The 69,752-nt window shown below is 52.2% G+C and overlaps 3 protein-coding genes across 4 annotated transcripts in view; 2 read left to right on the forward strand and 1 right to left on the reverse strand.

The window, feature by feature from the left end:
* Nucleotides 1-12,738: 12,738 nt before the first annotated feature.
* Nucleotides 12,739-43,277, forward strand: LOC137335853 (BTB/POZ domain-containing protein KCTD9). The gene is made up of 12 exons (XM_068001333.1): nucleotides 12,739-12,843; nucleotides 13,806-13,927; nucleotides 15,870-15,913; nucleotides 16,881-16,977; nucleotides 21,056-21,114; nucleotides 23,391-23,519; nucleotides 33,622-33,689; nucleotides 35,223-35,318; nucleotides 37,501-37,650; nucleotides 38,061-38,166; nucleotides 39,237-39,370; nucleotides 40,343-43,277. Exons 1-12 carry the CDS (start codon nucleotides 12,796-12,798, stop codon nucleotides 40,457-40,459), a joined length of 1,170 nt encoding a protein of 389 aa, XP_067857434.1. The 5' UTR covers nucleotides 12,739-12,795; the 3' UTR covers nucleotides 40,460-43,277.
* Nucleotides 43,278-49,437: 6,160 nt separating this feature from the next.
* On the forward strand, nucleotides 49,438-52,639 carry LOC137336152 (progonadoliberin-1-like). The gene is made up of 3 exons (XM_068001633.1): nucleotides 49,438-49,660; nucleotides 50,600-50,677; nucleotides 52,554-52,639. The coding sequence occupies exons 1-3, from the start codon at nucleotides 49,514-49,516 to the stop codon at nucleotides 52,584-52,586; spliced, it is 258 nt and encodes an 85-aa protein (XP_067857734.1). The 5' UTR covers nucleotides 49,438-49,513; the 3' UTR covers nucleotides 52,587-52,639.
* Nucleotides 52,640-60,088: 7,449 nt separating this feature from the next.
* The window catches only part of dock5 (dedicator of cytokinesis 5), a 158,312-nt gene continuing 148,648 nt past the window's right edge, over nucleotides 60,089-69,752 (reverse strand). For both annotated transcript variants that reach the window (XM_068001334.1, XM_068001335.1), the window contains 8 exons: nucleotides 69,007-69,183; nucleotides 68,072-68,155; nucleotides 65,457-65,594; nucleotides 64,144-64,310; nucleotides 63,079-63,274; nucleotides 62,212-62,347; nucleotides 61,092-61,207; nucleotides 60,089-60,288 (listed from right to left, as the gene is read on the reverse strand). In XM_068001334.1, coding sequence (XP_067857435.1) covers nucleotides 60,178-60,288; nucleotides 61,092-61,207; nucleotides 62,212-62,347; nucleotides 63,079-63,274; nucleotides 64,144-64,310; nucleotides 65,457-65,594; nucleotides 68,072-68,155; nucleotides 69,007-69,183 — 1,125 coding nt within the window. In that variant the 3' untranslated portion in view covers nucleotides 60,089-60,177. The remainder of the gene's footprint in view (nucleotides 60,289-61,091; nucleotides 61,208-62,211; nucleotides 62,348-63,078; nucleotides 63,275-64,143; nucleotides 64,311-65,456; nucleotides 65,595-68,071; nucleotides 68,156-69,006; nucleotides 69,184-69,752) is intronic.

Below are 69,752 nucleotides of genomic sequence, written 5' to 3' on the forward strand. Positions count from 1 at the left end.
CCAGCAGGGGGCGGTGTCTCTCTCCCACCAGCAGGGGGCGGTGTCCCTCTCCCACCAGCAGGGGGCGGTGTCTCTCTCCCACCAGCAGGGGGCGGTGTCTCTCTCCCACCAGCAGGGGGGCGGTGTCCCTCTCCAACCAGCAGGGGGCGGTGTCCCTCTACCACCAGCAGGGGGCGGTGTCCCTCTCCCACCAGCAGGGGGCGGTGTCTCTCTCCCACCAGCAGGGGGTGGTGTCCCTCTCCCACCAGCAGGGGGCGTGTCCCTCTCCCACCAGCAGGGGGCGGTGTCTCTCTCCCACCAGCCAGGGGGCGGTGTCTCTCTCCACCAGCAGGGGGCGGTGTCTCTCTCCCACCAGCAGGGGGCGGTGTCTCTCTCCCACCAGCAGGGGGCGGTGTCTCTCTCCCACCAGCAGGGGGCGGTGTCTCTCTCCCACCAGCAGGGGGCGGTGTCTCTCTCCACCAGCAGGGGGCGGTGTCCCTCTCCCACCAGCAGGGGCAGTGTCCCTCTCCCACCAGCAGGGGGCGGTTGTCCCTCTCCACCAGCAGGGGGCGGTGTCTCTCTCCCACCAGCAGGGGGCGGTGTCCCTCTCCCACCAGCAGGGGGCGGTCTCCCTCTCCCACCAGCAGGGGGCGGTGTCCCTCTCCCACCAGCAGGGGGCGTGTCCCTCTCCCACCAGCAGGGGGCGGTGTCCCTCTCCCACCAGCAGGGGGCGGTGTCCCTCTCCCACCAGCAGGGGGCGGTGTCTCTCTCCCACCAGCAGGGGGCGGTGTCCCTCTCCCACCAGCAGGGGGCGGTGTCCCTCTCCCCACCAGCAGGGGGCGGTGTCCCTCTCCCACCAGCAGGGGGCGGTGTCCTCTCCCACCAGCAGGGGGCGGTGTCCCTCTCCCACCAGCAGGGGGCGGTGTCCCTCTCCCCCCCAGCAGGGGGCGGTGTCCCTCTCCCACAGCAGGGGGCGGTGTCTCTCTCCCACCAGCAGGGGGCGGTGTCTCTCTCCCACCAGCAGGGGGCGGTGTCTCTCTCCCACCAGCAGGGGCGGTGTCCCTCTCCACCAGCAGGGGGCGGTGTCTCTCCCCCCACCCAGCAGGGGGCGGTGTCCCTCTCCCACCAGCAGGGCGGCGGTGTCCCTCTCCCACCAGCAGGGGCGGTGTCCCTCTCCCACCAGCAGGGGGCGGTGTCCCTCTCCCGACCAGCAGGGGGCGGTGTCTCTCCCCCACCAGCAGGGGGCGGTGTCTCTCTCCCACCAGCAGGGGCGGTGTCCCTCTCCCACCAGCAGGGGGCGGTCTCCCTCTCCCACCAGCAGGGGGCGGTGTCCCTCTCCCACCAGCAGGGGGCGGTGTCCCTCTCCCACCAGCAGGGGCGGTGTCCCTCTCCCAGCAGCAGGGGGCGGTGTCCCTCTCCCACCAGCAGGGGGCGGTGTCTCTCTCCCACCAGCAGGGGGCGGTGTTCCTCTCCCACCAGCAGGGGCGGTGTCCCTCTCCCACCATCAGGGGGCGGTGTCCCTCACCCACCAGCAGGGGGCGGTGTCCCTCTCCACCAGCAGGGGGCGGTGTCCCTCTCCCACCAGCAGGGGGGCGGTGTCCCTCTCCCACCAGCAGGGGGCGGTGTCCCTCTCCCACCAGCAGGGGGCGGTGTCTCTCTCCCACCAGCAGGGGGCGGTGTCACTCTCCCACCAGCAGGGGGCGGTGTCTCTCTCCCACCAGCAGGGGCGGTGTCCCTCTCCCACCAGCAGGGGGCGGTGTCCCTCTACCACCAGCAGGGGGCGGTGTCTCTCCCCCACCAGCAGGGGGCGGTGTCTCTCTCCCACCAGCAGGGGGCGGTGTCCCTCTCCACCAGCAGGGGGCGGTGTCCCTCTCCCACCAGCAGGGGGCGGTGTCCCTCTCCCACCAGCAGGGGGCGGTGTCTCTCCCCACCAGCAGGGGGCGGTGTCTCTCCCCCACCAGCAGGGGGCGGTGTCCCTCTCCCACCAGCAGGGGGCGGTGTCCCTCTCCACCAGCAGGGGGCGGTGTCCCTCTCCCACCAGCAGGGGGCGGTGTCTCTCCCCCACCAGCAGGGGGCGGTGTCTCTCTCCCACCAGCAGGGGGCGGTTGTCCCTCTCCCACCAGCAGGGGGCGGTGTCCCTCTCCCACCAGCAGGGGGCGGTGTCCCTCTCCCACCAGCAGGGGGCGGTGTCCCTCTCCCCACCAGCAGGGGGCGGTGTCCCTCTCCCACCAGCAGGGGGCGGTGTCCCTCTCCCACCAGCAGGGGGCGGTGTCCCTCTCCCACCAGCAGGGGGCGGTGTCTCTCTCCCACCAGCAGGGGGCGGTGTTCCTCTCCCACCAGCAGGGGGCGGTGTCCCCTCTCCCACCATCAGGGGGCGGTGTCCCTCTCCCACCAGCAGGGGGCGGTGTCCCTCTCCCACCAGCAGGGGGGCGGTGTCCCTCTCCCACCAGCAGGGGGCGGTGTCCCTCCCCCACCAGCAGGGGGCGGTGTCTCTCTCCCACCAGCAGGGGCGGTGTCTCTCTCCCACCAGCAGGGGGCGGTGTCCCTCTCCCACCAGCAGGGGGCGGTGTCTCTCTCCCACCAGCAGGGGCGGTGTCCCTCTCCCACCAGCAGGGGGCGGTGTCTCTCTCCCACCAGCAGGGGCGGTGTCCCTCTCCCACCAGCAGGGGGCGGTGTCCCTCTACCACCAGCAGGGGGGTGGTGTCTCTCCCCACCAGCAGGGGGCGGTGTCTCTCTCCCACCAGCAGGGGGCGGTGTCCCTCTCCCACCAGCAGGGGGGCGGTGTCCCTCTCCCACCAGCAGGGGGCGGTGTCCCTCTCCCACCAGCAGGGGGCGGTGTCTCTCTCCCACCAGCAGTGGGCGGTGTCCCTCTCCCACCAGCAGGGGGCGGTGTCCCTCTCCCACCAGCAGGGGGCGGTGTCACTCTCCCACCAGCAGGGGGCGGTGTCTCTATCCCACCAGCAGGGGGCGGTGTCCCTCTCCCACCAGCAGGGGGCGGTGTCCCTCTCCCACCAGCAGGGGGCGGTGTCCCTCTCCCACCAGCAGGGGGCGGTGTCCCTCTCCCACCAGCAGGGGGCGGTGTCCTCTCTCCCACCAGCAGGGGGCGGTGTCCCTCTCCCACCAGCAGGGGGCGGTGTCCCTCTCCCACCAGCAGGGGGCGGTGTCCCTCTCCCACCAGCAGGGGGCGGTGTCCCTCTCCCACCAGCAGGGGGCGGTGTCCCTCTCCCACCAGCAGGGGGCGGTGTCCCTCTCCCACCAGCAGGGGGCGGTGTCTCTATCCCACCAGCAGGGGGCGGTGTCCCTCTCCCACCAGCAGGGGGCGGTGTCCCTCTCCCACCAGCAGGGGGCGGTGTCCCTCTACCACCAGCAGGGGGTGGTGTCTCTCTCCCACCAGCAGGGGGCGGTGTCTCTCTCCCACCAGCAGGGGGCGGTGTCTCTCTACCACCAGCAGGGCGGGGTGTCCCCCTCCCACCAGCAGGGGGCGGTGTCCCTCTCCCACCAGCAGGGGGCGGTGTCCCTCTCCCACCAGCAGGGGGCGGTGTCTCTCTCCCACCAGCAGGGGGCGGTGTCCCTCTCCCACCAGCAGGGGGCGGTGTCCCTCTCCCACCAGCAGGGGGCGGTGTCCCTCTACCACCAGCAGGGGGCGGTGTCTCTCTCCCACCAGCATGGGGCGGTGTCTCTCTCCCACCAGCAGGGGGCGGTGTCTCTCTACCACCAGCAGGGCGGGGTGTCCCTCTCCCACCAGCAGGGGGCGGTGTCCCTCTCCCACCAGCAGGGGGCGGTGTCCCTCTCCCACCAGCAGGGGGCGGTGTCCCCCTCCCACCAGCAGGGGGCGGTGTCCCTCTCCCACCAGCAGGGGGCGGTGTCCCTCTCCCACCAGCAGGGGGCGGTGTCCCTCTCCCACCAGCAGGGGGCGGTGTCCCTCTCCCACCAGCAGGGGGCGGTGTCTCTCTCCCACCAGCAGGGGGCGGTGTCCCTCCCCACCAGCAGGGGGCGGTGTCCCTCTCCCACCAGCAGGGGGCGGTGTCCCTCTCCCACCAGCAGGAGGCGGTGTCCCTCTCCCACCAGCAGGGGGCGGTGTCTCTCTCCCACCAGCAGGGGGCGGTGTCTCTCTCCCACCAGCAGGGGGCGGTGTCCCTCTCCCACCAGCAGGGGGCGGTGTCCCTCCCCCACCAGCAGGGCGCGGTGTCCCTCCCCACCAGCAGGGGGCGGTGTCTCTCTCCCACCAGCAGGGGGCGGTGTCTCTCTCCCACCAGCAGGGCGCGGTGTCCCTCCCCACCAGCAGGGGGCGGTGTCCCTCTCCCACCAGCAGGGGGCGGTGTCCCTCTCCCACCAGCAGGGGGCGGTGTCCCTCTCCCACCAGCAGGGGGCGGTGTCTCTCTCCCACCAGCAGGGGGCGGTGTCCCTCCCCACCAGCAGGGGGCGGTGTCCCTCTCCCACCAGCAGGAGGCGGTGTCCCTCTCCCACCAGCAGGGGGCGGTGTCTCTCTCCCACCAGCAGGGGGCGGTGTCTCCCTCCCACCAGCAGGGGGCGGTGTCCCTCCCCCACCAGCAGGGCGCGGTGTCCCTCCCCACCAGCAGGGGGCGGTGTCTCTCTCCCACCAGCAGGGGGCGGTGTCTCTCTCCCACCAGCAGGGCGCGGTGTCCCTCCCCACCAGCAGGGGGCGGTGTCTCTCTCCCACCAGCAGGGGGCGGTGTCCCTCTCCCACCAGCAGGGGGCGGTGTCCCCCTCCCACCAGCAGGGGGCGGTGTCCCTCTCCCACCAGCAGGGGGCGGTGTCCCTCTCCCACCAGCAGGGGGCGGTGTCCCTCTCCCACCAGCAGGGGGCGGTGTCCCTCTCCCACCAGCAGGGGGCGGTGTCCCCCTCCCACCAGCAGGGGGCGGTGTCCCTCTCCCACCAGCAGGGGGCGGTGTCCCTCTCCCACCAGCAGGGGGCGGTGTCCCTCTCCCACCAGCAGGGGGCGGTGTCCCTCTCCCACCAGCAGGGGGCGGTGTCCCTCTCCCACCAGCAGGGGGCGGTGTCCCTCCACCACCAGCAGGGGGTGGTGTCTCTCTCCCACCAGCAGGGGGCGGTGTCTCTCTCCCACCAGCAGGGGGCGGTGTCTCTCTACCACCAGCAGGGCGGGGTGTCCCCCTCCCACCAGCAGGGGGCGGTGTCCCTCTCCCACCAGCAGGGGGCGGTGTCCCTCTCCCACCAGCAGGGGGCGGTGTCTCTCTCCCACCAGCAGGGGGCGGTGTCCCTCTCCCACCAGCAGGGGGCGGTGTCCCTCTCCCACCAGCAGGGGGCGGTGTCCCTCTACCACCAGCAGGGGGCGGTGTCTCTCTCCCACCAGCATGGGGCGGTGTCTCTCTCCCACCAGCAGGGGGCGGTGTCTCTCTACCACCAGCAGGGCGGGGTGTCCCTCTCCCACCAGCAGGGGGCGGTGTCCCTCTCCCACCAGCAGGGGGCGGTGTCCCTCTCCCACCAGCAGGGGGAGGTGTCCCTCTCCCACCAGCAGGGGGCGGTGTCTCTCTCCCACCAGCAGGGGGCAGTGTCCCTCTCCCACCAGCAGGGGGCGGTGTCCCTCTCCCACCAGCAGGGGGCGGTGTCCCTCTCCCACCAGCAGGGGGCGGTGTCCCTCTCCCACCAGCAGGGGGCGGTGTCCCTCTCCCACCAGCAGGGGGCGGTGTCCCTCTCCCACCAGCAGGGGGCGGTGTCCCTCTCCCACCAGCAGGGGGCGGTGTCTCTCTCCCACCAGCAGGGGGCGGTGTCTCTCTCCCACCAGCAGGGGGCGGTGTCTCTCTCCCACCAGCAGGGGGCGGTGTCCCTCTCCCACCAGCAGGGGGCGGTGTCTCTCCCCCACCAGCAGGGGGCGGTGTCCCTCTCCCACCAGCAGGCGGCGGTGTCCCTCTCCAACCATCAGGGGGCGGTGTCCCTCACCCACCAGCAGGGGGCGGTGTTCCTCTCCCACCAGCAGGGGGCGGTGTCCCTCTCCCACCAGCAGGGGGGCGGTGTCCCTCTCCCACCAGCAGGGGGCGGTGTCCCTCTCCCACCAGCAGGGGGCGGTGTCTCTCTCCCACCAGCAGGGGGCGGTGTCTCTCTCCCACCAGCAGGGGGCGGTGTCTCTCTCCCACCAGCAGGGGCGGTGTCCCTCTCCCACCAGCAGGGGGCGGTGTCCCTCTACCACCAGCAGGGGGCGGTGTCTCTCCCCCACCAGCAGGGGGCGGTGTCTCTCTCCCACCAGCAGGGGGCGGTGTCCCTCTCCCACCAGCAGGGGGCGGTGTCCCTCTCCCACCAGCAGGGGGCGGTGTCCCTCTCCCACCAGCAGGGGGCGGTGTCTCTCCCCCACCAGCAGGGGGCGGTGTCTCTCCCCCACCAGCAGGGGGCGGTGTCCCTCTCCCACCAGCAGGGGGCGGTGTCCCTCTCCCACCAGCAGGGGGCGGTGTCCCTCTCCCACCAGCAGGGGGCGGTGTCTCTCCCCCACCAGCAGGGGGCGGTGTCTCTCTCCCACCAGCAGGGGGCGGTGTCCCTCTCCCACCAGCAGGGGGCGGTGTCCCTCTCCCACCAGCAGGGGGCGGTGTCCCTCTCCCACCAGCAGGGGGCGGTGTCCCTCTCCCACCAGCAGGGGGCGGTGTCCCTCTCCCACCAGCAGGGGGCGGTGTCCCTCTCCCACCAGCAGGGGGCGGTGTCCCTCTCCCACCAGCAGGGGGCGGTGTCTCTCTCCCACCAGCAGGGGGCGGTGTTCCTCTCCCACCAGCAGGGGGCGGTGTCCCTCTCCCACCATCAGGGGGCGGTGTCCCTCTCCCACCAGCAGGGGGCGGTGTCCCTCTCCCACCAGCAGGGGGGCGGTGTCCCTCTCCCACCAGCAGGGGGCGGTGTCCCTCCCCCACCAGCAGGGGGCGGTGTCTCTCTCCCACCAGCAGGGGGCGGTGTCCCTCTCCCACCAGCAGGGGGCGGTGTCCCTCTCCCACCAGCAGGGGGCGGTGTCTCTCTCCCACCAGCAGGGGGCGGTGTCCCTCTCCCACCAGCAGGGGGCGGTGTCTCTCTCCCACCAGCAGGGGGCGGTGTCTCTCTCCCACCAGCAGGGGGGCGGTGTCCCTCTCCAACCAGCAGGGGGCGGTGTCCCTCTACCACCAGCAGGGGGCGGTGTCCCTCTCCCACCAGCAGGGGGCGGTGTCTCTCTCCCACCAGCAGGGGGTGGTGTCCCTCTCCCACCAGCAGGGGGCGGTGTCCCTCTCCCACCAGCAGGGGGCGGTGTCTCTCTCCCACCAGCAGGGGGCGGTGTCTCTCTCCCACCAGCAGGGGGCGGTGTCTCTCTCCCACCAGCAGGGGGCGGTGTCTCTCTCCCACCAGCAGGGGGCGGTGTCTCTCTCCCACCAGCAGGGGGCGGTGTCTCTCTCCCACCAGCAGGGGGCGGTGTCTCTCTCCCACCAGCAGGGGGCGGTGTCCCTCTCCCACCAGCAGGGGCAGTGTCCCTCTCCCACCAGCAGGGGGCGGTGTCCCTCTCCCACCAGCAGGGGGCGGTGTCTCTCTCCCACCAGCAGGGGGCGGTGTCCCTCTCCCACCAGCAGGGGGCGGTCTCCCTCTCCCACCAGCAGGGGGCGGTGTCCCTCTCCCACCAGCAGGGGGCGGTGTCCCTCTCCCACCAGCAGGGGGCGGTGTCCCTCTCCCACCAGCAGGGGGCGGTGTCCCTCTCCCACCAGCAGGGGGCGGTGTCTCTCTCCCACCAGCAGGGGGCGGTGTCCCTCTCCCACCAGCAGGGGGCGGTGTCCCTCTCCCACCAGCAGGGGGCGGTGTCCCTCTCCCACCAGCAGGGGGCGGTGTCCCTCTCCCACCAGCAGGGGGCGGTGTCCCTCTCCCACCAGCAGGGGGCGGTGTCCCTCTCCCACCAGCAGGGGGCGGTGTCCCTCTCCCACCAGCAGGGGGCGGTGTCTCTCTCCCACCAGCAGGGGGCGGTGTCTCTCTCCCACCAGCAGGGGGCGGTGTCTCTCTCCCACCAGCAGGGGGCGGTGTCCCTCTCCCACCAGCAGGGGGCGGTGTCTCTCCCCCACCAGCAGGGGGCGGTGTCCCTCTCCCACCAGCAGGCGGCGGTGTCCCTCTCCCACCAGCAGGGGGCGGTGTCCCTCTCCCACCAGCAGGGGGCGGTGTCCCTCTCCCACCAGCAGGGGGCGGTGTCTCTCCCCCACCAGCAGGGGGCGGTGTCTCTCTCCCACCAGCAGGGGGCGGTGTCCCTCTCCCACCAGCAGGGGGCGGTCTCCCTCTCCCACCAGCAGGGGGCGGTGTCCCTCTCCCACCAGCAGGGGGCGGTGTCCCTCTCCCACCAGCAGGGGGCGGTGTCCCTCTCCCAGCAGCAGGGGGCGGTGTCCCTCTCCCACCAGCAGGGGGCGGTGTCTCTCTCCCACCAGCAGGGGGCGGTGTTCCTCTCCCACCAGCAGGGGGCGGTGTCCCTCTCCCACCATCAGGGGGCGGTGTCCCTCACCCACCAGCAGGGGGCGGTGTCCCTCTCCCACCAGCAGGGGGCGGTGTCCCTCTCCCACCAGCAGGGGGGCGGTGTCCCTCTCCCACCAGCAGGGGGCGGTGTCCCTCTCCCACCAGCAGGGGGCGGTGTCTCTCTCCCACCAGCAGGGGGCGGTGTCACTCTCCCACCAGCAGGGGGCGGTGTCTCTCTCCCACCAGCAGGGGGCGGTGTCCCTCTCCCACCAGCAGGGGGCGGTGTCCCTCTACCACCAGCAGGGGGCGGTGTCTCTCCCCCACCAGCAGGGGGCGGTGTCTCTCTCCCACCAGCAGGGGGCGGTGTCCCTCTCCCACCAGCAGGGGGCGGTGTCCCTCTCCCACCAGCAGGGGGCGGTGTCCCTCTCCCACCAGCAGGGGGCGGTGTCTCTCCCCCACCAGCAGGGGGCGGTGTCTCTCCCCCACCAGCAGGGGGCGGTGTCCCTCTCCCACCAGCAGGGGGCGGTGTCCCTCTCCCACCAGCAGGGGGCGGTGTCCCTCTCCCACCAGCAGGGGGCGGTGTCTCTCCCCACCAGCAGGGGGCGGTGTCTCTCTCCCACCAGCAGGGGGCGGTGTCCCTCTCCCACCAGCAGGGGGCGGTGTCCCTCTCCCACCAGCAGGGGGCGGTGTCCCTCTCCCACCAGCAGGGGGCGGTGTCCCTCTCCCACCAGCAGGGGGCGGTGTCCCTCTCCCACCAGCAGGGGGCGGTGTCCCTCTCCCACCAGCAGGGGGCGGTGTCCCTCTCCCACCAGCAGGGGGCGGTGTCTCTCTCCCACCAGCAGGGGGCGGTGTCCCTCTCCCACCAGCAGGGGGCGGTGTCCCTCTCCCACCAGCAGGGGGCGGTGTCCCTCTCCCACCAGCAGGGGGCGGTGTCCCTCTCCCACCAGCAGGGGGGCGGTGTCCCTCTCCCACCAGCAGGGGGCGGTGTCCCTCCCCCACCAGCAGGGGGCGGTGTCTCTCTCCCACCAGCAGGGGGCGGTGTCTCTCTCCCACCAGCAGGGGGCGGTGTCCCTCTCCCACCAGCAGGGGGCGGTGTCTCTCTCCCACCAGCAGGGGCGGTGTCCCTCTCCCACCAGCAGGGGGCGGTGTCTCTCTCCCACCAGCAGGGGCGGTGTCCCTCTCCCACCAGCAGGGGGCGGTGTCCCTCTACCACCAGCAGGGGGTGGTGTCTCTCCCCCACCAGCAGGGGGCGGTGTCTCTCTCCCACCAGCAGGGGGCGGTGTCCCTCTCCCACCAGCAGGGGGCGGTGTCCCTCTCCCACCAGCAGGGGGCGGTGTCCCTCTCCCACCAGCAGGGGGCGGTGTCTCTCTCCCACCAGCAGTGGGCGGTGTCCCTCTCCCACCAGCAGGGGGCGGTGTCCCTCTCCCACCAGCAGGGGGCGGTGTCACTCTCCCACCAGCAGGGGGCGGTGTCTCTATCCCACCAGCAGGGGGCGGTATCCCTCTCCCACCAGCAGGGGGCGGTGTCCCTCTCCCACCAGCAGGGGGCGGTGTCCCTCTCCCACCAGCAGGGGGCGGTGTCCCTCTCCCACCAGCAGGGGGCGGTGTCTCTCTCCCACCAGCAGGGGGCGGTGTCCCTCTCCCACCAGCAGGGGGCGGTGTCCCTCTCCCACCAGCAGGGGGCGGTGTCCCTCTCCCACCAGCAGGGGGCGGTGTCCCTCTCCCACCAGCAGGGGGCGGTGTCCCTCTCCCACCAGCAGGGGGCGGTGTCCCTCTCCCACCAGCAGGGGGCGGTGTCTCTATCCCACCAGCAGGGGGCGGTGTCCCTCTCCCACCAGCAGGGGGCGGTGACCCTCTCCCACCAGCAGGGGGCGGTGTCCCTCTCCCACCAGCAGGGGGCGGTGTCCCTCTCCCACCAGCAGGGGGCGGTGTCTCTCTCCCACCAGCAGGGGGCGGTGTCCCTCTCCCACCAGCAGGGGGCGGTGTCCCTCTCCCACCAGCAGGGGGCGGTGTCCCTCTCCCACCAGCAGGGGGCGGTGTCTCTCTCCCACCAGCAGGGGGCGGTGTCCCTCTCCCACCAGCAGGGGGCGGTGTCTCTCTCCCACCAGCAGGGGGCGGTGTCCCTCTCCCACCAGCAGGGGGCGGTGTCCCTCTCCCACCAGCAGGGGGCGGTGTCCCTCTCCCACCAGCAGGGGGCGGTGTCCCTCTCCCACCAGCAGGGGGCGGTGTCCCTCTCCCACCAGCAGGGGGCGGTGTCCCTCTCCCACCAGCAGGGGGCGGTGTCCCTCTCCCACCAGCAGGGGGCGGTGTCCCTCTCCCACCAGCAGGGGGCGGTGTCCCTCTCCCACCAGCAGGGGGCGGTGTCCCTCTCCCACCAGCAGGGGGCGGTGTCCCTCTCCCACCAGCAGGGGGCGGTGTCCCTCTCCCACCAGCAGGGGGCGGTGTCTCTCTCCCACCAGCAGGGGGCGGTGTCCCTCTCCCACCAGCAGGGGGCGGTGTCCCTCTCCCACCAGCAGGGGGCGGTGTCCCTCTCCCACCAGCAGGGGGGCGGTGTCCCTCTCCAACCAGCAGGGGGCGGTGTCCCTCTCCCACCAGCAGGGGGCGGTGTCCCTCTCCCACCAGCAGGGGGCGGTGTCCCTCTCCCACCAGCAGGGGGCGGTGTCCCTCTCCCACCAGCAGGGGGCGGTGTCTCTCTCCCACCAGCAGGGGGCGGTGTCCCTCTCCCACCAGCAGGGGGCGGTGTCTCTCTCCCACCAGCAGGGGGCGGTGTCCCTCTCCCACCAGCAGGGGGCGGTGTCCCTCTCCCACCAGCAGGGGGCGGTGTCCCTCTCCCACCAGCAGGGGGCGGTGTCCCTCTCCCACCAGCAGGGGGCGGTGTCCCTCCCCCACCAGCAGGGGGCGGTGTCCCTCTCCCACCAGCAGGGGGCGGTGTCCCTCTCCCACCAGCAGGGGGCGGTGTCCCTCTCCCACCAGCAGGGGGCGGTGTCCCTCTCCCACCAGCAGGGGGCGGTGTCCCTCTCCCACCAGCAGGGGGCGGTGTCCCTCTCCCACCAGCAGGGGGCGGTGTCTCTCTCCCACCAGCAGGGGGCGGTGTCCCTCTCCCACCAGCAGGGGGCGGTGTCCCTCTCCCACCAGCAGGGGGCGGTGTCCCTCTCCCACCAGCAGGGGGGCGGTGTCCCTCTCCAACCAGCAGGGGGCGGTGTCCCTCTCCCACCAGCAGGGGGCGGTGTCCCTCTCCCACCAGCAGGGGGCGGTGTCCCTCTCCCACCAGCAGGGGGCGGTGTCCCTCTCCCACCAGCAGGGGGCGGTGTCTCTCTCCCACCAGCAGGGGGCGGTGTCCCTCTCCCACCAGCAGGGGGCGGTGTCTCTCTCCCACCAGCAGGGGGCGGTGTCCCTCTCCCACCAGCAGGGGGCGGTGTCCCTCTCCCACCAGCAGGGGGCGGTGTCTCTCTCCCACCAGCAGGGGGCGGTGTCCCTCTCCCACCAGCAGGGGGCGGTGTCCCTCTCCCACCAGCAGGGGGCGGTGTCCCTCTCCCACCAGCAGGGGGGCGGTGTCCCTCTCCAACCAGCAGGGGGCGGTGTCCCTCTCCCACCAGCAGGGGGCGGTGTCCCTCTCCCACCAGCAGGGGGCGGTGTCCCTCTCCCACCAGCAGGGGGCGGTGTCCCTCTCCCACCAGCAGGGGGCGGTGTCTCTCTCCCACCAGCAGGGGGCGGTGTCCCTCTCCCACCAGCAGGGGGCGGTGTCCCTCTCCCACCAGCAGGGGGCGGTGTCCCTCTCCCACCAGCAGGGGGCGGTGTCTCTCTCCCACCAGCAGGGGGCGGTGTCTCTCTCCCACCAGCAGGGGGCGGTGTCCCTCTCCCACCAGCAGGGGGCGGTGTCCCTCTCCCACCAGCAGGGGGCGGTGTCCCTCTCCCACCAGCAGGGGGCGGTGTCCCTCTCCCACCAGCAGGGGGCGGTGTCTCTCTCCCACCAGCAGGGGGCGGTGTCTCTCTCCCACCAGCAGGGGGACACCAATGTTGAGGGGAAATGGCTCATTAAAGGGGATAAATTATTTATTAAAAACGGGAAACGCTCCTCAGCCTGATTTTTATTTCCGATTTCGAGCCCCCGCAGTATTTTGATTTTTGCGTTAATTATAAAGAGCCTTTCCCAGTGAAACCGCTGGAATAACAGCTGCCGACCGCTGGCCGCCGCTTCCTGGTTTCCACCCGAAACATTTTGAGGGACGGACTCGGGCTGTTTCCGGCAGCGGCGGTTTAACCCCGCCCACGCCCCCTGATTGGCTCTCCGCCCTGTCGCTCTCCGCCGTCCGCCATTCTGTATGGTGGAGCCGGCTGTCAGTCAGGGCGCAGTGGGCGGGGCCGGTGGGTCGGGCCGCGGGTCCGGGCTGTCGGTTCGGTGGCGGGGATGAGGCGGGTGACGCTGTTCGTGAACGGGAGTCACCGGAATGGGAAGGTGAGGCCGCGCCGGGCCCCGGGTCCCCGCCTGGAGCTCGGTCCGGACCCAAACTTTCCGCAAACTCACTTCGTGGGAGGGGGAGGGGGAGGAGGGGGAGGGGGAGGGGGGGGGAGGGGAGGGGGGGGGAGGGGAGGGGGGGGGGAGGGTCGGTGGGAGAGGGGGTCGGAGGGGGGGGGATGGGGAGAGGGGGGTCGGAGGGGGGGGGATGGGGAGAGGGGGGTCGGAGGGGGGGGGATGGGGAGAGGGGGGTCGGAGGGGGGGGGATGGGGAGAGGGGGGTCGGAGGGGGGTGGTGGGGAGAGGGGGGTCGGAGGGGGGTGATGGGGAGAGGGGGATGGGGAGAGGGAGGGAGAGGGGGGGAGGGGGAGGGCCGACGGGGGAGGCGGAGGGGATCAGAGTCGGTGGGGGAGAGGAGAGGGGGTCCGGGGCGGGGTTGGTTGGAGGGTGACTTGGGATCTTTCTCTCCCTTTTGGGCAGATTGTCCAATTGGGGAACAGTCTCACGGTCACTGACTGACCCCCGGTGTCAGCAAAGGGCCAGAATCCTGTCCGTTTGGCCAAAACATTTTATTTCTTTTTTTGACAATGTCCTTTTTTATTTGGCAGTGGGAGCGGATCAAAGGGGAAAACAGCAGGAAACGTTCCTGCCAAGTGGTTGATTTGGGCACAGGTTGTCTGTTGGAACTGATCCCCACTCAGAGCCTGTATTTTTATTATTTTCTGTTTGTGGCCATTTATCTGGGGCAGTGATGCACATTCTGAGCCCCACTGCAGTGGTTCCAGCTTTGCATCAACACACATGGTGCAATGTAACCTAGAATTGAATTAAGGCCATTGGGAGGACATTTCCTCCAATGGACAGTGTCCCACCCTCCTGTATGAACAGCTGAGATAGACAGCAGAAAGGTTAGTTTCTGTAACCATGCCTATTACCAACTTCTCAATTCTTTTTGTCTTGCAGGTTGTTGCTGTGTACGGAGCTCTGGCAGATTTGCTGTCTGTTGCCAGTAATAAGATGAGTATTAAAGCAGCTCACCTCTACAATGGGAAGGGTGGTCTCATTGACGACATTGCACTCATTAGGTGAGCCAGTTTTACTTGGTTTGCAAAGATTCAATCTCTTTTGAAGATTTGTTCCGCCCCCATTTGCTGAAGGTGCCAATTTCCACCAGTGACCACTCTTGGCGTGTGAGGGTAGACACCGGATTAGCACAGAGCGGGGATCCAATCTGGAGATTTCTGATCTACGTGCTTTAACATGCACTGGATAACCCACAGTTTATTTAACTGTATATGGAATCTTGCTGTGCAAAAATTGGCTGTGCGTTTGCCTTCAAAACGACAGTGGCTTCACTTCATCCTGAGGACGTCAAAGGCGCTATATAAATGAAGTTCCTTCTTTCGTAAGCAGGAGACTTTCGTCCCATCTACCTGGCCTAGATTTGAACCCAAGTCTCCGAGGTGAAAGATCAGTGCCCATCTGCTCTCTTAATGTTGGCATAATATTTACAGCATGCTGGGTATTTTAACTACTGGCGTGGTGCCGGAGGATTGCTAACATTGCACCATTGTTAGAAAAGGATAGACCGAATAATTACAGGTCAGTCAGTCTAACCTCGGTGGTGCACAAATTATTGGAATCAATTCTGCGGCAGGATAAACCTTCATTTAGACAGGCACGGAGTAATCAAGGACAGTCAACGTGGATTTGTTAAGGGATGGTCATGTCTGACTAACTTGATTGAATATTTTGAGGAGGAAACGAGGAGGGTCGATGAGGGTAGTGCGTTTGATGTAGTCTATGTGGATTTTTGCAAGGTTTTTGACAAAGTCCCACATGGCAGACTGATCAAAAAAGTAAAAGCCCATGGGATCCAAAATTGGCTCAGTGGCAGGAAGCAAAGGGTAATGGTCGATGGGTGTTTTTGTGACTGGAAGGCTGTTTCCAGTGGGGTTCCGCAGGGCTCAGTACTTGGTCTCTTGCTTTTTGTGGTATATATTAATGATTTAGACTTAATTGTAGGGGCATGATTAAGGAGTTTGCAGATGATACAAAAATTGGCCGTGTGGTTGATAGTGAGGAGGAAAGCTGTAGACTGCAGGAAGATATCAATGGACTGGTCAGGTGGGCAGAAAAGTGGCAAATGGAATTCAATCCGGAGAAGTGTGAGGTAATGCATTTGGGGAGGGCAAACAAGGCAAGGGAATACACAATAAATGGGAGGATACTGAGAGGTGTAGAGGAAGAGAGGGACCTTGGAGTGCATGTCCACAGATTCCTGAAGGTAGCAGGACAGGTAGATAAGGTGGTTAAAAAGGCATATGGGATACTTTCCTTTATTAGCCGAGGCATAGAATATAAAAGCAGGGAGGTTATGCTGGAACTGTATAAAACACTAGTTAGGCCACAGCTTGAGTACTGCACACAGTTCTGGTCACCACATTACAGGAAGGATGTGATTGCACTAGAGAGGGTACAGAGGAGATTTACGAGGATGTTGCCAGGACTGGAGAATTTTAGCTATGAGGAAAGATTGGATTGGCTGGGGTTGTTTTCTTTGGAACAGAGGAGGCTGTGGGGAGATTTAATTGAGGTGTATAAAATTATGAGGGGCCTAGATAGAGTGGACAGGAAGGACCTATTCCCCTTAGCAGAGAGGTCAATAACCAGGGGGGCATTGATTTAAAGTGATTGGTAGAAGGATTAGAGGGGAGCTGAGGATAATATTTTTCACCCAGAGGGTGGTGGGGGTCTGGAACTCACTGCCTGAGAGGGTGGTAGAGGCAGAGACCCTCAACTCATTTAAAACGTATCTGGATGTGCACCTGAAGAGCCGTGACCTGCAGGGCTACGGACCAAGTGCTGGAAAGTGGGATTAGGCTGGGTGGCTCATTTTCGACCGGCACAGACACGATGGGCCGAATGGCCTCCTTCTGCACTGTAAATTTTTCTCTGTTTCTGAAGCCTGGAAGATGGCCGTTGTTGTGTTGATAATTACTAATTGCTCCTTTATTTTTTAAACAGAGATGACGATGTTTTATACGTGTCTGAAGGGGAGCCGTTTATAGGTTGGTGAACCAGAACTGAAATATTCAACAGTCCAGTGAAGATTTTTTTCCTTTTTATTTTAATAACTGGCTTCTCAAGAAAGTACAGTGATACATTTTATTAAGTCAATATACATATAGTTGTACGTTTAGATTGTTTCTAATTTGTTGGGATGTGGTTGATGCCAACAGGGGTGCATTTATTGTCCATCCCGAGTTGCTCTTGGGGCATTAACAGCCGACCATGTAACGTGGAACTGAATTTGCCTGTTGGCCAGTTCGAGTTGGGATAGCGAGTTCCCTTCCCTGAGGGGCTGGAGTGAACCAGTTGGGTTTTGACAACAAAATTGGCAGCTTTCAACATTGCTTTTCCCAATCCCAGCCCACAAATTTCCAGATTTATTAAAATCGGTTTAACAACTTGCCACGCTGGCATTAGTCCTCGACATCTCGTCCAATACCAGAACCACGAGACTACCATTCCCTTGTGAAGCCATTGTACAATTAATTCCATTCACATGTACCCTTAATTGTACAATGGCTTCACAAGGGTGGTGTTTCGGATCTGACTCCATAGCCTTGACCATTCCTCTTCCCCTGATAGTTGGTTCAGATCACACTCCCGGGCTTTCCGTTCAGAACAGCTGAATGCTTAATTGTTAGGCGGAAGGATTGTTCCTTTGAGGCCCTGGGTCCCTTTGGCCTGAGGCTGACTTCCCTCCGTTGGATAAGTTCAAAGCTTTTCTTTCAACTGAGCTGCAAGATGGAGTCTCAGGGTACGGGACGGACTGAAACTCCCCCGCCCGCTTCTGTCTCCTCGGTGTTTCCCCTCTGTCCTTTCCTGGACTGTGGCTTTTCCGGGCTGGGGGGGTGGTGGGGGCAGGGCTCTGCCTTCTGGTCTCTCACCCAGGCACTGGGTTGGGGGAGAATGAGTTAAAAATGGGGCCAATGTGAGCGCTGTTGTTTTTCCCCCCCCTCTCTCTGACAGATCCTCAAGCAGATGGAAAGGAGGTTGAAGAGAAATCAGTGCTGTGCACTGACTGGATAACACTCAACGTGGGGGGGCAATACTTCACCACCACACGGTAGGAGAGCTGGCAGCGCGCTGCCTTCTGATGGTCTGTAGCCCAGTCCCACCGCGGTACTTGTGCATTTTTCCTGATTCCAAGGTTCACATCGTTTCTTCCAGTGCGCTGGGTTGAACTGACCTGAGCTGATGGTTAACGTTTGTCAAAATGAAAATTAATTGAATGATCTCACTCGTGGCGTTTGAGATGTGTGAACATCTGCAACAGCTGTTAACTTTCCGTTTTAAAAGTGTGTTTTTTTTTTAAGTAATCTCACTGTGTAAAGACCTCCAACCCAAAACTGACCTTAATTCAGCATTAAATTGTCAGTCTCAGAGCAAAGGAGGGCTGGTATGGGAATGTAAAAAACATCACACTGATGCAGCAGGGGGCATTCTTCAGATTGGGGATAAGTCACATTGATGGGACAGTGTAGAGGGAGCTTTACTCTGTATCTAACCCCGTACCTGCCTTGGGAGTGTTTGATGGGACAGTGCAGAGGGAGCTTTACTCTGTATCTAACCCCGTACCTGCCCTGGGAGTGTTTGATGGGACAGTGTAGAGGGAGCTTTACTCTGTATCTAACCCGTGCTGTACCTGCCCTGGGAGTGTTTGCTGGGACAGTGCAGAGGGAGCTTTACTCTGTATCTAACCCATGCTGTACCTGCCCTGGGAGTGTTTGATGGGACAGTGTAGAGGGAGCTTTACTCTGTATCTAACCCTGTACCTGCCCTGGGAGTGTTTGCTGGGACAGTGTAGAGGGAGCTTTACTCTGTATCTAACCCTGTACCTGCCCTGGGAGTGTTTGCTGGGACAGTGTAGAGGGAGCTTTACTCTGTATCTAACCCTGTACCTGCCCTGGGAGTGTTTGATGGGACAGTGTAGAGGGAGCTTTACTCTGTATCTAACCCTGTACCTGCCCTGGGAGTGTTTGCTGGGACAGTGTTGTTAGTAAAGGAGGAAATCAATGCAATAGCGAGGAAGGATATTGGCTCGGAAAATCACGATGTGGAATCTGTTTGGGTCGAGCTAAGAAACAACAAGGGGCAGAAAACGTTGGTGGGTATTTTCTTTTGGTCCCCAAACAGGAGTTGTAGGGGAGGGCATTAAACAGGAAATTAGAGATGCATGCAAGAAGGGTGCAACTATAATCATGGGTGACTTTAATCTACATATTGATTGCTCAAACCAAATTAGCAACAATGCTGTGGGGGAGGAATTCCTGGAGTGTGTACGTGATGGTTTTCTAGACCAATACGTTGAGGAACCAACCTGAGAACAGGCGATCCTAGACTGGGTATTGTGCAATGAGAAAGGATTAATTAACAATCTTGTTGTGCAGGGTCCCTTAGGGAAGAGCGACCATAACATGATAGAATTCCTCATTAAGATGGAGAGTGAAGTAGTTGAATCCGAAACTAGGGTCCTGAATCTAAATAAAGGAAATTATGAAAGTATGAGGTGCGAGTTGGCTATGATAGATTGGGGAACTTTACTAAAAGAGATGACGGTGGATAGGCAATGGCTAATATTTAAAGAACGTGTGCAGGAATTACAACAATTATTCATTCCTGTCTGGCGCAAAAATAAAACAGGAAAGGTGGCTCAACCGTGGCTTACAAAAGAAATTAGGGATAGTATTAGATCCAAAGAGGAGACAAATAAAATTGCGAGAAGAAGCGGCAAGCCTGAGGATTGGGAGCAGTTCAGAATTCAGTGAAGGAGGACAAAGAGATTGATTAAGAGGGGAAAATAGAGTATGAGAGTAAACTAGCAGGGAACGTGAAAACTGATTGTAAAAGCTTTTAGAAATATGTCAAAAGAAAAAGATTAGTGAAGACAAATGTAGGTCCCTTACAGTCAGAAATGGGGGAAATTATGATGGGAAACAAAGAAATGGCAGAACAATTAAACACATACTTTAGTTCTGCCTTCACAAAGGAGGACATAAATAACCTGCCAGAAATGTTAGGGAACCAAGGGTCTAGTGAGAATGAGGAACTGAAGGAAACCAGTATTAGTAAAAAAAAAATATTGTGCTAGGGAAATTAATGGGGCTAAAGGCTGACAAATCCCCAGGGCCTGATAAACTACATCCCAGAGTACTAAAGGAAGTGACCCTGGAAATAGTGGATGCATTGGTGATCATCTTCCAAAATTCTATAGACTCTGGAACAGTTCCTAGAGATTGGAGGGTGGCAAATGTAACCCCATTATTTAAAAAAAGGAGGGAGAGAAAACATAGGGAATTGCAGACCAGTTAGCCTAACATCAGTAGTGGGGAAAATGCTCGAGTCTATTATAAAGGATGTGATAACAGAACACTTGGAGGGCATTAACAGGATTGGACAAAGTCAGCCTGGGTTTATGAAAAGGAAATCATGCTGAACAAATCTACTGGAGTTTTTTGAGGATGTAACTAGTAGAATAGATAGGGGAGAACCAGTGGATGTGGTGTAATTAGATTTTCAGAAGGCTTTTGATAAGGTCCCACACAAGAGGTTAGTGTGCAAAATTAAAGCACATGGGATTGGGGGGAATATACTGGCATGGATTGAGAATTGGATGACAGACAGGAAACAGAGAGTAGGAATAAACGGGTCTTTTTCCGGGTGGCAGGCAGTGACTAGTGGGGTACCGCAGGGATCACTGCTTGGGCCCCAGCTATTCACAATATATATCAATGATTTGGATGAGGGAACTAAATGTCACATTTCCAAAATGACAGATGACACAAAGCTGGGGTGGAATATGAGCTGTGAGGAGGATGCAAAGAGGCTCCAATGTGATTTAGACAAGTTGGGTGAGTGGGCAAGAACATGGCAGATGCAGTATAATGTGGATAAATGTGAGGCTATCCACTTTGGTTGTAAAAACAGAAAGGCAGATTATTATCTGAATGGTGATAGATTGGGAAAAGGGGAGGTCCAACAAGACCTGGGTGTCCTTGTACACCAGTCGCTGAAAGCGAGCATTCAGGTGCAGCAAGCAGTTAGGAAGGCGAATGGTATGTTGGCCTTCATTGCAAGAGGATTTGAGTACAGGAGCAGGGATGTCTTACTGCAGTTATACAGGGCCTTGGTGAGACCACATCTGGAGTATTGTGTGCAGTTTTGGTCTCCTTATCTGAGGAAGGATGTCCTTGCCATGGAGGGAGTGCAACGAAGGTTTACCAGACTGATTCCTGGGATGGCAGGACTGACGTATGAGGAGAGATTGGGTCGACCAGGCCTATATTCACTAGAGTTTAGAAGAATGAGAGGTGATCTCATCGAAACATATAAAATTCTAACAGGACTAGACAGACTAGATGCAGGGAGGATGTTCCTGATGGCTGGGGAGTCCAGAACCAGGGATCACAGTCTCAGGATACGGGGTATGCCATTTAGAACCGAGATGAGGAGAAATTTCTTCACTCAGAGGGTGGTGAACCTGTGGAATTCTCTACCACAGAAGGCAGTGGAGGCCAAGTCATTAGATGTATTCAAGAAGGAGATCGATATATTTCTTAATGCTAAAGGGATCAAGGGACATGGGGAAAAAGCGGGAACAGGGTACTGAGTTAGATGATCAGCCATGATCATTTTGAATGGCAGAGCAGGCCCGAAGGGCCGACTCTTGCTCCTATTTTCTATGTTTCTATGAGCTTTACTCTGTATCTAACTCGTGCTGTACCTGCCCTGGGAGTGTTTGATGGGAAAGTGTAGAGGGAGCTTTACTCTGTGTCTAGCCCATGCTGTACCTGCCCTGGGAGTGTTTGATGGGACAGTGTAGAGGGAGCTTTACTCTGTATCTAACCCTGTACCTGCCCTGGGAGTGTTTGATGGGACAGTGCAGAGGGAGCTTTACTCTGTATCTAACCCTGTACCTGCCCTGGGAGTGTTTGATGGGACAGTGTAGAGGGAGCTTTACTCTGTATCTAACCCGTGCTGTACCTGCTCTGGGAGTGTTTGATGGGACAGTGTAGAGGGAGCTTTACTCTGGATCTCTCTCCTGTGTCCCAGCATAGTTGGCGTGTTTGTTTACCTCTTTTTCCCTCCCAATGACTTTGCCCATTCAACACCTAACTCTGGACTTCATTTCCTGTCATCCCCAGGAGCACTTTAGTGAATAAGGAGCCCGAGAGTATGCTTGCTCACATGTTCCGAGACAAAGGTTAGTATCACCACCAGCCTCCTTGGTGTCGCTAACATCCTTTTACACCAGAATATGGGGCAGGAAGAAGTAATTTCCATGTTTATTCTTGAACTTGCTTTCCTTTCCTGAGGAGGCTATCTCATGCTGCGGGATTGCCCCTTGGACAGGTCGTCCTCCTGTACCTTTCCTGAGGAGGCTATCTCATGCTGCGGGATTGCCCCTTGGACAGGTCGTCCTCCTGTACCTTTCCTGAGGAGGCTATCTCATGCTGCGGGATTGCCCCTTGGACAGGTCGTCCTCCTGTACCTTTCCTGAGGAGGCTATCTCATGCTGCGGGATTGCTGCTTGGACAGGTCGTCCTCCTGTCCCTTTCCTGAGGAGGCTATCTCATGCTGCGGGATTGCTGCTTGGACAGGTCGTCCTCTTGTACCTTTCCGGAGGAGGCTATCTCATGCTGCGGGATTGCCCCTTGGACAGGTCGTCCTCCTGTACCTTTCCGGAGGAGGCTATCTCATGCTGCGGGATTGCCCCTTGGACAGGTCGTCCTCCTGTACCTTTCCGGAGGAGGCTATCTCATGCTGCGGGATTGCCCCTTGGACAGGTCGTCCTCCTGTACCTTTCCTAACTGGCAATTCTTCAAGTGTCAGCCTGGACAGTGAGTGTTGAGAGGGCTTTCAACCATTAGGAACTCACTGCCAAGCTCAATCCTATCCTCACACTTGCACTCTCCACCAGAGCTCTCTTTACAGTGACCAGAAACCCTGACTGATTTTGCTGACCTTCCAGCCCAGGGACATCCAGGCCATTCGGAGCGTCCTGATCCCCAAACCTAGAACTGTCTGGGTCGTGTATAGCTCAGGGCGATGGACTTAGCAGCTGAACGATCGGAGACTGCTACCGACGTTCATACCCCAGTGTCTCCTTCCCTCCATGTGGTGCCCCTTACCAGCTGAGAACGTGGTTTGCAGACTGTGCCCAGGCCTGCGCCAACTACACTGCTCAGCAGGCCACTGGGATGTACCCGGCTCTCTGAATCTGTCTGCCCCTCTCCCCGCGGGGAGCCGTCTGCCCCTCTCCCCGCGGGGAGCCGTCTGCCCCACAGACGTCACTTTGTGTTGCTTTGGAGGCACGGTTCGTTAATCGCGGACGTGACCTTTGTTCTGCCATTTCAGTCTGTTTGGTCACCCTGTGTCTTGCCACTCCTCCCGCCCTCGAACTGCTTGGCTCGTTTATAAATGTGATTTTGGTTAAATCAGGGTGTCGTTATTTTTTCAGTTTTTTTTGACAGCCTTTAATCTGCCTGCCTGCGTCCCAGTGCTGTGCAGAAGGTCACCAGCTGACATACATTAAACACACACACCCTCTGCTCACTGCAACTTTAAATGGGCAGTGCTGGCATGTCGGAACGTCCGGCAGGAGCCAGAGTCTGTTAACGACAATGGCCTTGAGGCAAGTCAGTTGGTCTTTCAATGTTCTGCCTCGGCTGATTTTTGTTGCAAGGTTTTCTTATTCCTGGTGAAACGGCAGGAAGGAGCTTTGCTGTAAAGGGGGTTTAACTGTGAAAGTGATTTTGTTGTCAGTGATGGTTTGTACGGTGACAGTAATGCTGCCTCTAATCATTACAGGTTACCGGTAGAAACACGGTCACAAGCAATACATGGAGCACTGGATGGAAATCTTTAATGGTGTACTGGGCAGCCCGGGCTCTGATTGCAAATTGTAAAACTAAGTGAATTTAATCGCAGACTTTTTTGAGGTGGTAAGGTGCTGCAACTGCTGGACTGTTCTGATAAACCACTGACTTAAAAAGTGGCAAATTATGCTGATAGAATTAGATCAAGAGGGGAGGGAGGAAGTTCCTGTGGGACAGAAGCACCGCCATGGACCAGTTGGGCCGAATGGCCTGTTTCTGTGCTGTATGTTCTATGTGAATTACGTAATTAAATCTGCAATTAAATTTTAAAATGTTGCACGGGCCTGTCAGCATCTGAAAGAGAAAGGGTCGGTTAATGTTTCAGGTGGGACCCTTTATCAGAAGACGTTCCAGCTGATATGTGAACGCCCCTTGCTCTCCTTTCGGGGGCTGATTTATCCACTGTGCGTTTCTCAGATTTCCAGCGTTCATTTTTTGTTTTTATTTTAACCGGTTCGGGGGGGGAGGACGGGGTGGGGGGCGGTTGGCTTCACTGCGGAAAGTCTCCCAGCAGGTCAGACGATTCGTGTTCTGTGGTGATCTGCCTGAACTGTTACGTTGCTGGTGAGCTGATCCTTTAATTCTCTCTGTTCTGGAACAGACGCCTGGGGCAATAAGAGGGATCATCAGGGAGGGTTCCTGATTGACCGCAGCCCCGAGTACTTCATGCCTATCCTGAACTACCTGCGTCACGGGCAGCTCATTGTCAACAAAGGACTCAACTTACTCGGTAGGTGCTGCACAATATTAACTCAGCAAGGTCGAGTACCCGTGCGTCGGCTGTGCAGTGTGTCTGAGCACAGGATTGCAGTGCTAAAGGATATAATACTGTGGTTCTGCTCCTCTAATTGTTTTTATATTCCACCCTCACTCACTGCATGCGATGATTTACCAGTTACAGTTGTAGTCTCCCCAATGGCCTGGTAGCTAAAGGCACCACCCAGTGTGATGGAGTGATACAGTTGTGCAGCCCAGAAGCCCTCAGGTTTGATCCCTGGTCTATTATGAGTTAACTGATCACAACAGGGGTGCGACAAGTGGCCTGGGAGGAGGAAACACCAGTCCGATTGCTGGACAGGCTTGTGATCATAGAATGATACAGCACAGAAGGAGGCCATTCAGCCCATCGTGCCTGTGCCGGCTCTTTGAAAGAGCTGTCCAATTAATCCCATTCCCCTGCTCTTTCCCCGTAGCCCTGCAAATTTTCCCCCTTCAAGTATTTATCCAATTCCCTTTTGAAAGTTATTATTGAATCTGCTTCCACCGCCCTTTCAGGCAGCGCATTCCAGATCATCACTAAAATGCTGCTCATCTCCCCTCTGGTTCTTTTGCCAATTATCTTAAATCTGTGTCCTCTGGGTTACCGACCCTCCTGCCACTGGAAACAGTTTCTCCTTATTTACCCTATCAAAACCCTTCATGATTTTGAACACCTCTATTAAATCACCCATTAACCTTCTCCGCTCTGCTGTGCTTCTGTGATGTGCCTGCATGGTTGAGTAGCCCGCTGACACTCTAATGTCGAGTGGCCAGTTGGACGAGCTATTGGAGTAATACTGGCCTCTGAGTCCCCCTGCCCCCCACCTCATGCAAGCTGCCCACTTGAAGATCTCCTGTCAGCTGATTTCAGCATTGCGTCGTCAGAGACCTGCTCACCCTCTTGGCAAGAGACGCTTCTCCGCTTTTTAAGAAAGGAGAGAGAGGTAAACCAGCGAATTATAGACCAGTTAGCGTAACATCTGTTGTGGGGAAAATGCTGGCGTCTATAATTAAGGATAGGGTGACTGAACACCTCGAGAATTTTCAGTTAATCAGAGAGAGCCAGTGTGGATTTGTGAAAGGTAGGTCGTGCCTGACAAACCTGATTGAATTTTTTGAAGAGGTGACTAAAGTTGTGGACAGGGGAATGTCAATGGGTGTTATTTATACGGACTTCCAGAAGGCATTTGATAAAGCCCCACATAAGAGACTGTTGGCTAAGATAGAAGCCCATGGAATCGAGGGAAAAGTACGGACTTGGTTAGGAAGTTGGCTGAGCGAAAGGCGACAGAGAGTAGGGATAATGGGAAGGTACTCACATTGGCAGGATGTGACTAGTGGAGTCCCGCAGGGATCTGTCTTGGGGCCTCAATTATTCACAATATTTATTAACGACTTAGATGAAGGCATAGAAAGTCTCATATCTAAGTTTGCCGATGACACAAAGATTGGTGGCATTGTAAGCAGTGTAGATGAAAACATAAAATTACAAAGGGATATTGATCGATTAGGTGAATGGGCAAAACTGTGGCAAATGGAATTCAATGAAGACAAATGTGAGGTCATCCACTTTGGATCAAAAAAGGATAGAACAGGGTACTTTCTAAATGATAAAAAGTTAAAAACAGTGGATGTCCAAAGGAACTTAGGGGTTCAGGTACATAGATCGTTGAAGTGTCATGAACAGGTGCAGAAAATAATCAATAAGGCTAATGGAATGCTGGCCTTGATATCTGGAGGACTGGAGCACAAGGGGGCAGAAGTTATGCTGCAGCTATACAAAACGCTGGTTAGACCGAACCTGGAGTACTGTGAGCAGATCTGGGCACCGCACCTTCGGAAGGACATATTGGCCTTGGAGGGAGTGCAGCGTAGGTTTACTAGAATGATACCCGGACTTCAAGGGTTAAGTTACGAGGAGAGATTACACAAATTGGGGTTGTATTCTCTGGAGTTTAGAAGGTTAAGGGGTGATCTGATCGAAGTTTATAAGATATTAAGGGGAACGGATAGGGTGGATAGAGAGAAACTATTTCCGCTGGTTGGGGATTCTAGGAGTCGGGGGCAGAGTCTAAAAATTAGAGCCAGACCTTTCAGGAGTGAGATTAGAAAACATTTCTACACACAAAGGGTGGTAGAAGTTTGGAACTCTCTTCCGCAAACGGCAATTGATACTAGCTCAATTGCTAAATTTAAATCTGAGATAGATAGCTTTTTGGCAACCAAAGGTATTAAGGGATATGGGCCAAAGGCAGGTATATGGAGTTAGATCACAGATCAGCCATGATCTTATCAAATGGCGGAGCAGGCACGAGGGGCTGAATGGCCTACTCCTGTTCCTGTGTTCTCGTCGCAGGGAGGGGAGCAGATCTCAAAAAACTAGTCTTAAGTTGCTCGAATTTTGCTGAACCTCACAAATCCAATTTACTAAATCATTCGTTGGATTATGTCAACTCAGGGAGGAAGTGGAGAAGACACAGTGTCTAATTGCAGGGCGATTAAAGCCCAGGCTGAGCGACATTTAAACTTGCTTAAAGGAGCTGAACCCAATCAACAGATGCAGTGTTCACAGTGTGTCAGCAACAAGATGGAATCGAACGGAGTTTTTCCCACCTTCAGGACAACTTATTCTTGTGCTTTTGGAATTTTGTTTTCTGAAGGACATCTCCCCTCTTCGCCCCCCCCCACCCCCCGCCCCCCCCCCCCCCCCCCCCCACTCCTGTTTTCAAGGTGCTGAACCTGGCTGGGGGATCTTTCCAAGGCCATCAGAGCCCTCTGTCTATCCCATTCTTCATGTAAATCTAATGTTCTGCTTCCTTCCAGCCCCGGCCCTATAGACTGTGATAGCACCCAGCCCCGGGCATTGCAGACTGTGACAGCACCCAGCCCAGGGCCCCATAGACTGTGATAGCACCCAGCCCCGGCCCTATAGACTGTGACAGCACCCAGCCCCGGGCATTGCAGACTGTGACAGCACCCAGCCCAGGGCCCCATAGACTGTGATAGCACCCAGCCCAGGGCACTATAGACTGTGATAGCACCCAGCCCCGGCCCTATAGACTGTGACAGCACCCAGCCCCAGGCATTGCAGACTGTGACAGCACCCAGCCCAGGGCACTATAGACTGTGACAGCACCCAGCCCAGGGCCCCATAGACTGTGACAGCACCCAGCCCAGGGCCCCATAGACTGTGACAGCAGCCAGCCCAGGGCACGATAGACTGTGATAGCACCCAGCCCAGGGCACGATAGACAGTGATAGCACCCAGCCCAGGGCACGATAGACAGTGATAGCACCCAGCCCAGGGCACGATAGACTGTGATAGCACCCAGCCCAGGGCACGATAGACTGTGATAGCACCCAGCCCAGGGCACGATAGACAGTGATAGCACCCAGCCCTGGGCACTATAGACAGTGATAGCACCCAGCCCAGGGCACGATAGACTGTGATCGCACCCAGCCCAGGGCACTATAGACTGTGATCGCACCCAGCCCAGGGCACTATAGACTGTGATCGCACCCAGCCCAGGGCACTATAGACTGTGACAGCACCCAGCCCAGGGCACTATAGACTGTGATAGCACCCAGTCCAGGGCACTATAGACAGTGATAGCACCCAGTCCAGGGCACTATAGACTGTGATAGCACCCAGCCCAGGGCACTATAGACTGTGATAGCGCCCAGCCCCGGGCACTATAGACTGTGATAGCGCCCAGCCCCGGGCACTATAGACTGTGACAGCACCCAGCCCAGGGCCCCATAGACTGTGACAGCACCCAGCCCAGGGCCCCATAGACTGTGACAGCACCCAGCCCAGGGCCCCATAGACTGTGACAGCAGCCAGCCCAGGGCACGATAGACTGTGATAGCACCCAGCCCAGGGCACGATAGACAGTGATAGCACCCAGCCCTGGGCACTATAGACAGTGATAGCACCCAGCCCAGGGCACTATAGACTGTGATAGCACCCAGCCCAGGGCACTATAGACTGTGATCGCACCCAGCCCAGGGCACTATAGACTGTGATAGCACCCAGCCCAGGGCACGATAGACAGTGATAGCACCCAGCCCTGGGCACTATAGACAGTGATAGCACCCAGCCCAGGGCACTATAGACTGTGATCGCACCCAGCCCAGGGCACTATAGACTGTGATCGCACCCAGCCCAGGGCACTATAGACTGTGACAGCACCCAGCCCAGGGCACTATAGACTGTGATAGCACCCAGTCCAGGGCACTATAGACAGTGATAGCACCCAGTCCAGGGCACTATAGACTGTGATAGCACCCAGCCCAGGGCACTATAGACTGTGATAGCACCCAGCCCCGGGCACTATAGACTGTGATAGCGCCCAGCCCCGGGCACTATAGACTGTGATAGCACCCAGCCCCGGGCACTATAGACTGTGATAGCGCCCAGCCCCGGGCGCTATAGACTGTGATAGCGCCCAGCCCCGGGCGCTATAGACTGTGATAGCACCCAGCCCCGGGCACTATAGACTGTGATAGCACCCAGCCCTGGGCACTATAGACAGTGATAGCACCCAGCCCAGGGCACTATAGATAGTGATAGCACCCAGCCCTGGGCACTATAGACTGTGATTGCACCCAGCCCCGGGCACTATAGACTGTGACAGCACCCAGCCCAGGGCACTATAGACAGTGATTGCACCCAGCCCAGGGCACTATAGACAGTGATTGCACCCAGCCCCGGGCACTATAGACAGTGATAGCACCCAGCCCTGGGCACTATAGACAGTGATAGCACCCAGCCCAGGGCACTATAGACTGTGACAGCACCCAGCCCAGGGCACTATAGACTGTGACAGCACCCAGCCCAGGGCACTATAGACTGTGACAGCACCCAGCCCAGGGCACTATAGACTGTGACAGCACCCAGCCCAGGGCACTATAGACTGTGACAGCACCCAGCCCAGGGCACTATAGACTGTAATCACACCCAGCCCAGGGCACTATAGACAGTGATAGCACCCAGTCCAGGGCACTATAGACAGTGATAGCACCCAGCCCTGGGCACTACAGACTGTGATAGCACCCAGCCCAGGGCACTATAGACTGTGATAGCACCCAGCCCCGGGCACGATAGACTGTGATAGCGCCCAGCCCTGGGCACTATAGACTGTGATAGCACCCAGCCCTGGGCGCTATAGACTGTGATAGCACCCAGCCCAGGACACTATAGACAGTGATAGCACCCAGCCCCGGGCACTATAGATAGTGATAGCACCCAGCCCCAGGTACTATAGACTGTGATTGCACCCAGCCCCGGGCACTATAGACTGTGATAGCACCCAGCCCAGGGCACTATAGACAGTGACAGCACCCAGCCCTGGTCACTATAGACAGTGATAGCACCCAGCCCAGGGCACTATAGGAAAGATAGAGCAGGAGGTAAGAGAGGAGGGGGTGTTGCGTTCTTGATTAGGGAGAACATCACGGCAGTGAGAGGGGATATATCCGAGGGTTCGCCCACTGAGTCTATATGGGTAGAACTGAAGAATAAGAAGGGAGAGATCACTTTGATAGGATTGTACTACAGACCCCCAAATAGTCAACGGGAAATTGAGGAGCAAATATGTACGGAGATTACAGACAGCTGCAAGAAAAATAGGGTGGTAATAGTAGGGGACTTTAACTTTCCCAACATTGACTGGGACAGCCATAGCATTAGGGGCTTGGATGGAGAGAAATTTGTTGAGTGTATTCAGGAGGAATTTCTCATTCAGTATGTGGATGGCCCGACTAGAGAGGGGGCAAAACTTGACCTCCTCTTGGGAAATAAGGAAGGGCAGGTGACAGAAGTGTTAGTGAGGGATCACTTTGGGACCAGTGATCATAATTCCATTAGTTTTAAGATAGCTATGGAGAAGGATAGGTCTGGCCCAAAAGTTAAAATTCTAAATTGGGGAAAGGCCAATTTTGATGGTATTCGACAGGAACTTTCAGAAGTTGATTGGGAGAGTCTGTTGGCAGGCAAAGGGACGTCTGGTAAGTGGGAGGCTTTCAAAAGTGTGTTAACCAGGGTTCAGGGTAAGCACATTCCTTATAAAGTGAAGGGCAAGGCTGGTAGAAGCAGGGAACCTTGGATGACTCGGGAGATTGAGGCCCAAGTCAAAAAGAAGGAGGAGGCATATGACATGCATAGGCAGCTGGGATCAAGTGGATCCCTTGAAAAGTATAGAGATTGCCGGAGTAGAGTTAAGAGAGAAATCAGGAGGGCAAAAAGGGGACATGAGATTGCTTTGGCAGATAAGGCAAAGGAGAATCCAAAGAGCTTCTACAAATACATAAAGGGCAAAACAGTAACTAGGGAGAGAGTAGGGCCTCTTAAGGATCAACAAGGTCATCTATGTGCGGAACCACAAGAGATGGGTGAGATCCTAAATGAATATTTCGCATCGGTATTTACGATTGAGAAAGGCATGGATGTTAGGGAACTTGGGGAAATAAATAGTGATGTCTTGAGGAGTGTACATATTACAGAGAGGGAGGTGCTGGAAGTCTTAACGCGCATCAAGGTAGATAAATCTCCGGGACCTGATGAAATGTATCCCAGGACGTTATGGGAGGTTAGGGAGGAAATTGCGGGTCCCCTAGCAGAGATATTTGAATCATCCACCGCTACAGGTGAGGTGCCTGAAGATTGGAGGGTAGCAAATGTTGTGCCTTTGTTTAAGAAGGGCGGCAGGGAAAAGCCTGGGAACTACAGACCGGTGAGCCTGACATCTGTAGTGGGTAAGTTGTTAGAGGGTATTCTGAGAGACAGGATCTACAGGCATTTGGAGAGGCAGGGACTGATTAGGAACAGTCAGCATGGTTTTGTGAGTGGAAAATCATGTCTCACGAATTTGATTGAGTTTTTTGAAGGGGTAACCAAGACGATAGATGAGGGCTGTGCAGTAGACGTGGTCTACATGGACTTTAGCAAAGCCTTTGACAAGGTACTGCATAGTAGGTTGTTACATAAGGTTAAATCTCACGGGATCCAAGGTGAGGCAGCCAATTGGATACAAAATTGGATTGACGACAGAAGACAGAGGGTGGTTGTGGAGGGTTGTTTTTCAAACTGGAGGCCTGTGACCAGCGGTGTGCCTCAGGGATCGGTGCTGGGTCCGCTGTTATTTGTTATTTATGTTATTAATTTGGATGAGAATTTAGGAGGCATGGTTAGTAAGTTTGCAGATGACACCAAGATTGGTGGCATTGTGGACAGTGAAGAAGTTTATCTAGGATTGCAACGGGATCTTGATAAATTGGGCCAGTGGGCCGTAGAATGGCAGATGGAGTTTAATTTAGATAAATGTGAGGTGATGCATTTTGGTAGATCGAATCGGGCCAGGACCTACTCCGTTAATGGTAGGGCGTTGGGGAGAGTTATAGAGCAAAGAGATCGAGGAGTACAGGTTCATAGCTCCTTGAAAGTGGAGTCACAGGTGGATAGGGTGGTGAAGAAGGCATTTGGCATGCTTGGTTTCATTGGTCAGAACATTGAATACAGGAGTTGGGATGTCTTGTTGAAGTTGTAAAAGACATTAGTATGGCCACACTTGGAATACTGAGTACAGTTCTGGTCACCCTATTATAGAAAGGATATTATTAAACTAGAAAGAGTGCAGAAAAGATTTACTAGGATGCTACCGGGACTTGATGGTTTGACTTATAGGGAGAGGTTGGATAGACTGAGACTTTTTTCCCTGGAGAGTAGGAGGTTAAGGGGTGATCTTATAGAAGTCTATAAAATAATGAGGGGCATAGATAAGGTAGATAGTCAAAATCTTTTCCAAAAGGTAGGGGAGTCTTTAACGAGGGGGCGTAGATTTAAGGTGAGAGGGGAGAGATACAAAAGGGTCCAGAGGGGCAATTTTTTCACTCAAAGGGTGGTGAGTGTCTGGAACGAGCTGCCAGAGGCAGTAGTAGAGGCGGGTACAATTTTGTCTTTTAAAAAGCATTTGGATAGTTACGTGGGTAAGATGGGTATAGAGGGATTATGGGCCAAGTGCAGCCAATTGGGACTAGCTTAGTGGTATAAACTGGGCGACATGGACATGTTGGGCCGAAGGGCCTGTTTCCATGTTGCAAACTTCTATGATTCTATAGACTGTGATGGCACCCAGCCCCGGGCACGATAGACTGTGATAGCACCCAGCCCCGGACACTATAGACTGCGATGGCGCCCAGCCCTGGGCATATAGACTGTGATGGCGCCCAGCCCCGGACACTATAGACTGTGATGGCGCCCAGCCCAGGACACTATAGACTGTGATGGCGCCCAGCCCCGGACACTATAGACAGTGATGGCGCCCAGCCCCGGGCACTATAGACTGTGATGGCGCCCAGCCCCGGGCACTATAGACTGTGATGGCGACCAGCCCCGGACACTATAGACTGTGATGGCGCCCAGCCCCGGACACTATAGACTGTGATGGCACCCAGCCCAGGGCACTATAGACTGTGATGGCGCCCAGCCCCGGACACTATAGACTGTGATGGCGCCCAGCCCCGGACACTATAGACTGTGATGGCGCCCAGCCCAGGGCACTATAGACTGTAATGGCGCCCAGCCCCGGACACTATAGACTGTGATAGCACCCAGCCCAGGGCAGTATAGACTGTGATGGCGCCCAGCCCAGGCACTATAGACAGTGATTGCACCCAGCCCAGGGCACGATAGACTGTGATGGCACCCAGCCCCGGGCACTATAGACTGTGATAGCACCCAGCCCAGGGCAGAATAGACTGTGATTGCACCCAGCCCCGGACACTATAGACTGTGATAGCACCCAGCCCAGGCACTATAGACAGTGATAGCACCCAGCCCCGGACACTATAGACTGTGATAGCACCCAGCCCCGGACACTATAGACTGTGATAGCACTCAGCCCCGGACACTATAGACTGTGATAGCACCCAGCCCCGGACACTATAGACTGTGATAGCACCCAGCCCAGGGCAGTATAGACTGTGATGGCGCCCAGCCCAGGCACTATAGACAGTGATTGCACCCAGCCCAGGGCACTATAGACTGTGATGGCGCCCAGCCCAGGCACTATAGACTGTGATAGCACCCAGCCCCGGACACTATAGACTGTGATAGCACCCAGCCCCGGACACTATAGACTGTGATAGCACCCAGCCCAGGGCAGTATAGACTGTGATGGCGCCCAGCCCAGGCACTATAGACAGTGATTGCACCCAGCCCCGGACACTATAGACTGTGATGGCGCCCAGCCCCGGACACTATAGACTGTGATGGCGCCCAGCCCAGGGCACTATAGACTGTGATGGCGCCCAGCCCAGGCACTATAGACTGTGATGGCGCCCAGCCCCGGACACTATCGACTGTGATGGCGCCCAGCCCCGGACACTATAGACTGTGATGGCGCCCAGCCCCGGGCACTATAGACTGTGATGGCGCCCAGCCCCGGGCACTATAGACTGTGATGGCGTCCAGCCCCGGACACTATAGACTGTGATGGCGCCCAGCCCCGGACACTATAGACAGTGATGGCGCCCAGCCCCGGACACTATAGACTGTGATGGCGCCCAGCCCCGGGCACTATAGACAGTGATGGCGCCCAGCCCCGGGCACTATAGACTGTGATGGCGCCCAGCCCAGGGCCCTATAGACTGTGATGGCGCCCAGCCCCGGACACTATAGACTGTGATGGCGCCCAGCCCCGGGCACTATAGACTGTGATGGCGCCCAGCCCCGGGCCCTATAGACTGTGATGGCGCCCAGCCCCGGGCCCTATAGACTGTGATGGCGCCCAGCCCCGGGCCCTATAAACTGTGATGGCGCCCAGCCCCGGGCACTATAGACTGTGATGGCGCCCAGCCCCGGGCCCTATAGACTGTGATGGCGCCCAGCTGCTGCCTGGACCGAGATCAGTTCATTCAGCACAGGTCAGGGGATCACACCCGGGGTATTAATTTTCACAAGGCTTTGAACAACACCGGGCTCTGTTTTCACTAACTGGGTTGTAAGGAGAGCTCTCGCTGTTCCCTGTTCTCGAGATTCTCAGTTTAATGCAACCTCTGTTCAATTCCCCCAGGTGTCCTCGAGGAGGCCAAGTTCTTCGGTATAGACTCTCTAATTGAACAGTTGGAACTATTGATTAAGGTAAATATTTGACCGTTATTCTTGCTGTTCACTGGGACCAAATATATATCTGTGGTTCTCTGCGTTTCTTTGTTATTGGTAACAGTTTCCATTAGGCTGTTAGGTTTGGGAGGGGAAAGGTCAGCCAGGAGCCCTGCTCCTGATTTCTTAACCGTGTGGACCGCTGGAAAGTGTGTGTGCGTGCCTGTATATGTGTGTGTTCGTGTGTGTGCACGTGCCTGTATATGTGTGTGTGTGTGCACGTGCCTGTATATGTGTGTGTTCGTGTGTGTGCACGTGCCTGTATATGTGTGTGTGTGTGCACGTGCCTGTATATGTGTGTGTTCGTGTGTGTGCACGTGCCTGTATATGTGTGTGTGTGTGTGTGCACGTGCCTGTATATGTGTGTGTTTGTGTGTGTGCACGTGCCTGTATATGTGTGTGTTCGTGTGTGTGCACGTGCCTGTATATGTGTGTGTTCGTGTGTGTGCACGTGCCTGTATATGTGTGTGTTCGTGTGTGTGCACGTGCCTGTATATGTGTGTGTTCGTGTGTGTGCACGTGCCTGTATATGTGTGTGTGTGTGTGTGCACGTGCCTGTATATGTGTGTGTGTGTGTGTGTGTGCACGTGCCTGTATATGTGTGTGTGTGCACGTGCCTGTATATGTGTGTGTGTGTACGTGCCTGTATATGTGTGTGTGTGTGTGTGTGCACGTGCCTGTGTGTGTGTGTGTGTGTGTGCACGTGCCTGTATGTGTGTGTGTGTGTGTGCACGTGCCTGTATATGTGTGTGTGTGTGTGTGCACGTGCCTGTATATGTGTGTGTGTGTGTGCACGTGCCTGTATATGTGTGTGTGTGTGTGTGCACGTGCCTGTATATGTGTGTGTGTGTGTGTGCACGTGCCTGTATATGTGTGTGTGTGCACGTGCCTGTATATGTGTGTGTGTGCACGTGCCTGTATATGTGTGTGTGTGTGTGTGTGCACGTGCCTGTATATGTGTGTGTGTGTGTGTGCACGTGCCTGTATATGTGTGTGTGTGTGTGCACGTGCCTGTATATGTGTGTGTGTGTGTGCACGTGCCTGTATATGTGTGTGTGTGTGTGCACGTGCCTGTATATGTGTGTGTGTGTGTGCACGTGCCTGTATATGTGTGTGTGTGTGTGTGCATGCACGTGCCTGTATATGTGTGTGTGTGTGTGTGCACGTGCCTGTGTGCACGTGCCTGTATATGTGTGTGCACGTGCCTGTGTGCCTGTGGGGATAGCATCGGGTCCACCTGTATTGAGGGCGTTCTTTTTCTGTATGACCTTTAAAATCACCAACCAGAGAAAACTTCCACCCTATCGGTGTGGGCAGTGTTTGAACCCGGGTTCCAGCGATGAGAGGCTTTCTCCTTAGCCTGAAGTGAGCTAATTTGTGGATCGATCCTGGGACCCCCCCTGGTCCCCATGGCTCCGTACTGCACTCCGCACTGTAGTCATCAACTGCAAGGTTTTCAGTTACCAAGTGGATTGTGTGACTAATTGTAATGTTATTGTTTGCTTATTCTAGAATTCGTTACCAGCTGAAGACCACTCTCCTATTTCCCGGAAGGAATTTGTCCGGTTTCTATTAGCAACACCAACAAAATCTGAGCTTCGGTGTCAGGTAATGGTGAACAGAATCATAGAAAGGTTACAGCACGGAAGGAGGCCATTCAGCCCATCAAGTCCGCGCCGGCTCTAAGCAAGAGCAATCCAGCTGGTCCTACTCCCCCGCCCTATTCCCGTAGCCCTGCAAATTTTTTCCTTTCAAGTACTTATCCAGTTCCCTTTTGAAGGCCATGATTGAATCTGCCTCCACCACCCCCTCGGGCAGTGCATTCCAGATCCTAACCACTCGCTGTGTAAAAAAGTTTCTCCTCATGTCACCTTTGGTTCTTTTGACAATCACCTTAAATCTATGTCCTCTGGTCCTTGACCCTTCTGCCAATGGGAACAGTTTATCTACTCTGTCTAGACCCTTCATGATTTTGAACACCTCTATCAAATCTCCTTGCAACCTTCTCTGTTCCAAGGAGAACAACCTCAGCTTCTCCAGTCCAGCGACGTAATTAAAGTCCCTCATCCCTGGAATCATTTTGGTAAATCTCTTCTGCACCCTCTCTCAGGCCTTCACGTCTTTCCTAAAGAATGAATCTGTCTTTGTTGAGCATGCAGTGGCTGGATGTGGGTTTTAGGGCCCATTCACTCTCAGGCAGCACTGAATGCAGGAACTCTGTTGCGCTGGGTTGCAGTTCAGTAGAAGGTTATATCTGTACCCACACTTCCCCACCTGGCAAGTTGCTGACTGAATATCACCTGCTGCCAGAATCCACACCGCTGCACCTCCTTCTGGACAAAGAAAGAGTCGGATTGGCAGGTCCGGGCACTTCCTGCCCTCTCGGCTCGGCGTGGCGCGTGCAGCGAGGAATCCAAGGTGGGGAGAACAGAAAATGCTTTACTTCCCATTTTTCCCTCTTGTCTCTGACTCGTGCTTGGATACAGTTTCCCAGGTGCCTGCAGCCGTCCGGTAACTCACCCGTGTACGGCGTTCCTTATCTGTTTGCTCAGAGGGTGTGTGTCTGGGGGTTTGGCTGCAGGTTGAACCCGATCCTCGTTCAATGTCTACACACAGGGCTGTAGAGCATGAGTCGCTGGTTAGCAATTGGAAGCTGGAATCCTGTGGGAGGACAGTAGCGGGGGGAAGGTTTCCCTCATTTAGTGGCAACGGGGTAGATTACAGCATCCCCATTGCCATCCAGGCTGAGATCAGCCAGCTCAGCATAGATTGGGGATCAACCTCGGGACCTTCCTGACCTGTACACCTGGCAGTGGCACTGAGCCACTCGGGGGGTGCTTAAAAGTGAGTCATTTTTATTTTTCAACACAAAAGCCGCTCGGTAACCTGAGTACAGATTGTGGCGATAACCCCCGTGGGATATGATCAATGTGAGGCCATTTGTTTGGTCCGGATGAACCTTGTTCAAAAAAAGAGATTGGTATATAATGGCGATTTAATTCCGGAGGGTGAACAGGAAGTGATGGGATCCTGGAAACAATCCCCAGAGAGACCATTACACTTCTTCGGATTTTGATCTGCGCCCGCTTTTTTGGCCGTGTTACCACTTGCAAAGATAATGTCGCACGTTTCATTCAGTGACTAAGGTGAAGGGCCAGGGCCCGCAGTGCTGTGCAGCGCCCGAGGTTGGAAAGCACTGAGAGCAGATCAAGTAAATCGGGAAGCGTTGATTAGCTGGCGCCAAGCTTGAAGTTTTCAAAGCCCCGCAGCTTGTAGGCGGAGGGAGAGACTGGGGGGAGGTGAGGCATCCCTCAGCCTCGAGGCCCGGACATAGTCAGTTAGAGAGGGCAATGAGTGAAGACGAGAGATTTTGATTGGGGGAGATTTTAATAGAGGTGTTAAAAATCATGAAGGATTTTGATGGAGTAAATAGGGAGAAACTGTTTCCAGTGGCAGGAGGGTCGGTAACCAGAGGACACAGATTTAAGGTAATTGGCAAAAGAATCGGGGGGAGATGAGGAGAATCTTTTTACGCAGCGAGTTGTTCTGATCTGGAATGCTCTGCCTGAAAGGGCGGTGGAAGCAGATTCAGTAATAACTTTCAAAAGGGAATTGGATAAATAAATACTTCAAAAGGAAAAGTTTGCAGGGCAATGGGGAAAAGAGTGGGGGAGTGGGACTAATTGGACAGCTCTTTCAGAGAGCAGGCACAGGCACGATGGGCTGAATGGCCTCCTCCTGTGCTGTAAGATTCTATGATATAACTTTAAAATACTTCACTCCGCTGCAGGGTCTGAATTTTCGAGGGACCGATTTATCCCGACTGGACCTTCGCTATATCAACTTTAAGATGGCTAACCTTAGCAATTGCAACCTCAGCCACGCAAATCTCTGCTGTTCAAACCTGGAACGGGCTGACCTGTCTGGAGCCGTACTGGATGTAAGTATGAGTGTCTTTTATTGATTTCCATTCGTGCTGAATTAGGGGCAGTTTTCTGCTGCAAACCCGTGCCCACTCGGAATTGCATTGAGACTGTCAAAATAATGCAGCCCCAGCAGTGAGTAACAGGCTGGAATCTAATCGAGGGGGTTTTGGATGATTGGTGCATAGAATTCCGGATATCTGAAGTGGAAATCAATGCTGGACGTGAGCTGATGTGAAACCAGTGGCACCGAAGCTTGAATTTGTAAATGTTTGATTTGGAGCTTTAAATTCTTACCGACCGCTATTGATACCAGTTCCTTCCTGTTGAGAATGTCCTCAGTGGCTCGATTTGTTTTTCTGCGGCGCAGCAGAGATTGAAGGCGTTGATTCATTGTTTTCACTGGGGAATGTTTTTGCTCTGTCAGGGTGCCAACCTCCAAGGGGTTAAGATGCTGTGTTCGAACGCAGAGGGGGCATCGCTGAAGGGCTGCAACTTTGAGGATCCTTCTGGCCTCAAGGCCAATTTGGAAGGTGAGTTGAATCATCTTGAGGGGGAAGGCTGTTCTTTCTGAATTGCCATGTGGCTCCCTCTTCGACATTCAGGACTGTCTCATCCGGTGAAGGAGGCTGCGGTCTGGCCTAAATGTAGTGGAGGTCGAGGCTCAGTGGGCGAAACTGAGCCGCACAGAGCTGGAAAGTCCCAGGTTCAGCCCTCGTTCTCTCCTGACTTAATCAAATCTCAGCTGAGGTAAGAGCATTGGGCATTGGCTCAGCATTCCTTGGGCAGCCCACCCAGTGTTAACACCCTTCGTCACTAAGCACTGCCTAGTGACGCAAACGCCCCCATCTGGAAAGTGTGCGTGTGAAGATCGGGTGAGAGCTGGGCTTGCCCGTGATAACCCCACAGCCTGATCGCCTGCCGACACCTAAAAATGAAAAATAAAGCAAGACTTGCATTTATACAGCACCTTTCACAACCTCAGGACATCCCCAAAGTGCTTTACAGCCAGTGAAGTACTTTTGAAGTGTAGTCACTGTTGTAATGTAGGAAACATGGCAGCCAATTTGCGCACAGCAAGATCCCACAAACAGCAATGTGATAATGACCGGATAATCTGTTTTAGTGATAAATATTGGCCAGGACAGTGGGGAGAACTCCCCTGCTCTTCTTCGAATAGGGTGCCATGGGATCTTCTACGTCCACCTGAGAGGGCAGAGGAGGCCTCGGTTTAATATCTCATCTGAAAGACGGCACCTCCGACAGTGCAGCACTCCCTCAGTACTGCACTGAAATGCCAGCTTGGGTTATGTGCTCAGGTCCCTGGTGTAGGACTTGAACCCACGACCTTCTGACTCAGAGGCGAGAGTGCTGCCCACTGAGCCACGGCTGACACCTTGAAAAATGGCCACTTGGGTTCGGTGTCTGCACTGAACTGTAGTCCAGTGGGAGGTTACAGATTCAGCGTGTGGGGGAGTGGGGGGGGGGGGGGTGGGGGGGAGAGAGAGAGAGAGAGAGAGAGAGTTTCAGTGGTAATGGAGAGGGGAGGGGGACATAAATGAAGGAGTTAACAGGAAGCAGTAATTGTCGTGGTGTTTCTCAGGTGCAAACCTGAAAGGAGTGGATATGGAAGGAAGTCAGATGACTGGGATTAACCTTCGAGTGGCCACTCTGAAGAATGCCAAGCTGAAGAACTGCAATCTCCGAGGGGCGACGTTAGCTGGGACAGACTTGGAGGTGAGAGAAAAATAAAACACAAGTCCTTAGCTTTCGATTGATTATCACCTCAATGTAATAACCTACGATAACCACAAAATGGGGTATGGCAGAATAAAAAGAGGGGAATTGGACTTGTGACCGGTTTAAAAGCGAAGACAAGACAGCCAGCACTGAAATAAACATAGAAAATGTTGGAAACGTGCAGGTGATCAGTCAGCACTTGAAAGTGAAAATCAGTGGCCTCAGCAGCTCAGAAATGGCTCTCTCTTTCACTCACTATCCAGTGATTCCCCGCTGGAATTGTGTATGCAGACATCCAAGTGAGGACAGGATCTTGCTGAGTTGCAGTGTCCCCGATGGTGGTATAGTCTGCTGACTCTCAATGTCTAGACTCACACATAAAGAACGAAGGGTATTACATACAATTTTACAGCACAGAAACGGGCCATTTGGCCCATCCGGTCCATGCTGGTGTTTACGCTGCACACGAGCCTCCTCCCTCCCTACTCCATCTCACCCTATCAGCATATCCTTCTATTCCTTTCTCCCTCGTGGACCTACCTGACTTCCCCTTAAATGCATCTATACGATTCACCTCAACCACTGCGTGTTCCACATTGTAACCACTCTCTTGGTAAAGAAGTCCCTTTTTGGATTTGTGGGTGACCGTCTTATATTTATGGCCCCTCTTTTCAAAAGTTTAAAAAATAAGAAGTTAAAATCAATTCCTCATTTTGGTGCAAAGCACAAAGAATGTAAATACTCATTTAGGCAATAAGGCAGCAAAAGGTTTTTGCAAAAAGCACCCCCCGTACAGCGTGTTCCCCTTTAAACCGCCGAGGGGGTAATTTTCATCCTGTCCACCTGCACATTATTGAAGTCCATGTCACGGGGGTACAGGCACACTGAGCTATATAAGTGTACTTTAACTTACAATCACCTCCTCCGTCCGTCAGATTAGTTCTAATCGGTTAAAATGTTACGTTCCAGAATTGTGATCTTTCTGGCTGCGACCTGCAGGAAGCAAACCTAAGAGGATCCAACGTGAAAGGAGCCATCTTCGAGGAGATGCTGACGCCCTTGCACATGTCTCAGAGCGTGAGATAAGTGGAAAAGAAGAGGGGAGCAATGTATCTCCCCAACTGATTGGGTCACTCGCCGCGAATCACCTCAAATACATCAGTGTCCTGTTCAGCGCAGGACCAGTGCAGAACCAATTTAAAGCTTGAAGTATTGCTTTTCCCTGCTGCCTCTGTGCTTCACAGCTGACGCCCTCTCCGGGCTCGACTGATTTAACAAGTGTGTTCCCGCAATCACATTGCGCGTTGGGAACCGAATTACATCGTTTGTTTTGTTCCGAGTTTGATGTGGGGCTTCCATACTGGATGGGGGAGCACATTGCAGTCTTTTAAAAAAAAAAATATATATATATATATTCACGCCTGGGGAATAAAGGATAGACATATGTACGCAGCCCTGAGTTTGTTATGCATGGAAACCCGAGGGTGAGGTATACCACGTAGATGTTCGAGCCTGCTTATACCCTCATTCTGTGTAATATATGGACAAAAGGTACTTGCAGGCTGTCCATTCATCAAGACAGCCAGCATGACGGTGAGGTGCATGAGTGAAACTGGGGTGAGGATATCTGGCTCCGATCACTCAATGAAACTCAAGGTATGGAAATGCAGCAAGATATTTTGCACAGTACGCATCTTGTAGGAATTCAATTGCAGAAAATTAGGTGAAGTATTTAATGTGTGTATATCATATAAAATTCAAGAACTTCCCTGTCCAGCAGCTTCGCTTTCTGCACACAGTCAGCTCAGCAAAAAAGATGAACTTTCTTTTTGTAATATGTAGGTTAGAATTTGTTCTGAAGCAGTACCACTGTTTTGGTGTTGGAGCAGTGCTGTGTTACAGTGCTATTCCATACAAGCCTATTTTGGGAGCTTAGTTTAATGGGGAATGCATCTCGATTTGGGCTGACCCTATAAATAAGGGACTCCTTTCAGTCTTTGATACCCATTGACTGACTGAGACCAGCTTTGTTAGACATGAAGTCCAATAAAGGGCAGCATTTAAACATTACTGTGAGCTGCCCATTGGGTCAGTGGATGTCCTTACTGACCAGAAGGTCCCAGGTTTTACCACTGCTCTGTGGTCCATGAGCTGTTATCAGGTGGGCAACAGGTGAGGCACTCCCTTTGGCTCTGGGATAGGGAGGGAGGGCCGAAATCACAAGGTAGCCAGTGTTGTTGCTTGCTCTCGACCCCTGGCAAATGACTGGAATGATACTGGGTGAGGAAAGAATCCCGTCCAGTTGGCATGCCTTCCATGGTTGACTAGCAGGAAACTCTTGCTGTCTAGGCCCACACAAGGCCACTTGGATAAGGTACCAGAGAGCTAGCGGTGCCTATCGAGGTGCCCCAGCATGGGGCAGCACCTTCAGGAGAAGTGGGGGAGTGGGGTATGAAAGAAGTGTGAGATGGAAGTGCGGGGGCTACACAAGTTTCATCAGAGTGGCTCAGTTATTATCTCTGGGGGTTGGGGAGTTGCAGAGCATCGTCCTCAGACTATGGCGGGAGTTCTCTAGTTTAGTTTACGGGCTGCTTGTCTGCTAAGGCTTCAGGTCACGGGTTCTCCACGACTATACGGAAACTGCATCGCAGACTCCGATCTGACTTCATCTTTCCCTTTGAGGTTGGGAAGTGAAAGTCTAGATGTTATTTTTTGTTGAGTCTTGGACAGCTGACAACAGCCTCGGCATACAGACATGCTAAAGCTGGCTGCTGCGAAGAGTTTTTTCTTAACAAAAAAAAGCAGTTCTTCCTGGCAGCTGGCAAGTTCCTTCTCGGGTGCTGCCAAAGCCCTGGCGGCAGGAGCTGGCAGCACTAACATCCTCCAAATGTCAAAGAAGCTGCAGCCAAAGAAAGACTTGCATTTATATAGCACCTTATTACATTCCTCACACTTTTCGAAGTGATTGAGATACAATGAATTATTTTGAATTGAGGTGACTCGTGTGGGCAAATGAGTCCTTGGTTTCTATGGAAACCCCCCAAAAGGTCGACATGTAACAGAGTCTGAAGCAATGGTATGGGAAGAGGGGGCTGTATGGTTGGAATATTGTGTACTGTAATCTTTGAACGTAAGTTTTCTCAAAGTGTAATGGAAAGATGTGCATTCAGTCCACACACACAATCTATAGGACAGGACTTAGAAAACACAGGTTGTAATGCTTTCATTGTTATGTTGTAGGTCAGGGCACTGTGTTAAAGTGAAGACCCACAAATAACGAGCACTGCTCACCTATTTTATGTTGTTTTTTGCATTGGCTTCCAAGTCCCTATTGGGCGAGTCGGAGGACCAATCGGATGGAATCCAGCATTTTTGCACTGCCTGCAACTGCAGTTCTCCGAACTTGTGGAAGTTCAGGTCTTGGACTCCCTCCCTCCCTCCCTCCTCTCCCCGCCTCAAATATAGGATGTTCAGGATGCTTATGCTGGGTGGGTGGTCGGCATGTTAAAGTAAAACAGCCTTTACAGGAATCCATGTGCAAGCCCTGTAGTGATCCCACTCGTCCTGCTCAGTGCATTCTTTTACTTGCCAGTGTTAGCGAGCCAGGAAAAAAAAGGCACAGCCAAGATCAGCTGTGAAGATTCCACAAGGCATCAACCTCATCCTATTGAGTTTGAACTTGGTTGTTGGGTGAATGGAGTGGGAGAATGAGTGAAGTTGAGGGTTTTGTCTGTCACCTGCAACACTAAGAAAATGAGCACAATTTTGCTGTTTAATGAAAATCTTCATGTATTCTGCATATTGCAGAGATTCCTCCCTAGCATATCACCAGTTGGTTTCAATAATGTAATGATTGCAATACTGTATTGATTGCCTTCTGTTAAATTAAAGAATCTTTGCAGGACGTCAGGAGTCTGATGGTATTGCTGTTCCTTATTTATCTCTGTATTCATCGGTACAAACTTAGCTTATCTTTGTTTTCAGTTGTAGTTTATGAATCAGGCCAGTAAAATAGTGTTAAAATGTTGTCTAATCCTCGGTTTAGCCACCCTTACAGGCACCTCATGGGGCAAGTTGTGCGTCTGAAGTCCTTACGTTGCATTGAAACAGCTGTTCTATTGCAAACCGAAGAGCGATGGGTGTCACGTGAGGTCGGGATGATTATTCGTAACTTCTCTGGTTAACACTTGGGAGATGTGTCCATTTGTAAAGCTTGACGCATGCTTCATTTTTGCAAAAAAAAAACCCCAAGGTTCTCCCTCCAGAGGTGTCAGTGGTAAATGCAGTCCCAGATGTGCAGCCGAGTCAATTAATGCAGCCCCATCCAACAACGTTGGGACAGTACTTGGGGCAAGCAATTGATCTTGTGCCCTGCAGGGAAGGGTGAGATCAGGAACAGTTACCGAATCTGGTCACTATCCAGCAACCTGACTGGAAAGTGCATGTGCGGTTTGGCTGAGAACAGAAGTGGGCTCGGACTCCATTGTGGCCAGTGATTTGCCAACACTTGTTGTCAAGGCTTGCGTTGGTGGGGGAGGAGGCAGCCGTTCTGATGATGTGCTTGGGGCCTGTGGAGGGGTACCCTAGGGTGGAGGGGGAGGATATGTGTCATCCAGGCGCTGGGGGGTGTGGGGTGAGGCTGACCAGTCCTGCCCTCATCTAATATTCACAAACGTGGGCCTTCGAGCAGGGACCGCTGGAACCGGATGCTTGTGGGAGGTACAAGGACTGTATTCGAGTGTGAGTCAGTGCCTTCATGAGAGGAGTGGACTAAAAGTTAAAACCAAAATGAAAAAGTGGAGTGATTAGATTACCATAAGAGAACTAGCGGAACAAATTCATCATACATCACATCTTCCTCAACCCTTTTAAGCATCTCCTGAGACTCGTAGGATAGAATTAAACCCGTCCCAATCACAGGAACAAGAAAAGCGCCTCTGTGGGATGTCACAATTCATAAGCATGCGATTAAAGACTGGGTGGTAGAGTTCTGTGAAAAATAGGCCGATTATCGCATTAATGCTATCGTTAGTCACCACTTAGCCAGCACCTTTATGGAATCAGATCTCAAAAGTCATAAGTGTATCCAATTTCCAACAGCTGCAAGTGGAAACGTGGAAGATTTTGTTGTTTGTAGTTTTCTTCTCGTTTTCCCCCTCCCTTCTGAAGCCGTTGACTCTTGCTGGGGTAAAGTTCCCTGATTGCCCTTCTAGTACCAAACCCAAGTGGCCGTTCTTCGTACGTCACTGGATCGTGCTCAGAATACTGACCCCATTCCTATCCCAGGAGCACTGAGATGAATTGCAGCACCCCTGTTACTGCCCCAGTTAAGATCAGCTAACTTAGCATAGACTGTCTGAACGGCTCAGTTACACAGCACATTTATTAATGTGCAATTGGAGGAGCAAGACTGAATTTTTATATAACATTCCTGTCCCTGCAGATAGTCCGAGCGTTCTCTGACCAATGCTTGTCTTTACTTCACCTGCCGTTGAATCCTACCCAGGACAAAGCAGTTCGCTTGATCTGCACCTCATACACTAGCTTAAACATTCACTCCCTCCCGTGGCTGCAGTGTGTTCCATCTCCAGGATGCACTGCAGTGACTCGCCAAGGCTTCTTCGACAGCACCTCCCTAACTTGTGACCTCTACCACCCAGAAGGACAAGGGCAGTGGGTGCATGGGAACAACACCACCTCCAAGTCACACACCATCCCGACTTGGAAATATATCGCCGTTCCTTCATCGTCGCTGGGTCAAAATCCTGGAACTCCCTTCCTCACAGCACTGTGGGAGAGCCTTCACCACACGGACTGCAGCGGTTCAAGAAGGCGGCTCACCACCACCTTCTCAAGGGGCAACTAGGGACGGGCAATAAATGCCGGCCTTTCCAGTGATGCCCACATCCCGAGAATGAATCAATTTTTAAAAAATTGAGTCCTCTTGCCTGGGACTTTGAGCGGTTCCGATATGGTGCAGTGAGTGGAATTAAGTAAAAACACAGTGCACCACATGGATTGTCCATGAATTCCCGAATTCACTTCTCCAAACGCAACTCTTTTTTGCAAAAAAGGGAATTTAGTGCACCTGGTAACACAACACGGTGACTCTGCCTCCAGCGACCTTGCAGGGTTCATAATCAGCACCTCAACTAAAATCTTACAATCCCACCATGTACAATTACATTCACAATGGTTCTGCCTGTACAGCTCATCCAAGAGTGAATCTGAGACAGTCCAGGGGTTTAAAAAAAAGAACTGGAACCAGCTTTGCATACAATCCTTGTGCAGAGAATGAGGATGTGATTAACCCCCCAATGTTAGAGAACTAAGTTGGGAGGAAAGGTTCGGGAAACTCAGACTCTCCAACTTTGAGAGGGGAAATGATAGATGGTAATACTTTGTAAGACAGTAAGCAGAATCGGAAAGGTTAATCCGGAGCATTATTTTAAGTTAAAGCACAGCTGTGGGACAAGGGGATCTTCTGGTAAAAGTTCAGGACTTATGTTAGAAAGTGTGATGAATGCCTGGGATGGTCTTGTGGGTGGGGGGCAGTACAGGCAGAAACTCTGAGAGAACTGAATGGGCAAAAGAACTGCAAACAAGGTTTGAAGAACAATAGTTCTTAGATTTCTAAAAATGTGGCCAGTTAATGGGCGTGTGGTATTGTGATATCATTCTTCCATTGCATACTTCTGACCAAATATTCAGACTAAGAAAAACAACAGAAAATAAACCTTTGCCTTGAAATTACGCTGTGGGGTACCAGTTTAATGTGTTTGAAATCCCTTTCTCCGCCATTGAATTGGAGCCATTAAAGCATCTAAAATAAATAGGTTAACACCTCCACTAAAGTAAAGGAGGAAGGAATTTCAGAGGAACACATTAGCATTGATGTGCTGGTATCCTACTGCGTAACTTCACGGCTGTTGTTTACAGAGTGAGCACTTTGGGAAAGTGGATTGTGCCCATGGGAACAATTAACTACCAAGCAATTTGTTAGTTTTGACTTCTATTGCTCAGTAATTACAGGTAAAATGAAGAAGGGATTATGGATTTGGTTAATCCTTGTTTCATGTTGTGAAGGATTCCTGTTGGTGTCCTAATGTCTGCCTTGTATATAAGCAGCAGGTACAACCAAAACTGAGCAGCGGACTTCAGTCTGAAACAAGCTTCTGCAAGGTAAGGGCCTTCTGCACTGTCTTCCTCTGCATGGACGTTTTTTCCCTTCCCTCCTTGTTTCCTAGGCTAAAGTTTCACAGGTGCCAGCTCCCGACAGTATCTCCTGTGGATTTCCATTCTCTCTGTGTGTGCGCCCAGTCACTGATCACCAGCGTGGACAGCACCTCAGCCAAGTCCTGTCTTTACCTGGCGTCCACGGGCACTGGGGTTGGCGCTCCACGCTGTGCAGTGAACTTAACGAGTGAGCTGTCGGGGCTGCAGATGTCGTTTCTAAACTGGATGAAGTACAAGATACGTAGCCAGGTGATGAGTGTGAGAGAGCTTTACGCTATTTGACAAAGAGATCTTGACCAATTAAGTGAATGGGCTGAGGAATATCAGTCGGATTTTAAAGTAGATATGAGTGTAAGCTAATGTACATTGTAAGTGGAAACATCAAATGTGTACCTAGTGACGGGGTGTCCGCGAGTCAAGGTGGAAGGGTAGTGGGATTTTGAAGTGAGTATCAGCCATTCATTGACAGCATCAAGTCCATGGGAGGCTGTAATTGTGAACTGGGATTCACACCAATGACATATGATTGTAAGTCAAAACAAACGATTGTTCGGAGCACTGTGAGGCCAGATTTGGAATATTACTCACCGTTGATGTGATGGGAGGGTTTGGGGAAGAGCGACCAGAAGGATTCCAGCACTCGGGGCTCTAAGTTATGAGGAGACACGCGCAGCATTGAACTTGTTTTTATTGGGAAAAAAGCAGCTCGAGAAGAAACATGATCCAGGTGTTTAAAATGCTGAGGGATTAGATAAAACAAAAAGAAGCGGATTATTTAAATTTAACTCTGAACAGACAGCGTAAGTGTAACATTAAGAAACCTAAGGCATGCTTTGAGATCAGCGCCTCTTATACACACACACACACACACACACACACACACACACACGTGTATAATACACATACGCATAATACACACACACGTATAATACATAGAAACATAGAAAATAGGAGCAAGAGTAGGCCATTCGGCCCTTCGGGCCTGCTCCGCCATTCAAAATGATCATGGCTGATCGTCTAACTCAGTACCCTGTTCCCGCTTTTTCCCCATTTCCCTTGATCCCTTTAGCATTAAGAAATATATCTATCTCCTTCTTGAATACATCTAATGACTTGGCCTCCACTGCCTTCTGTGGTAGAGAATTCCACAGGTTCACCACCCTCTGAGTGAAGAAATTTCTCCTCATCTCGGTTCTAAATGGCATTCTCTGTATCCTGAGACTGTGACCCCTGGTTCTGGACTCCCCAGCCATCGGGAACATCCTCCCTGCATCTAGTCTGTCTAGTCCTGTTAGAATTTTATATGTTTAATACACACGTATAATACACACACACGTATAATACACACACAAGTAAAATACAGACACAAACACACCACAAGTATAATACTCATAAGTATAATACACACACACACGTATAATACACACAAAGACACAAGTATAAGATAAAACTGGATGAATACCTGGCTAGGAATGGGATAGAAAGTTGTAAGCAGAATTACAGATGGAAATGAATCATTACTGTGTGCCACATGATTGTTCCTGAGTTTCCAGGTCCATGGAAATGTGATGCCAAGGGTGGATAATGCAGGTTGTAACATGGGATAGATATTCTGGAGTTTTTGCCTGGGTTGGGAGGGGTGCGCAGGGAGACCCAATGCAAACCCTCTCTCAGGAGATCAGATGAAGTGAGTTGGAATCCAGGATAGAACTGGCAATACCTGGTCTATATCGGGAGTAGGTGTAATGGGCTGAATGGGCTGTTCTGACTCTGTGTTGAAGTGACCAGGTCTCACGCTGAATCTAGAACTGACTGTATTAGTTACACATTCTACAAACGTAGAGTGTGCAGAGTGTATTATCTGGGAAAATGATTAGCCTTCTGCATCTGCTGTCTGAGAGGGTTCCATGTGACATGAGTTTGGACACGATTAACCCAGTTTCTCGTGCAAATGCTCCCGAAGCCTAAAACAGCCCTTAATTTGACACTAAATTGTCAGCCTCAGTCTGAGGGCTCAGGACGATGAGTGTGACAAATGGAAAGTATCACTCTGGGGGGGTGGGGGAGAGGGAGAGGGGTCGGGGACATCCTTTTGAAGTTGTAGTTGGGGTCCATTCGTGGGACAATGTAGATGGAGCTCTGTGATGCATCTAATCCATGCTGTACCTGACCTGGGAGTACTACTGACATCGAGTGCAAAATCAATCTGCAACTATGTTGACATTAAATTGCCAACGTCTCAGGCTGTGGATACGAGCAGATCTTGGGAGTGTGGGATGACGATTTATGCACCAAAGGGGCATCAACAATGAAACAGCCTTTTGCAAACCTCCAGGCCCACCAAATTTAAATAGGACAAACCTGCAACTAAGAAATAAAAGTGTAGGTAGAACTGGGATCTGAGTCAGACTGTCCGGGCTGGTGGGCTGCCCTCTGGCCCACGGGGAGATTGGACTCCCCTGATATCGAGGGAGTTTCACTGTGCATCTAACCTGACTGTACCAGGGACCTGGGAATGTTTGGTGAGGCACCAGAGAAGGGCCTCTTCAATCTTTTGATGTTGATCAAACTATTGAGGTACAAGGGAGAGTTTGACCCTCATAAAAGTGGCCTCTGTTGGCTGTGTAAATAATTGTGGGTTGTCGTTTAGCTTGACTGGAACTTCTTTTGAAATTCCATTGTTGTTTTCCTGAGTTTTTACAAAATTCAAAATAAAAATTGTTTTAACTGATTACCTCTGAACTTACTTGGGGTTTTTTCTTTGTGTGGGGGTGGGGGGTGCAATTATTTTCCCTGTTTTATTTTTCTGCCTTTTTCAACACTAAAAAAAAACTAAAGCAAAACTAAAAGAATAAACGTGTTTTTAAAATTTGCAGTAAAAACAAGAGCCTTACTTTTTCCAGAATGACAGCATCCATGAAGACACTTGTTTATCTTGTGCTGGCCTGCGCCAGCCTTGTGAACTTATTGTCCGCGCAGCATTGGTCCTTCGATTTGCGTCCAGGTGGGAAACGCGAAGCCGCTGATGATGTCATTGAATCTTTCCAGGATGTAGGTATCCTTGGGTCATGTGTTTTCTTCCCCCCGACCCACCCCCCCACCTCTAATTTCCTCTTCTCCCCTCCTCCGGTATCCACACACACACACACACACACACACACACAGACACGAGCTCTTTGCACCAGGAGTCACTGGGGAGCAGGAAGCAAGATCCCCTTGCTGATTCCCCACCCTGTTTGGATCAGTTGGTAGCACTCTCGCCTCTGAGTCCAAAGGTCGTGGGGTCATAGACCCGCTCCGGGGACGTAATCCAGGCACTGAGGGGAGTGCTGCCCCGTCGGAGGTGCCGTCTTTCGGGTGAGATATTAAACCGAGGCCCTGCCTGCCCTCTCAGGTGGATGTTAAAGATCCCACGGCCACTATTTCGAAGAAGAGCTAGGGAGTTCTCCCCGGTGTCCTGGCCAATAATTATCCCTCAACCAACATCACTGAAACAGATTATCTGGTCATTATCACATTGCTGTTTGTGGGATCTTGCTGTGCGCACATTGGCTGTCGCATTTCTGACTTTACAACAGTGACCACGCTTCAAAAGTACTTCATTGGCTGTAAAGCACTTTGGGACGTCCTGGGGTCATGAAGGGCGCTATATAAATGCAAGTTCTTTCTTTATTTCTTTGAAACCGATTGCAGCACCCCTGACATCACCTAGCTGAGATGAACTAACTCAGTACAAACTGGGGTATCGATCCTGAAAGCCACGCGAATCCGTCTGGCGTAGTACTTGCACGGCCTCCTAACCCACGAGACCATCATCAAGCTTTACACGGGAACTTTAAGACAGACCAAATTGCTTCTTTGGAATTTGCACGTGACAACTTTTAATTGAAAGCATTGTTACAGAAGATTCTGTACAAGCCTTCGAATGTGAATGTGTTTTTTCGTCGATGATAAAATTGTTAACCAGAATTTAAATGCTCTGCTCTCCAGGCTGCAGTTGATGTGGACAAGCTGTTGCACAGCAAAAGGACTGAATTTCTCTTCCCCGATTGTTCTAGAAACACACTGGTAAGTGTGGGATATAAGATGCATCAGCAGTTCAAGGATTTTCAAAAGCATCAGTCTTATCCACCCTCTTTCTCTTAATATATTTATTAAAACTTCTGCTGTTCGCTTTGATAACGCTTACAAAGTTTTTTTTCACACGGCCTTTTTGGACCTCTCATTACTTTCTTCCGATTCCTGTGTTGTGTTTTGTAGCTCTCCCAGGCTGCTGGATTCCCACTTTTCCTTGCACTAGTGTAAGCTTTTTCTTTTAGCTGCATGCTGTCTCTTTCCTCGTTTGTTGACCATGGTTGCTTAACTACACAAGTGGGATCTTTACCTTTTAGGGGTACGTAGGGGTTTCGTATCATTCCAAATATTTCCCACTGTTTGTCCGTAGATTAACCCATTAACAGTTCCGCCTGTTCACTGTGGTCAATTTATTTCTCATCCCTTCAAAGTCAGCCTTACCTGAATTGAAAACCTTCTCCCGCTCAAGCCTAATATCGAATTCCATCATTTTATTGCTGAGGTGTTCCCTTACCGTCAGATTGTTAACTAATTCTGGTTCGTTACTCATCACTCAATCCAGTATGACCTGTTCCCTTGTCGGTAACTCCTAAACCTCGGTCCAGATCGGCATCCTGTACTACGGTTCCATTTAACATGTACTCCTCTCTTTTGATTCCTTGCTCCTAACACTAATTATTTCACAAATCGAACAGTACACAGAGGGAGGTTTGCCACAAGTACTACTTTAAAAACAATGAACCTGTTATCTTTCCCTTTCCTTCTCCTGCCAGTTATCTCCATCCCTTTGCCCTTCTCCTCAAGCTGTTGATTCTTTGCTGGGTTATCATTCCACAGGTGGCTGGCACACTCTGACACCTTGCCCAAGTGATCACTCTTCCTGTGTAAACCTAGACAGTGAGCATCAGCCTATTCGCCCATGGGGGGCCTCACCCGCTGTCAGTATATGCCCACTTTCCAACAGGGATCGCCGGATCCTGATCAGGAACGGGAATTTCCCTCTGCCTATCCCAGGGGGCATTGAGTGTAGTACCCCAACTCAGCATATCTAATCTGGAACCCTCCTGATCTGGACGGCTCAGCGGCTCCCTGCATAAACCTGCTCAGCACATCGAAAGGATCTGGCAAGAGGTGCTGAGTGTTTGGACCAGAGCACTGCCCGATTGGCAGAGCGAGAAGGGATTGGCAGCCCCTCACTGACTAGATCCATAGCTGACACCAGTGAAGCTGCCTATTGCTGACTGTGTGGAGGCCCAGAGGAGTGGATTTCTGGGGCGGGAGGGAAATAACACTGAATTTAACTATCACCTAAAAGCAGGAGTTCTCTTAACATTTTTATTCCCCTCTCAAATTTTCTGATCGGAAGATGTTAACTCTTGCTGGGGTACAGTTCCATGGGTGCTGCCTGCTTCCCGGTACCTCACCCACATGACTATGTCAGTCTGGACAATGACTGTTCAACTGTGGAGGCATCGCAGCTGTGGCCAATAGTGTGCTTATTCAATATTTTTTTTACCTACATTGAACCTAACCCTAACACACCCTGTCGTTAACCTGAATCTTTCCCTAATATGACCTTACCCCATCCTTTCCTCACCCGACATCTCTCAAGAACAAAAACATTTTAAATTTTTTTTTCCTAAAATTTTTAAATGTCGTGTCTTTTCTCACATTAAAAATGCCAGTAGCATTTGAACACCGATGTTTGGAGCTCTGCACACACGGGCAAAATCCTGCTGCCTCTGGCTCGTGCGCAGCACGCAGCCGGCAGTATAACTGTGGTGAAACCACGCAGTTGGAAGTGAGTAAAGATGTTTAATATCTGCCAACAAACTGGGTGCCAAAACTCTCTTATTTTTGTGTCTTACAGGAAAAATTCACACCAAGGAGGAAGAAACTTTAATTGGGCATAACGTGAAGTCACTATTAATAATCTGAATGTGAGGAAATGGAACAATATAATGAGTTCTCCTTCTGAGTCTACAGTGCTTGTTGGACTATCTGTTCTGTTTAAATCAGCCCAGTAAACAAATATTTCTGAAGTGTTACTGATTTCACAGATGGAAATAAAATGAAATATTTGAACTCTGTGAGTCACAGCGGGTTTCATTTCTCATTCCTTCACATGATGTGCGGCTGTGGGAAATGTGAAATCATTTTTAGCATTTCTCCCTCCGATCCTTTCCTGATCACGAAGGGGGACAGTTCGAGGGTGGACTGGACATCTGCCCTGGTGGTGTAACCCTAGACAGTTGTAACATGTCGGACACTTCCACTGTGGTGCACTGACCTGTCCTGTCAGCTCCTAATCTGTAAATCTTATTAAAAATCTTGAAACAACACTAACTTCCCGCCGACAGACTTCACTCCTGTTGTCACGATATTTTTTGTCCTATTTTCATCTCAATCTTTAACGTTGAATTTCCCTACGTAAACAGTTGCAAGAATTCTTAGTTAATGAACCAATCGTTTCACTCAACGTTTAAGATTTTGTTCTGCCTTTACTTTCTCGCTAAATCAAATATCCAAAATAAGGTTTTGAATAAAATAAAAATTGAAAAATGATTTTTTTTCACAAAAACATGATTACATTTCCCCACTGAATCGGCTCTTAATGCCTTCGATTATGGTTTTTATAACAAGGCCTCAGCTTCTCTCAAAAGCCTGGGCCTCGAGTAGATATTTTTACCCCTCAACAGTTTCCCAGTATTTCCATCAGATCTGAGCATGTGCAGGCCCTCCCAGCATGCAAGCTGTGCACCAAGTGCCGATGGATGTCTCCTCTCTCTGGGACGAATTTATTTGAGGTTCTTTGTGTTTTAAATAAGACTTTGAAAGAGGCTGGACATTGAATTCTTCACGATTTCACCCAGGCAGGTCGCATTTAAAATATTAACTGTTGTGAAGTGCTCAGTCAGACAAGAGCTGTGATTCATACACCTGGAATTAGCAGCAGTTTCTGGTTTTCTTATTCTCCTTTCTGTCAAAACGTCAAGAATTAGTTTCTTTCCCCCCCCCCCCCCTTATCGAACAGTTGAAAAGTCTTTAGGAATTCAAACATTTTTTTAAAATATTACAAACTCAGAAATTGTAAATGAATTGTGAGTGGTTTTCGGTAAACTTTGTATAGAATCATACAGCACAGAAGGAGACCGTCGGCCATGCCTGTTTGAAAGAGCTGTCCAATTAGTCCCACTCCCCCTGCTCTTTCCCCACAGCCCTGCAAATTTTTTTCTTTTCAAGTATTTATCCAATTCCCTTTTGAGAGTTATTATTGAATCTGCTTCCACCGCCCTTTCAGGCAGCGCATTCCAGATCAGAACAACTCGCTGCGTAAAAAAAAAATGGTCTCATTTCTGGTTCTTTCGCCAATTATCTTAAATCTGTGTCCGCTGGTTACCGACCCTCCTCCCACTGGAAACAGTTTCTCCTTATTTACTCTATCAAAACCCCTCCTAATCTTGAACACCTCTGTTAAATCTCCCCTTAACCTTCTCTGCTCTAAGGAGAACAATCTCAGCTTCCCCTGTCTCTCCACGTAGCTGAAGTCGCTCATCCCTGGTATAGTTATAACAATTTCTGTTTATTAAAGACTGTAGAAGTTAGCAAACCTACTAGTCATCCACTAACTGGTAAGGACTAAAACTGGCTGAGGACAGAGAAAGTGATGAGGGTACAGGGGAGTGCCTGATGCTGCAAAAGGGGTTACAGAGGGAGGCTGGCAGGCAGGAACGCAGTGAGGGGGTTGGGACCAGTTGGAATTGAAAATGGCCATGGGCAATTTGCGTCTCATTCTCTTGCCCTTCTTCCCCCTCAAGACAGCTATATCCTGCCCCCCCACCACCACCAAATATTGCTCGACCCCAGAAACTGCCAATTATGCCAAACTCCACCATCCTTCCCCAAATGCTCCCAAAGCTCTTTCCAGTCTGGCTGGATCTCAGGACTCTCCCCACCTCTAGTCCCCAATCCTGGGTCCTCCTCTCAGTGCTCACAAACACTTAGTCTGCATTCCCAGCGCTCCCAGAACTTGGGCCTTTCCACTTCAATGTTCCCAGATCCCAACACCCCAGTGTTCCCAGGCCATTTCTCCCACTTACTGCTAAGCCTCATGATGCGGACACATTCCTTATTGGGTTATCTCAATAACTAATGCGAGCTAGTCATTCATCTCGTTGTTTATTGCTGGGATCTTGCTGTGTGCAAAATGGTTGCTTACACATTCACTGCACTTCAAAGTAATTCATTGTATTTGAAGTGCTTTGAGATTGTTTCTAAGAGACAGAAATGGTCGATAAGCAGATTTAAGGTAATTGGCAAAAGAACCAGAGGCGAGATGAGGAGGGATTTGGATAAAAACTTGAAGGGGAAAAATTTGCAGGTCCATGGGGAAAGAGCGGGGGAGTGGGACTAATTGGATAGGTCTTTGAAAGAGCCGGCACAGGCACGATGGGCCGAATGGCTGCCTCCTGTGCTGTATCATTTTATGATTCTACATGACAAGGTGCTAGAGAAATACAAATCTTCTTTTCTGCCTGGGTTTGTGGTGACTCTTTCAGCAGATCTTAAGCTTGGATCCCACTCTGCCTTCTGTCAGACTGAGAAGAAGATCACAATCTTTATTCAAGAGCACCACTGGCAGTGAGTGGACTGAGATCTTGGCAGAGTGGGGTAAGATCCTTTTGCGACTGAGTTGGCAAGTATCTTACTGATGTCTAGTAGATCCCTTCAGACTTCGAGCAGAGCTACTGTTCTGGAGTCTGAATCAGATAAATAGGGCCATTTGTACCTGGAGAGTTTCACGTAAATTAAAGCTGGTTTGAACGTATACCCTGAGCATTCTGTAAGCTGCTGTGCCTCTCCCACCTGCAACGGTTTGACCAAGATCGGAGAGGGAAGGGGATTGTGAGCATTTACCTACGTCCCACTGTTCCACAAAATGCCGATATTCTGCCTCGACCGTACTGCTGATTAAATCCTGCAGATCCTTTGTTAATGCAAGAAAAAAAACCAAGAAACCAGCTCTGTAAACACTGTACACATCTTATTTAATAATGAATACAAATGTATCTTGTTTAGAATTTGATCAAAATATTCACTTCAGCATGGTTGAGCTCAGTACAAGTGCACTCGTTTCAATAATGACATTTATTTTAAAAATCAGTATATTTACAAACTTTACACCAGGAGTGCATGTTAACGTCTAAAAATCAAGTTCTCTTTTTTTTGTTTTCTGAATACCATATTTGATGGACTATAAACTGTCATTTGTAACCTGGTCTGGGTGTTGGGCTTTGGCCTTTGATGCAGGCTCCCTCGCCTGAATTTCACAGTGAAACCTGGCAACATGTGCTCCCTGCCCAACAGAACTTACTTCACGATAAAGCATTGAAGGGATAATGTTGCAAGGTTCTGCGGCTGCCCTGTTAAGACTGGCGAGCTCACTCCAACACACGAGGGCTGACTGTCCAGTAAGGCTCCACACCAGAACCACAGCCTTGCAAAAAAATGATCCCTATCCAGTTTAGGACTTAGTGTAGCAGCAAAAATACATACTTGAAATATTTAACATGTTGGGTTCCAATTCCAGCCAGTGCTCAAGTGAGCTGATCCCAGTCAGGGTCACAACTGGGGGCACCACAATTGTCCTGACTGCCCCTCGGCTGGGAGAGGGGGCAGGAATCAGCCAGGGTTTCTGCTCCTGTTTTCCATCCGGTCACAACTGCTGCGTGCGTTGGTGTTGGGTGAGGGCAGGATTGGGTTTGGCTGAAGGCCTGCCAACACTCTTGGTCAAGGCTCGCACGTGGCCCACTCGAATGAGGTACTCTGGAGGCTGCCAGTACCTGTGGAACTCTATCCCACCAGGAAGCCAACAATTTCAGGAGAGGAAGGGGAAAAATGTGACTCTCTGATCCCGTTTTTAATGATTCTCCATCATTTAATGGTGGGGTGGTGGGGAGTGCATTAGATGGTCCCCACTTGCTCACCTTAGCACCTTTCCATGGCCGATGGATAAGTCAGGTGACCTGCTCCCTGGCCTCCGTCCGTGCTGGACTGGAATTAGATGTGAAGAGGTTTCTCAGTGTCCCCATTTGAATTTCCATTTTTTTTTAGTCTTTCATCCATGTCTACCCTACTCCCCCGCGTCCCCCCAGTCCCCCCCACCCCCCCCCCCAGTCCCCCCCGCCCCCCCCCCCCTAGTCCCCCCCGCCCCCCCCCCCCCCCGCACCCCCAGAAGTGGTCCTTTTTCTATCTGAAGTCTAAGAATCACAGAATGGTTATAACACAGGAGGCCCATTGAGCCCATGGCCAGCTCTTTGTAAGAGCAATCCAGTTCGTCCCATTCCCCCGCTCTTTCCCCCTAGCCCTGCAAATTTTTTCCCTTCAAGTATTTATCCAATTCTCTTTTGAAAGCCACGATTGAATCTGCTTCCACCGCCCTTTCAGGCAGCGCATTCCAGATTGTAACTATTCGCTGCGTAAAAAAGTTTTTCCTCACGTTGCCGTTGGTTCTTTTGCCGATCACCTTAAATTTGCGTCCTCTGGTTCTCGACCCTTCCGCCAGTTGTTACCAGATAGTTACTTTATCTAAACCCTTCATGATTTTGAACACTTCTATCAAATCTCCTCTCAACCTTCTCTGCTCCAAGGAGAACAACCCCAGCTTCTCCAGTCTGTCCACGTAACTGAAGTCCCTCATCCCTGGAACCATTCTAGTAAATCTCCTCTGCCCCCTCTCGAAGGCCTTCACATCTTCCCGAAAGTGCATTGCCCAGAACTGGGACACAATACTCCAGTTGTGGCGAATCAGTGTTTTATAAAGGTTCATCGTAACCTCCTTGCTTTTGTACTCTGTGCCTCTCTTTATGAAGCCCAGGATCCCGTTTGCTTTTTTAACCGCTTTCTCAACCTGTCCTGCCACCTTCAAAGATTTGCGCACATATACCCCCAGGTCTCTCTGTTCCTGTACCCCTTTAGAATTGTACTATTTAATTTATATTGCCTCTCCTCATTCTTCCTGCCAAAATGTATCATTTCGCACTTCTCTGCGTTAAATTTCATCTGCCATGTGTCCACCCATTCCACCAGCCTGTCTATGTCCCCTTGAAGTCTATTATTACTTTCCTCCTAACTGTTTACTACACTTTCTAGTTTTGTGACACCTGCAAATTTTGAAATTGTGCCCTGTACACCCAAGTAAGGTATCATATGAAGCAGGGGCAGAATAAAACTCCCCCTACTTTGACCCAACAGCACACCCCAATTCCAAGCTCAATACAGCACCCCCTTACTGAAACAGCCTGACATTATCCACTTTCCAAACCGGTAATCCTTGTGGCTTTGCTCGGTGAGATTGCCGATCTGTGCTGAATTACGATTGGTTTTGTGTAGTGAACTTTCTCCCCCAATAGGAACAGTGTTGAGTGCCCAAACCCATTGCCTGTAATCTTGGAGACCTGTGAGAGACAAAGACTTTATCCCTCAAACCTGGGATGGATTGGGTTTCATGGCCCTGGTTCTAAGTCACTGCACCACCCAGTTCCCGAGCAAAAATGTATATTTTTGTTTTGGTTAGGAAACGTTTTCCAATTTAATTGGTGGTGTCAATCAATGTAGATAACTGGGAATCAAGATCAGCACTGGGAGAGTATTGGGGTCAATCACAGCATTCCCCTCCTTGGCAAGTCACACTGGTATTTAGACCCTTACTTCAGTGTGAACTGCATCTGGGTCCAGGATGACCAACTTTATTTTCCATCAAATACAGTGTCTACACTCGCATACCTGCATCGTACCTCAATTAACAGCAAAAAAATGGGGATTAGTACCTTTGGAAATCAACAGTACATGGGTTAGAAACTCCAAGCAATCCACGCGTCCTCCCTTTACAATCCCTGCATCCAAGCGCAGAGTCAGTGTTGGTGCTAGGATTATTGAGTATGTTGATATCAGATACCATAAGAACAATCAGTTAAACCAACACGTTGTGCAAGCAGGTTTGCTGCCTCGGTGGGGACCTTAGAGAGGAATATGAGATAGCCGGGTGGGGGAAGTGGACCTGAGCAGTACTTTCAGATACTCCAGGAACGCAGGGTGAGTGGAAGAGTTTCGATGCCAAGAAGTATCTCTTGATATGGAAGGTGATTGGCGGTTGGAGTAGATCGCCAGGGGGAGTGTGGTTGAGGCAAGAACCAACCGGATGTTGGAATGGGAAGGCGGTGGGGTTGGTATTCTGGAAGGTTGAGATCAAGAAGCCTTCTTCGTTCAAACCTAACGTGATCGTGATTCATCCCCTGAACCTGCTGTCACCCCCAGTGACCGGCCTTTACCCACCAGCACTTCAGCTAGGCCCAATACGTTTGAAAATAGTCTGTCTAGACACGGCCAAAGTCTGGCGGGTTGAAATATTTGATTGTATTGCTGGATATTTTTAACAGTTCCAGTGGCAATGGTATGAACCTTTCATACACTCCCCATTACCGAGACCCCAGTAACAGTGCTGCCCGACGCACTCCATCCAGATCCTACACTCTGTATTAGAAATGTACTCAATATAATTATTTAAAACCAATCGACATCTGCAATATTCTTATACTGAAATGTTTAGAATCTTAAATTAACAAGTTAATTTTTTTGCATTTAATATACAATATACAGTGCATTGATATTAATATACCATATTAATAGGGACAGATCACACACACGGAGATGTAGGGTATGTGCTACGGTTTGAATTTCCTTGGTAGCCTGGTGTTTTATTTTCCTTCCCTCTCCCCTTGTGACAGTAGTCCTCACGCTGGGCTATCCCCCTCTCCCCGTACGATATCAGTGTCTTATGTTGGGGTACCCTCCCCTGGTTTCAGGGTCCTTGCACGAAGTACCTTGCCCAGGTAGCAGTTCTTCAAAGGTGAGCCTGGACACGGTGCTGGTGGACAATTGAACTACAAGGGGCATCACAGCCACTCTCGGATACTGTCCTCACCTGACACCCACATGCCCAGAGCCTCCAGCACAAGTTCTCCGGACTGTGATCAGGAGCAAGTCAGGGGAGTTGAGGTGAATTGTGCAGTCCCACCTGATGAGGAATGGAGCCAGGGATCGTTCTGGTTTGTGTGGCCGTTCATGTACCAACTGAGCTAGTGAGGGTGCAAAAAAAACCCCAGTATCTTGCCTGGAACTGTGTGTAACGTGATGACTCAGACTTCAGTGAACATTGTAGGCGACGACAGCGGAGGACATGGGGATGTTGGAGCCGTATCCCACCCGTTGTTAACGTCCAGACAGGCCTTTGTTGGACCAGCTGTGTTTTCCACCAGGATCCTCCATGCTTTCAGGGTGCACTGATGTCACTCGGAGACATAGGTGTCCGTCCAACAGCACCCCCAAACCCCAACCCCCACCCCAACCCCATCCCGGCTGCAGCCCTTTCCTCAAGGACAGCTGTGATCCACTACCTCGCGAGGAATCTCCATCTACTGTGGGAGCATCTGCTGCTATTCAGCTCCCGGGGAGTATCCTTGGGGAAAGATCGATTGAGATCTTCTTGCTTTTGGAGGTGGGGGTGGAGGCCGTGGAGAACTCTTATCGGGCAGTGGTGGGGCAGCCTGCAAAACACCACAAACAGATTACTCATTCTTCTATAGTTCTTCATCTATTCACACCAGAGGCCTTCTGATCGCAAATGAAATGCCTGCACCGACACTGCTGCTATTTTTCTTTCTCTCTCTCTCCCCCCCTCTTCTCTCATCTCCTTTTTCCTCTCCCTTCTCCTGCTCTCCCCTCTTTTCTCCCTCCCTCTCCCCTCTCTTCTCTCCCTCTCCCCTCTCTTGTCTGCATCTCCTCTCGTCTCCTTCTCCCCTTTTGTCTGCACCTCCTCTCTTTTCTTTCTTTCCTCTCTCCCTTGTCTCCTCTTTTCACTCTCTCCTTCTGTTCCTCTCTCTCCTCTTCCCCCTTTCCCTCTCTTCTCTCCCCTCTCTTTCTCTTCCCTTCTATCCCTCTCCTCATTCCTCTTACCTTTTTACTCTTCTCTCCCCTGGATCTTTGTTTTCTCTTTCTCTTCTCTCTCCCTCTTCTCTTTTGTTCTCACACTGATTCTCTGTTGCTCTCCTCTCCTCTTACCTCTCTTTCTCCTTGCTCATTCTTTTCCCTCCCACCACTGTTCTGACTTCTCTCCCCTCTCTTTACTCCCCCTCATGTCTCTCTTTTTGATCTTTTCTCCCTCTCTCTTCCCCCACTCCTCCTCCCCTCTGTTGCATCTCTCTCCTTTCCTCTACCTCTCTCTCTCCCAATTTCAACCTAGGGAACATAAGAAATAGGACACAACAATCTAACACTTAAAACACAACAATCTAACCCCGTGTACCGCTCAATCATGCCAGTCAGTTAATACTAAAATATCTTCTGCTACCTCTGGCAAGTCCCTTTGGCTCCCATTCTCATAAGGCTTGTTCTTGGGGGGCGGTGGTGGAGGGGTGTCACACGTGACAGGTGTAATCTCTGTGCCAGTCTGCAGCATGGGATAGCCTATGGGAGAACAAACGATGCCTTGAAGTCCTTCTGACTGCAACAAATTTAACTCGCTATCAGTCCTGCAATTTGAACCGTGAATATGTGTTTGAATATTTATCCATATAGCTCTTCAGAAAGGGATTGCAAGATCGGTATGATAGCATCCCACAGATTGATTCTATTCTGTCACTTAGGAATTGGATAAAGAAACAAGGTGCTTTCACTTGAGATAAAAAGCAGAATATGTTGGAAATGTACAGCAGGTTGGTCAGCACCTGTAAAAGAGAAAACACAGCTTAACATGGTCAGAGGTCGGGGCTGTGTCTGCGCCTGAAACACTGACCTCTCTTTTTGTGTTCGGTGTGGATGAACCTACCCTCATTCCCAGCAGTTTCCTGTTTTCATTTCAGATTTGCAGGATTCGCAGTTTCTCTCTCCTCATTGTGATGCTGTTCACCTCCAGCATCCAAAGGTAAAGCAGCAGTACCTGAAGAGATTGACCTGACCACATCTGGAGCACCGTGTACCGTTCTGGCCACCTAATCATAGGAAGGATTGTATCACCCTTGAGAGGGGACAGAGGCAAGCAAGAAAGATGATTCTAGGGATTAGGAATTCCCGAGGCAAGGTTAAGGAAATTTAACTTGTTTTATTGGAAAAGAGGATATTTTTGAGGTGATTAAGTGAACTTTTATATCATAAAGGGAATTGACAAAATTGATCCAGGCAAATTGCTGACTATGGTGAAGAATTCAAATGCCAGAAGGCACAAGTTTGGTGGAAGAGAGAATTCAGACAGTACTTTTTCACCCCAAGAGTTGGGAGATGAGTTCTGAAGGAACACTGAACCAGAGATTTATAAACAATCAGATGCACTTTTGGAGAGAGAAGGGATTGGGGGATCAATTGAGAAGGCGCTGAGAACAATCACAAAGGGATCAGCTCGTTGGGACAAAAGGTTCCTAAAAATTCCTTGCATCACCCAGACTCTTGACTTGTGTCAACCACACTGTACGTACTCAGGGTCCTTGTGGTAGTCGGGGCTGAGCTCTGCGATGATGAGTTTGTTAGCTGTGAGGAGGAGATCTGGAACGAAGAGAGACGTTTATCGCCAAACTGCAGACTCTTTGGCCGCTGCGGTCTCAGGGGAGTGATCTATAAAATCAGAAAAAAAATTGTTTCTGGTGAAATATATGATGCCGATTTCTCCAACTAATTCCATAATTGTCTGACTCATTTGACCAGGAGTAGGCAATTTCTTATCAAGTCAGCATTTTTAGTGGGCCTCTCACAGCAGTTACACTTTTTTTTTTATTCGTTCATGGGATGTGGGCGTCGCTGGCGAGGCCAGCATTTATTGCCCATCCCTAATTGCCCTTGAGAAGGTGGTGGTGAGCCGCCTTCTTGAACTGCTGCAGTCCGTGTGGTGACGGTTCTCCCACAGTGCTGTTAGGAAGGGAGTTCCAGGATTTTGACCCAGCGACGATGAAGGAACGGCGATATATTTCCAAGTCGGGATGGTGTGTGACTTGGAGGGGAACGTGCAGGTGGTGTTGTTCCCATGTGCCTGCTGCTCTTGTCCTTCTAGGTGGTAGAGGTCGCGGGTTTGGGAGGTGCTGTCGAAGAAGCCTTGGCGAGTTGCTGCAGTGCATCCTGTGGACGGTACATTTTCTTTGGTCTTCCTCCCTAGCCCAGGGGCACTGATTGTAGCGCTTCCGAAATGTGATCAACTAATTTAGCACAGACTGGGAAAGAACTGGGACTTTCCTGCTCTGTGCCACTCAGTACCATGCTGGGTGGTGCATTTACTAACGCACCGATTTGGAATTATAAGATATGGTCAGGCCACACTGTTCCACAGGAAATAAGTGTAGTAAAATACTTACTATTTCTGAAAAGTAGACTTTTTCAGGAGAGAGATCACTCTTCGGTTCTCTCTCAAAGATGACCTGAGATTTACTGATGTTCTTTTCCTTCCTTTTCGATTTGTTCACTCTGCTGTCCAACTCCTCTCTGTCCAGGCTGTCATCCAGTCTGGAAAGTGTCAATGGCCTTCTCTCGAACAGCGGGTCTAAAACAGAACTGTGAAAAACAGATCACTGTACCTCGCTCAATTCAATTCTTAATGGGGTGAGGCATCTGTGCTTTATATCTCAGTAATGGAAACCTTCCATGTAAATAATGAAAAGTGTGACATTTTATTTTACATGGTACTTTCTCCCGTGCCATTTCCAGCCAAGAGGACAGAGCCAAACCGGACTCCTGCTCTCTGTGAATACTGGTCTGTTCGCAACCAAGAGGAGATGATAAACAGAGTGATCCATCTTAAAATTGGCTCATGCATTAGACATTGCCATCCAGCAAAAAAAAACAATACCGGTTTTTATAAAGTGAAAATTCCAGGTAACAAGGTAAATCTAGAAATGATGGTTAGATGGTGCTGAATCTATAGACTGTAGGACGAAGGGAAGACCAAGGGACTAGATGCAGGGAGGATGTTCCCGATGGCTGGGGAGTCCAGAACCAGGGGTCACAGTCTCAGGATATGGGGTATGCCATTTAGAACCGAGATGAGGAGAAATTTCTTCACTCAGAGGGTGGTGAACCTGTGGAATTCTCTACCACAGAAGGCAGTGGAGGCCAAGTCATTAGATGTATTCAAGAAGGAGATAGATATATTTCTTAATGCTAAAGGGATCAAGGGATATGGGGAAAAAGCGGGAACAGGGTACTGGGTTAGACGATCAGCCATGATCATTTTGAATGGCGGAGCAGGCCGGAAGGGCCGAATGGCCTACTCTTGCTCCTATTTTCTACGTTTCTACGAGGGAGGTTAGGAGTTCCACAGGTTAGAGATCTTGGGAAAGAATAAAAGTGCGAGACGGTGTGCTGAGTTTTGGTTTCAGCACCATGAGGATCCAGGGACGAGAAGAAAGGTGCAATCTACTCACCCATTGGAGCCTGGTCTAGAGGAGGCGCTATCAGATGACGTGGACGAGCTGGATGCCACTGAAGAGGCCACTGATATGGTGGAGAGCCGACGGAGGGTGGAGGACATTATGTACGGAAGGATCATGGAGCCCGATCTGCTCCGTTTCTTGTCGGTGAGGGATGGCGGCTGGGGGAGACGTTCAAACACAATCAATTCCTGATTAGTTCCCAGAAAAAAAAAACAAACAGCTTTTGACTAAGAAACCTCTGGAGCTGACTGGCACCTGAAATATTTTCTCAAGTATCTCAATGTGGAACGTTAAGGCAGTTTTGTCCTCCGGGTCTCTGAGATTGAATTGGGCCATTCATCCTCACTGATGGGGCCTCATAGAGGGAGTTTCACCATCGGGACTTGTCTTGAAATTCATTACTTTCCCTGAAAATTCCTTTTTGAACTGATCAACATTAAATACTCCCAGGTCAGACACAACAATAACAACAACTTGCATTTATATAGCGCCTTTAACGTAATAAAATGTTCTATGCCACTTCACAGGAGCAATTGTCAGACAAAAATTGGCATAGCATGGGTTTGACACAGAATAAAACTCCCTCTACTCTGTCCAAACAATTTGCCTCAACTTTAGCAAAACACCTTCAATTGGGACCAGTTCCATTTCCCACACCAAACATCCTCTGGCCTTTCTCAATGAGATTGTCCATTTATCACCCAACTACCATTCCACACAGGTGTGTGTTTTATTTTAAGAAAAAGATTGTTAGCTATTGACTTTTATCACTCACTGGTCTGTCACAAACAAATCCTGTGGTATTAATAAGCAATTATGTATAGAAATGGGGGACTTCCCATGAATTGAATTTCCAAACTGGAGGGTTCGATCAGTGGATCCATCGGTTCAAAACACCACCTGGGACCAGCGGAGAATACTTCTTCGAATGGCAGCGCACCTGTGACTAAGCAGGAGAAACAGTGAAATGTGCAAGGCCAGAGCCAGCCGGGTCCCAGGTGGGCCTGTCCTGGGAGAGTAGCCTCTATGGGTTGTGAGTCGGGCCCTTTGTGGTGTCGTTGTTGGATTCTCCTGTGTAAGGCAGGGACCGGCTCTCTCTGGGATTATTTCACAGAAGCTGACGCTCTAATCCCAATTGAACATTGATAAACTAGCATTTTCGTCGGTTCCCAGGACATCAGGAGAGTCAGTTGTCTACCTTTGGCTGCACTCCTACATTGTAAAAGCACCTGGAGGCAGATTTACCTGGAACCTGTGAAAATCATACCCTTAACCCCCCCCCCAACAAAAAAATGTAAACGCACCAAGGTTATTACACCATAGAGCTTCTCAACTTTCTCCTTCAGCTCCTTGAAGCAGGAAACTATCCGGTCATGCAGTGGCTTCAGCTCCTCTGTGGATTTTTCTCCGTGAATTCGGATTCCTTCGGTCAACAATGGGACCTGGGAAAGAGGGAGACAAAACATCAGGACTGAAGGAATAGTTCAAGGGATCTCCACTTCAGGATCCAGTGGAATCTGCTTGCATTTGCAATGTGGAAAAAAAAGCCACAGGCAGAAAATGCAGAGGGCCGCAGTCATGGAACATGAGCAAGTCGGTAGCAGCGAAACCAGTGGGTACTGGTTGGCAGTGATTCCCATCTGAATTTACGCCCATGATTTCCCAAACATTAAAGAGTTTTAAGAACAGGCAATGGCCATTAGGTCAAACAAGTCTCTCCCTTTTTCATGCATCATCCCCACCTTCTCCCCTTATCCCTCAATCCCTTCTCTCCAAAAACACATCTAATTGTCTTTGAACTTACCTACTCTGTCCACTGTAATGATCTTCCCATATAATTTATTCGAATACTTTATTATCCTTTGGGTGAAATCACCTGACTTCACATCTTACTCCTAATTTCCTCATTTTTAAATCCCTGCTTTTTGAACTCTTCATCAGTGAACAATTTGCCTTGATCAACTTTTGTCAATTTGTTTCATCTGACTAAAACTTCAATCGAGTCACCTCAAAAATCATTTCTTGTCCAAAAAACCCAACTTTTTTTTAACTTTTCCTCAGAACCTAAATTCCTGATACTCAGAAGCATCTTGTATCCTTCCTGTGATTGTGTGCCTAGAACTGTACTCAGTAATCCAGACAGGATACTGCACAGTGAGATTCCAACCTCAACCATGCTTCTTGACAAAGTCACCAAGTAACAATCAGGCACATACCCAAAGGGAAAGAGTGAAACATTGAGAAGAGCCACCAGTCACAGTCGTTTAGCATCTGGAGCAAGATTTGAATTGGTAGAGGCCTTTGGAGCAGAGCATCTGCTGGGCAAAGTAAGATACGGGGAGTAAAACAGAAAACAAAGTGTATTCTGTGACAAATCAGATTGCCCTTGTGTACTTCAGAAAGTGAGAAGGCCGGTTGATCTAGAATAAATCCCCATTGTGTACAAGTTCTACCTTTCGAAAGAAAGACAGACTTCATCTATAAAACACCATTCATGATGTCAGGTTGTCCCAAAGCGCTTTACAGCCAATGAAGTCCTTTTGAAATAGTCACTGTTGTAATGTAGGAAACGCGGCAGTCAATTTGTACACAGCAAGATCCCACAAACAGCAATGTGATAATGACCAGATAATCTGTTTCAGTGATGTTGGTTGAGGGATAAATATTGACCAGGACACCGGGGAGAACTCCCCTGCTCTTCTTCCAATAGTGCCATGGAACCTTTTACGTCCACCTGAAATGGCAGACGGTTTCACGTCTCATCAGTGAACACTCTTACATTTCATGATTTCTGCAGCACCTTCCATTCATACAGCACTTCTCATGTAAACAAACACCTCAAAGTTTTACTTGGGAAGATGTGGATACTAAACAGGAAATTAAGGAATTTGGGGTCGGGGGAGACTGAAAGCACAAAGAGATGCAGCTTGAGGAGGATTTTGAAGGGAGAGAGGGAGATAGCATAGCATCGTGTTTTGAGGAGAAATTCCAAAGAGCAGGGATATAGTGAGTGAAAGATTGGCCTCCAAAGGCGGAAAGGGAAGGAATGGGGAACACACAGTAATCTGATTAGTAAAGCAGAGAATGTGAATGGGGCACACGGCTGGAGATGATTATTTCAGGATGAAGTGAGGGATTTGAAAATGAAAACAAGGATTTTGAATTCAATGTGGTTGGGTACAGGCAGGCTGTGGAGCTTTGCAAGGGTCGGGGGGATGACAGGAGTATGAGAGAACTCAGGCAATAGAGTTCTGGATCAGCTGAAGTTTGAGAAGGGCGGAGGTGAAGAGGCCAGTAAAGAGAAATAGATCCTCAAAACGATGAAAGTACGGATCAGAGTTTCAGCGTGGAACGAGGCAAGTGTACAGTGTTCCAGAGGTTGAAGAATGCAGCCTTGACAATGGACTGTACGTGGTTAAGAAGTTTAGCTTAGGATCGATGAGAATGCAGAGGTTATACGCCAGCAAATTTAGCCTGAGCAGGCGGCTGAGGAGGACGATAGCGTCAGAGTCGGAGTCTGAAAAGGATTTTGTCAACCTTGAGTTGAAGGGAATTAAGACTCATTCAAGACATGATGTCAGACAGCCTGTCGGAAAGTGTGGCAACAGTCGTGGAATTAACGATGGGGGCAGTCAGGTAGAGTTGGGTGCTGGCCTTTTTACATGTGGGAGCTCACTAACCCCATGCATCCAGAAGAAGTTGATGAGAGGAAGTGTTTAGATGATGAATAGGAGGAAACAAAGGATTGAGTACAGGAGCAAACCAGAGGTCATCCCACAGGCACAGGAGGAGAATAAAAGGAAGAAAATGCTAATAATGCTGAAAGCTATCTGCTAAACCATTTCCTGCTCTTCATCTAGAGGCAGTAAGTCGAGTGTTAGTCTCTGCTTCTCCTGAATGCACAGAGATAGTACCGTACCTGTAAGGCTATGAGCTGTTTTAAGGTGTCTATCTTCTCCTGATCCTCCGGATGCTCATCCATGTACTTTGAATTGAAGAATGCCTAAAAAAATGAAGAACAAAGATGTTTACCAATGGGAGACTTTCTACAAAGTGACACAGTTTGATCTGCTCACCCAGGGGTGAAATGATACAGCAAGGAACCAGCAGAAAGTATTCCTTTGAAGTCTAGTAGATGCACGAAGGTATGTACTGTGATCAAAGCACAAGTCAGGAGTGTGATGGAATACTCTCCACTTGCCTGGATGAGTGCAGCTCAAGAAGCTCGACACCATCCAGGCAAAGCAGCCCGCTTGATTGGCACCCCATCCACCACCCTAAACATTCACTCCCTCCATCACTGGCGCACCGTGGCTGCAGTGTGTACCATCCACAGGATGCACTGCAGCAACTCGCCAAGGCTTCTTCAACATCACCTCCCAAACCCGCGACCTCTACCACCTAGAAGGACAAGAGCAGCAGGCGCATGGGAACAACACCACCTGCACGTTCCCCTCCAAGTCACACACCATCCTGACTTGGAAATATATCGCCGTTCCTTCATCGTCGCTGGGTCAAAATCTTGGAACTCCCTTCCTAACAGCACTGTGGGAGAACCTTCACCACACGGACTGCAGCGGTTCAAGAAGGCGGCTCACCACCACCTTCTCAAGGGGGGCAATTAGGGATGGGCAATAAATGCCGGCCTCGCCAGCGACGCCCACATCCCATGAACGAATTAAAAGAAAGACTTGAAGCTCAGGGATGGGAAGCAAATAGATTGATTTATTTGTGGTCAGGTAGAGAATGTATTACCTCTGCTTTATGTGGTTGTCCAGTTGGCCCATTACCTTTGAACTTCTCAAGGTTTTTTTCTCTGCTCTCCCCTTGTTCAGGTCTTCCCAGTTCACGTACCTTTTCATAGTTCACAAATCCGCCCATCACAGCCGGGTCAACTATTCCGTTGAGCAGCATGGAGAGAGGATGAGCAGGCAGCGACCTGTCCCATGCGTACTGCTGCACCATGTTACTGATCTTCTCATTCGCCCGTTCCATCGTTTCAATGGCATTTTCCAGTGGGCTTATCTCCTCCTAGATCAAGAACAGGAATTGGTTCAGCAGACGGTATCATTTCCTTTTCGTCATTTGCTTCCCTCCAGATTTTCTCTCCTGAAAGGCGATGCTGTGGTACGATTCCACAGGTACCAGTAGCCCCCCCCCCAACCCCCGCGAGTAACTCGCCTCAGTGGTCATTCCTCATGTGTCCGTCAACTAGCTCTTTGACCATGGAGGGCATCACAGCTGAACCCAATTCTGTTCACATGCGTGCACGGTCAAGCAAGGGTCACGTGATAGCAAACAGGTGGGAATTCTGGCTGATTATTTTTTTCTTACTCCCCTCCGAGTGATACTAATTTGTTGATGGATTTTGGGGGGACAAATTCTGGTAAATTTGGTGAAAGGCAAACTGAGGACGTTCTTCACACAAAGAGTGATCAACACACGGGAATGGACTCCAGCTAGGTTAGTGGTGGCAAACACACTGGAATGATTTAAGAAAGGGTGACTTTAGGGTCTCTCTAGATGCATGAGCTCGGTTGGGTTGAATGGCCCAATCATCTGTGTCTATCTTGGGATCTCTTTTTAAAGAAAAAACCTTG

This window comes from Heptranchias perlo, chromosome 20 (assembly GCF_035084215.1).
Source record: "Heptranchias perlo isolate sHepPer1 chromosome 20, sHepPer1.hap1, whole genome shotgun sequence".
NCBI lineage: Eukaryota > Metazoa > Chordata > Chondrichthyes > Hexanchiformes > Hexanchidae > Heptranchias > Heptranchias perlo.

What these genes read in the sequence shown, in the direction of transcription:
- LOC137335853 (XM_068001333.1), top strand. Translation starts at nt 12,796, where the DNA reads ATGAGGCGGGTGACGCTGTTCGTGAACGGGAGTCACCGGAATGGGAAG. An exon ending in GGAGTCACCGGAATGGGAAG is followed by an intron (nt 12,844 to 13,805) that starts GTGAGGCCGCGC and finishes TTTGTCTTGCAG; the next exon opens with GTTGTTGCTGTGTACGGAGC. An exon ending in AGTTGGAACTATTGATTAAG is followed by an intron (nt 33,690 to 35,222) that starts GTAAATATTTGA and finishes TGCTTATTCTAG; the next exon opens with AATTCGTTACCAGCTGAAGA.
- LOC137336152 (XM_068001633.1), top strand. Translation starts at nt 49,514, where the DNA reads ATGACAGCATCCATGAAGACACTTGTTTATCTTGTGCTGGCCTGCGCC. An exon ending in TCATTGAATCTTTCCAGGAT is followed by an intron (nt 49,661 to 50,599) that starts GTAGGTATCCTT and finishes TCTGCTCTCCAG; the next exon opens with GCTGCAGTTGATGTGGACAA. An exon ending in ATTGTTCTAGAAACACACTG is followed by an intron (nt 50,678 to 52,553) that starts GTAAGTGTGGGA and finishes TGTGTCTTACAG; the next exon opens with GAAAAATTCACACCAAGGAG.